Source organism: Medicago sativa, chromosome 2 (assembly GCF_051527215.1).
Source record: "Medicago sativa cultivar Bolivia chromosome 2, Bolivia_mono, whole genome shotgun sequence".
Lineage (NCBI taxonomy): Eukaryota > Viridiplantae > Streptophyta > Magnoliopsida > Fabales > Fabaceae > Medicago > Medicago sativa.
Window position 1 is genome coordinate 28,142,752 of NC_140750.1, and position 68,365 is coordinate 28,211,116.

At 31.6% G+C, this 68,365-nt stretch overlaps 3 protein-coding genes and 1 pseudogene across 4 annotated transcripts; 3 read left to right on the top strand and 1 right to left on the bottom strand.

Moving 5' to 3' along the window:
- The first annotated feature begins 2,771 nt into the window (after window positions 1-2,771).
- On the top strand, window positions 2,772-5,938 carry LOC146945984 (zinc finger BED domain-containing protein RICESLEEPER 2-like; annotated as a pseudogene).
- Window positions 5,939-8,226: 2,288 nt separating this feature from the next.
- Window positions 8,227-9,176, bottom strand: LOC146945985 (RING-H2 finger protein ATL52-like). The gene has a single exon (XM_085744240.1). It carries the CDS (start codon window positions 8,946-8,948, stop codon window positions 8,397-8,399), a length of 552 nt encoding a protein of 183 aa, XP_085600366.1. The 5' UTR covers window positions 8,949-9,176; the 3' UTR covers window positions 8,227-8,396.
- A 9,098-nt stretch (window positions 9,177-18,274) lies between these two features.
- Window positions 18,275-43,844, top strand: LOC146945986 (mechanosensitive ion channel protein 10-like). 2 transcript variants are annotated; one of them, XM_085744242.1, is made up of 5 exons: window positions 18,275-19,839; window positions 19,942-20,065; window positions 20,439-20,732; window positions 20,937-21,139; window positions 21,467-22,046. In XM_085744242.1, the coding sequence occupies exons 1-5, from the start codon at window positions 18,446-18,448 to the stop codon at window positions 21,720-21,722; spliced, it is 2,271 nt and encodes a 756-aa protein (XP_085600368.1). In that variant the 5' UTR covers window positions 18,275-18,445; the 3' UTR covers window positions 21,723-22,046. The 2 variants fall into 2 exon arrangements, with proteins under 2 accessions (XP_085600368.1, XP_085600369.1); XM_085744243.1 differs by lacking the exon at window positions 21,467-22,046 and adding an exon at window positions 43,213-43,844 and having other exon boundaries at window positions 18,308-19,839.
- LOC146945987 (uncharacterized) lies at window positions 31,112-35,173 on the top strand. The gene is made up of 3 exons (XM_085744241.1): window positions 31,112-31,301; window positions 31,619-33,487; window positions 34,479-35,173. The coding sequence occupies exon 2, from the start codon at window positions 31,917-31,919 to the stop codon at window positions 33,318-33,320; it is 1,404 nt and encodes a 467-aa protein (XP_085600367.1). The 5' UTR covers window positions 31,112-31,301; window positions 31,619-31,916; the 3' UTR covers window positions 33,321-33,487; window positions 34,479-35,173.
- Window positions 43,845-68,365: the final 24,521 nt, after the last annotated feature.

Genomic DNA, 68,365 nt, shown 5'->3' on the forward strand with positions numbered 1-68,365 from the left:
CGAATTCGAACCACAGTGAGCAAAAATCCGCGAAAAGGATTCGTCACAAGCCTCAACAACACCATAATAGCAATTTTCGAATCAGAGCAAGTGGTGGAGCGAAGGATAAGAGCTCGAATTCAAAGCAACAGAAAGGAATAGATCAGGAAGAAACAAGAACAAGAGGTAACGGTCCTAATCCTTCGTATCTCTTCCTTCCTTTTTGCGTTCGTTTAATAGGATTTTCGAGCTTCAAAAGCCTAGATCTGCATCGATCCACAACTCACTTTCGAAAACGAGTTTTAAAATTAAAGAGAATACAGAAAGACGAGTATAATGGTATAAAAAAGTTGTGGATCGGAGCAGATTTCATTCTCCGACGACGGCGCCGGAAGCTAACCGGCCGCCGCGTCGGAAAGTTGGAGAAGATGAAGATCTTGCTGCGTTTTTGAAGAGAGAGGAGAGAGTTTCTCTCTCTAAGTTAACCTTAGAGAGAGAAACGGTTGTGTAGTATGTACTTTTCCCTTTGCATTTCATATATATATGCCTGGCCAATCACACGCGCGCGCGTGTATCCTCATACTGTGCTCCCCTGCGTGCTGTGACGTTAGATCTAGGGTTTAGGCTCCCTGGATCAATCCAACGCGCCTGATGCGTTTGGATGATCCAGGATCCATTTCCCTTGGGCCTGGACATCTTTTCTTCACAGATTCTTCGTTTTTTGCCTATTTCTTGCTATGTGCACCACTGGATCTTGTGTTTTACGCCCCTTGCTCATTCAAAATTGCTTTAAAAATTCCAAATGAATTTCCATGAGTTCTTGATAACTTTCTTGATGCTTTTATAACATTTTTGCATAATAAAATTTGATAAAAAAACATGTGTAGCTTTTTTTTACTATTCTTGTTGAAATTAGTGATTTTCTTGCACGTTTTTAGCCTAAAAACCCTTAAAAAATTCCTAAAAAATTCACATAGGCTTCTTGATATTTTTGTAGCATTTTGTGATAATTTTCACATGTTAAAATTGGTTTAAAAGTAAGGTGTTATTTTTCTTGCTATTTTTTGTCATATTTTGTGCTAAAAAATAAGTGAAACTTTGCTTGATTTCAATCCAAATTGCTTGATGAATTTTGGTGACCTATGCCACTTGATTCCATAGAAGTTTAGCCACTGTTTGTGCTTGATTTTACTGCATGTATGGGAATATTGATGGATTACTTAGTTTACAAGTTACTTGTGTAAATAAATAATGCAAATATGCTTGAAGTTTGTTTTAAAATGCCAAGTAAATCATGTTACTTTAATTCCCATTCCAAGACCTAATTCTAGACCCTAAAAAAATGTATTGGAATGTGAGAATTATAGGTCATATGGTTCTTGCATTCTATGAATAAATTTTAGACATATTTGCACTCATTTTGCCTTTATTTTCTATCCTTTACATTCTAGTGTTTCTCTTGCTTTATTTTCTTTGATATTGACATGTGCTACTAACTCCTTTCACTTCATGTTTCATCATTTCATAAGCATCTCCACTTCATCCCATATTCATCTCTAATTCTTTCTTACAATTTAATTTGTACCAAAGTTAGAATGTAAACACTTAGGAGCTTTTGTAATATTTTACTTCATGCAACTTTTAATTTCTTGGCAAAGAGGCCATAGAATGTATCTAGGGTATGATGTAAAGGACAATGGACTCTAATAATGTACACCGACACAAACACCGACACATGCACACATATCACTATATAGTTAGAATATGCATGTTTAGATGTATGTTTAGGATTGTATGTTTAGATGAATGCCTAGGACTTATACTTAGAAAAAACCCATTTTCCGAAAAAAAATATGAACAACTTCACCCAAATCTTTTTCACAATAAACCTTGGGGTCAAAACCCCATTGATTTTCCTTTTCATTTTCTTAATCAAAATTTCAATAAATTTTAATCATACTTAGACCATTTTGCAAATCACTAATTCCACCTCACTCTTTCTACAATCTTATGCCCTTGAGGCCTCTCTCTTATTCTTCAAAACTCCATTTTCAAACTTAAAATCAACCAACAAAAACAAAAACATTTTTGGAAGAGAACTACGGTGGATTTGATCCCTTAAACGGGTACGTAGGCAAGGAACAAAATTCCTTCAATTCAACTAAAATAAAAATCCAAAAACATTCTTCTCCCTCCAATTCTTCACTTAGAAACTCTTAGGTTTAAATAACATCTTTCAAAATAGCATTTAAAAATAAAGCGCGCGCGTAGAAATTAAAGACGGTTCCTATAGGTTACTATAGTCGTTATGGGTGCCTAACACCTTCCCGTAGCGAAAACAACTCCCGGACCTCGATTCTCAAGGGTTTTGCTTACTTTTTTCCCTTCCCAAGAAAAAATAAGATATCACCGGTTTAAAAGGTTCAAACGTAATCAATGTTTGACACCCGAAAACCAAGATAAAATACAAGTTAACATGACCCTTAGTTTATATATGTGAAGCACGAACCCTTCTTAGATTAGGCGTGTTCCGATGTCGGACTTACGCCGACACAACACCGACACACATACTTACATCGGATTATATGATTTATTCAAATTATTATTGGTGTTGGAATTTTGGTATTCATGTCCGTGTCTATACATGTGCTTCGTAAGTTTATGTTTATTGTTATTATTTATTCTAGTTACTATACTTTGTTTGAATTGAAATTTGTCATGTAGCCACTAAATAATTTGTTTATTGTGTTATTAATTTATTGTGTCCTATCTATGTGAACCATGTCTATCTAATGGCTTCTCCACTTGAAAATAGTGGAATGACTAGTTCTACCATAGCTCCTCAAAATGAGGTAAATGAACCTGTGCGTGTAGATTCAGGCCAAAATGGAGAAATTCCAGAGAATGAAAAAGGTAAAGATCAAGTAGAAGAGCGTGTCCCCAAGAAGAAAAGGAAAAAAACCTCAGCTGTTTGGGAGGATTTTGACGAAATTGAACTCAATGATGGTGTAAAGAAAGCTGTATGCAAATATTGTAAAGAGAAGTTGTCTACCGGTGGAAAAGGGTCTAGCACTAGCCATCTAAAGAGGCATTCTGAACTTTGTATGCATAAAAAGTTGCATGAGCGTGCACAAAAGAAACAACCAACCATTCCATTTAAACCTTCAAGTACAAGTAATCAATTTCTTGTTCCTGGTGTTAAATACTCTAATGGGAAGATGAGGGAAATTATTGCAACTTGTATTATGGTGCATGAGTATCCTTTTAGCATGGTTGAAGATGATGTTTTAATGTGGGGTTTTCAGTTTGCAAATCCAGAATTTCAAAAAGTTTGTCGTAAAACCATAAGAAGTGATTGTTTGGCAATATATGAGGCTGAGAAGAAGGCATTAAAAGCTGAGCTGAAAACTGTAAGCAAGATTAGTTTAACTACTGATATGTGGAAATCAAGTCATCAAGTTGTTGAGTATATGGTGATCACAGGACATTTCATAGATGTTGAGTGGAAACTTCAAAAGAGAGTTTTGAGTTTTGTGAAAGTGCCTGCTCCAAGACGTGGAGTTGATGTGCTGATGCAATTTTCAAGTGCTTAAAATCTTGGGAGATTGAAAATAAAGTATTTTCAGTGTCTGTTGATAATGCTTCTTACAATGACTCATGCTTAAGGATTCTCAAGGATAACTTATCATTGAGCAATAAGTTGGTTTTGGATGGTGCTTTGTTTCATGTGAGATGTTGTGCACACATCCTAAACTTGTTAGTGCAAGATGGTCTTGGCGTGATTAAGAATATTATTTACAATATTGGCGAAAGTGTCAAGTATGTTAATCATAACGATTCAAGGTTGAAATTTTTTTGTGACATTGTTGAACAGAAGCACTTGAAAGAGAGAAGGCTTGTTCTTGATTGTCCAACAAGGTGGAATTCTACTTTTCACATGCTATTTACTGCTTTAAAATTCAAGCTTGCATTTGCAGATTATCAAGAAAGGGAGCCACACTATGGTTTCGAACCTTCACAAGAAGATTGGGAGAAAGTTGAGAAGATTTGTAAGCTTTTAGAGATCTTCAATTCAGCTACTCATATAATCTCAGGTAGTGAGTATACCACTGCAAATTTGTACCTTCCGGAAATTTGGAGGGTTAAACAAGTGATTGATAATGCTTATGAGGATGAAAATGTTTTCATCAGAGATATGGCAGCCCAAATGAAACTAAAGTTTGACAAATATTGGGGTCAATGCAATTTACTAAGAGTATTACTTTTCCCACCCTATGGCCTCCTCGCGCGCCCTGTAAAAATTCCAAAAATACCCCTGGTCCGGATTACATTTTCCGGACAAGATTGTTAGAGTTTCCGGATTATACAATCCGGACCAATTTGATAGGCATATTTTGTGTCTTTCTTTGATGTCAAGTGTCTCTGTTGACCGTTATACGACCCCCGCATAAGCTGAAAAGCAATTGCAGGGGTCGTATGAGCGGTCAACAATGACCATGACACCACAAATCTCGTAAAAAACTAAATACATACGACGAAAATTGAAGAAAAGTGGTGAAGTGTCTTCCGGAAAACAGAATCCGGAACAGATGTTATACGCTTTTTTGTGTCTTTCTTTGATGTCAAAGGTCTCTGTTGAACGTTATATGAACCCCACACAAGCTGCAATGCAATTGCAGGGTTCATAGGAACGGTCAACAATGACCATGACACCACAAACACTCCTACAAAACTTAAAAAATTTGAAGAGAATGGAAGAAAATAGGTGAAGTGAAGAATGATGGTGTTTGTTGAAGATGGAAGCCTATTTATAGCCTTAAACAAGTCCTAGGTCATTAATACAGTCAATGAAAACGTGTTAGTGGTTGTAACCGTCCAACCACTAATTGATGGCACTCTTTCAAAAGAAGCCAAGCAATCTTTCAAAAGAAGCCAATGCTGAAGCATTCCGGATTATACAATCCGGAATGTCCTTCGCCCTACAAAGAAGTGCAAATGTTCCCCTCGTTCACCATAAGAGCACTAATCCGGAAAATATATTCCGGAATTTGATGGATCATTCCGGATTGTATATTCCGGAACGCCTCAGTGCCATGGCCGGTGGTCTGCCACACGCGGTTTTTTACTGTGGTCAAGTCAAAAACGTGTTTTACCACGTTTTTTGACTGCATTTATTCCTTCCCAACCGTTTTTAACCCACCCCTCCCGATAAATACCCTTCCAAACCCCACCATTTCTCACACCATCCCTCTCCTCCTCTTCTTCCTTCTACAACCATGGTTTTCCATTGTTGGCCTTTCATAGATAAGGACCTCGTTGAAAACTTTCAGGGTTTGTATGAACGGTCAATGAGGATGGAACCGCGCTGCAACAAAGCGCGGTTCATCTGAGGGTCATGTGGGTCAGTGTGGTTATTAGCTTCGCCTGCCTGGGCGTAAGTGTGAGCACCCTCTTCCCTCCTCCTCCGGTTTTCCTCCAATAGCCAAGTTACTGCTATGTCCGATCACATAGCAGTGGTTAGGCTCTTAGGAGATTAGAATTAGGCTCTTAGGAGATTAGAAATAGGCTTTTAGGAGATTAGAAATAGATTTAGGATGTTATGTAATAAGCTTAAAAAGCTTGAAAATTATTGTAATGTATTGTTCATATATTAATAAAATGAGTTGTTTTTATGTTTGTGTCTTTTTATTAATGTTTTTTATTTTATTCGCATTTTATTTTATGAATTGTAGAGCTTAAAATTGCAAAAGTTCTGCTAAAATACATATCCGGATTTTAAAATCCGGAGACATCTGAAAATTACTAACAATAAATTCCGGATTACGGAATCCAGACAAGGGGTAAAATTGGAAAAAAATAGGGTGCGCGAGGAAAGCCATAGGGTGGGAAAAGTAATACTCATTTACTAATGGCCATTGCTAGTGTTTTGGATCCAAGGTGCAAATTCCATTGTCAGTGACAACCATATACAAAATATTGCCACATCTTAAATGAATATGTCACATTTTGTCAAAAAAACAAATGAATATGTCACATCATAAAAAAAAATACCCAAAAATAAGAGGAGAGATCAAAACTTTTAAAAAAGTTAATTTGAGATACCAAAAAACCGATTTTTAAAATAAGGATACTAGAACATCAATTTTTAAAAAAATAAAAGATAAAAAATATATTTAACTTGTCCCGTAAGTGTAGCTCGTCCCGTAAGTGTAGCTCAGTTGGTAGCTACCAGGGACAATGTTTGCAGGGGCCGGGGTTCTAACCCTGAATTCCCCACCTCTCCACACTTAAAAATGTGTGTGATTTGCCACTAGGCTATTGAACAAAACAAATAAAAAACAATAACCGTTTTAAATATTTCTTTAGAAGTGTCTCTCAAATATAACGATTGTACAATTTCACCCACTTCCCCACTAAACAAAACTATACAAAACTATTTTTAGGGATAGATGTAGTATCACAATCCGTCGCAAAAGCTCAATCAATAAACAACACGATGAAGAAATTTCAATGATGTTGACTCATGTGGACACCAACTGCCAACCAATAAAATAGAGCTGTAAGACAGTACATCCCTCCTTCGATGCTAAAAGACAAAACAAAAGGCTGTATAAATGTGTCTTCAACTTGATTCACGTTTTTTTGGCAGTGCAACTTGATTCAAGTTACAAGCACATATATATTTTTAGGGAAATGGCAACAAGTTATGGAATCTATTCATAGAAACTTCACCTTAAAAAGTATTTATTTTTGTTTAAGTAATAGTCCCATCACCTTCTAATGTAAATTTGTATTTTTTTTTAACTTTAATTAATGTGTCGTTAACATTCTCCATATTTTTATTTAGTAGGTAGTACAATTTAATATGGTTATGGGTATGCTTGTTGTTGGATTGCTCTTTGTTTGTCTTGCGCCAGTTCCTGCTCATGTTGCTGCGGCGGTGGCTTTTCTATTTTTTGTTTGTTTTTGTTTTTATGTTTCTGATCGGAGATTGTGGGTGGCATCGGATGTGGACTGTTTTGCGGTGGTTTGTTTCGTAAACCCGAAAGGGTTTGGTTCTATAAATTCGAAAGGTATGTTGGTAACAAACGTGTTGAACTCATCCCTCGATCTGGGTTCAAACACGTCTGAAACTGGTTGAGTTGGTGGTTTTGTGATTGATTCTCTGATGTTCCAGGTATGTTGATATCTGCAGGTCTCAAGTCGTCAGGCCTACCTCTGAACCGGTTTGTCTTATTTTCCGTCTCAGTTCCTGTGATTGATCTCGGAGTGTTTGTTCAGGGGGTTGATGGTATGTGGATTTGATACCGTGTTGGAGGTCGATCCATTCACCTACTTTAAAACCCTTTTCGATTCTTACGAATGTTCACTTCACATCTTTTTTTTTGTAATCTGGTTTCGTGCCCGTACGCGGGTTCGCTGGGTTGCGTCCGTGCGTAAGTGTTTGTTTTGTTAGGATTGACTAGGGTTGATCGCATGGTCTATTATCACGTTGTATCCCCGTTTGGGTTGTACCTGGGTCAGGTCTAATGTCACCCCAATCTCTGTATCATTATATTTTTATTTATAAAAATATTTGCTTAAAAAAAATTAATATAGACACTTCATTTATTTAACATTAACCGCCTCACATATGAAGTATTCTTTTATTTTTTTATCAAAGCAAGAAAAATTAACTTGCAAAAAGGAGGAGGCCGGAACTTTTATTAGAACATCAGAAAGACCCAATAAAGGATGCCAAGGCTATACCCTCTCAACAAAATATTTAATATTCTTGTCAAAAAACACAAAATATATAATATTAAATTAAGTGAAATAATAGTTCAATATATATAATAGACCAATGTATATGAAAAATATGCCTATATTAAATTTATCAACAAAATACATTATCTTTATTAATTATCCTTTAATTATTAAGCGATAAACAATTAATTTTTCTTTCATAAAAAAAAGAGAAATGATTCATTTTTATAATTCTCTCCTATTAATTAAAGATATTTTTGGTGAAAATATCATTAGGATATCTTATAATTTAAAAATCGATCGTATAAAAAGGGACATATTTTTATGTTACAAAAATAATCTTTTAGTTCTTTCCATTTAAATAAAGATATATTTCAGTGAAAGTATCATTAATATATTTAAAATATGGTCTTATTAAAAGAGACCCATTTATCTTTTACAAAAATGTCTCACATATATAGTAGTAAGAGAGATGACAAAAAAAAAAAAAAAACAGAGAGATAATAAGCAAATAAGTAACAATATTTTCTCATCTAACTCAACCTTAAAGTTGCTCCAATTAAAGAGAACATAAAAAGAACCTAACTAGTGTGGTGGGGTGTTTCACTCAATATATGTCGTGTCCTAGAGGCAAAACAACATGCCACACACACATATCTAAACTAATCAAATCAAACAGAGATGCTACCACCAGATTCAATCACTCCATCACGATAATTCTCTTCTTGAAAATTATGACAAAGAGGGCCAACAGGTGTTCTACAAATTGGGCAATCAAAGTGAGAATAAAGCCACATATCTATACAAAGAGCATGAAAACAATGTTTACACTTTGGTAGCTTCCTAACATCTTCCCCTTCTTCATAAACCGATAAGCAAACATAGCATTCATAATCATAACCCTTATCCACTTCTTCTTTTGCTACCACTTCCTTCTTGTACTTGAAGCTTGAAAGCAAGTTCCTTTGTTGGTTTTCAAAGCTCCTATGACTACTTCTTTCAAATCCTTCAATAACCATAAGATTTGGCCTTGTGGTCTGTTGTTGATTGTTGCTCCTATTGCAACGTTTGATAATGATGATGTTATATATTGCTAGGACTATGGCTGCAATTCCCATCACCACTAGACCATAATATAACATGGGTATGCTATTGTTTTTGTTTGATAAAGAAGGTGGTGGAGGAGGAGATGGGATTGTGAAAGGGCTTAGAACATCAACCATTTTGTTGGGAGAGTTTTGAGAAATTGGGAGAGGAAATTTAATTTGGAGAAACAAGTTGAAGAATATTTAGTATATAGAACTAGACATGAGTGTAAAATCCTATCCAAAGTTGATTGAATGAAAGAATTATTAGACATTATAGATTTTTTTATTTTTTTTGTGAAAATAATACATTATAATATTGATAAGTATTTATTATAAAAGATATGGTGGTTATGTTATGATTGGGGAAGATAATAAAATATTAATATTTTTATTTGTTATGTAATGAAATAAGAATAAAGGACAAAATGGTGTACAATAAGGACACCATATTGAGTGAAAGTGATAATATTTGTAGATAAGCCTCTTGTTCAATGGTTAGAATTTTCGAAATGATTGCAATAAGCAGGATAAATCTATAGCTCAAGTGGTCGTGGCAACAAAAAATTTAGAAAGCAAGACAAACAAACTAAAATAGTTTCTAGTCATATCAGTGCTTCAAAATAGGGTGAGAAAACCCCTAAAAGTATTGTTGCCTAGTTGTCTTCATTATTGGCAAATTATTAGCAAATGCAGAATTAGATGGCACAAACAAAGGAAGTCTTGACACTAATGTTCAAGTTGTTGATCACATTCTCAATATGAAGTTAGGAGACAACACTGATAAAAATTAAATTGATAAAAATCGTGATGAAGCATTTAATACAAACTCAGTTAACACATTTTTTCATGAAAGGTTGTGCGAGGAAGTAGTAGCATATTAATCTCCTTTGGAGCATCATGTCAAACAACCTTTAGTTGAGTATGCTTTTGGCAGCTCCATAGTGATGAGAAACTCTATAACAGGTTAAACTTTACTGCAAATGTTGTTATTTATGTTATGCAAGTTTTATGTTTTAAAAGTGCAGCTATTGTGGTCCAACAAGATATGAATTTCTGAGTGAATTCTCAGTTGTGTCTCAAAATGAAGAGATTGTTGATTTGGATGGAAACATAAAGACTTAATAACATTTTTGGTCCTCGCATTTTAACTAACTCACGAAATTGGTCATCTCTTTTTCAAATCGAACAAAGTTGCCCCTATACTACCATTGTTTTTGCAATTTTGGTCTTAACTCCCATTTTGCTCTCCAAAAACGCTGATGTGAATTTTTTTAACTGATGTGGCCAAAAGAACACTTAGGTGGCATTTCCACGTGACATTTAATCAGATTTAAATAAATAGAAGATAAATTAATAAATAAAAAAAGCTTTTATTTATTTTTTGTTTGCTTTAAAATCATTAAAATAAATAAAAAAAGGGAAGAAGAAAGCTTTGAAACCCAACGTGCATGTTCTCTTCTCTACCTCCATTCTCCAATAATTCCAGAAATCATTCCATTCAATTTTTTTAACCAAAATCCATATTCTTCATTCAATTCTGAGAATCATTTAAATCTTCCCCTATATAAACCGTTTCTTATTCAACTCCCGTTTCTTTTTCAACTTTATTAAATCAAATTCAGATCCACATCCAGATCTCTTTCCAACTCTATCACTTCCCCAAATTGATTCTTCTAGAATCTTCATTTGAGTTGATTCCTTGCAGCTTCTCAACAACAAAACATAAAAAATCAGATCTTTATTGAATTAAAGAAAAACCCCAGCTGAAAAAAAATTGAATTTAAGGATTAAAGAAAAGGGTTTTGATTGAATGAGATGTGCAAAGGATGACAGCTATACCATCATCTCTGGAAGATTAAAGAAAAAGGTTTTATTGAATCGAACACCATGACGTGAAGAAGAAGAGAAGAAGGGAGAATCGTCACAAACCCATAATATGATGAAGCTTATATTTCTTTGAGAAACCCAGAAATTTGAAAGTTGATGCCGGTGAAGGTTATGGAGAAGAAGATGAAGAAACGAATTGAATCTGGATTCAGATTTGTATTTTTGGTTTATTTTCTTTTTGTTAATTTATATAAATGTATTTTTTTCATTAATAAAATAGGATTGCTGACATGTACAAGTTTTTTCCAAATGTGATTTGCCACCTCAACGTCTTTTTGGCCACATCATTAAAATATTTGACGCGTAAACGTTTTTGGAGGGTAAAATTGAGGTTAAGACCAAAATGCGCAAAGATAATGGTAGTATAGGGGCAACTTTGTTCGGTTTGAAAAGGAGAGGAACAATTTCGCGAGTTGGTTAAAATGCGAGGACCAAAAGTGTAATTAAGCCAAACACAAACCAATAATTTTAATTGGTTGTCCAAAGAACAAGTTAAAGAAGCAGCGTCGTCCGAGGCTATCAAAAGGTTCAAGGTATGTGCTTCCAACTTTTTGTTTCACTAGTTCTTTGGTGGGATATTGTCTCTCTTGCTTTTAGGCAGCTCTATCTATTTTGGTCTTTGTTTTTCGGCTTTTGATTTCCTTGAGGGTTTTGGTTAATTTCCAATATGAAATTTGTTTTATCTTACAAAATCACTATAGTGAGAGGTAATATAATTGTTTTTAGGAGAATGCTAACCAATGCCCCAAGGGCAATGGTTATGCATCTAAAAGAAGTAAATTTTTATGAAAAATGTGTGTAATTATTGTTTGACCAAAAGTAACATATTACATTTCCAAGACAAAATTTCTATTTAAGGATTCCTTAACCATTGCCCTGAAGGCACTGGTTAGCAAGACCCTTGTTTTTAAGGGAATGCTAACAACTATCTTTATGGCATTTGATAAAATGTTTAAAATATAAATTGTATCCTGAGATTTGTGTGCTCAACAATCTGAAACATCAAAAAGCAACTTTTCCTATATAAAAGTTATCAATTGCTTTTATTTTTTAATTCTTAACAAAGCAGCGAGATCACCGACCTATAAAAAAATACAGTACAATCCAAAATATTATCTAAACTAATAAAAAATGTGACCTATTATCATTTCAATCTTACACGTGGTATTCATTTAGCATTTATAATATTCATTGCTCAAATTTCGGGAGAATATTCCCTCCAGTGAAATCATCTGCAGTTTTCTCCGGTCAAGGATCTAAACCATTAAATACATTATCTCTCCTAATTTTAACATTTGACTGCTCATGTGCATTTATTATTCAATGGTTGTGATTACACTGGACCCTCCAGTCATTGGAGAGGATCCTTTCCCTCAAATTTCATATTCATTTAACGCCCAACCCCATGTTTTGTGCTAAACTATATTTTTTTCTTTCTAATATTGCTAAATCAAGCGGAAAAAACACACAACGAAGGCATAGCCGAAAAAATAATCAATCGATTATGAATTAGGGTGGAGTGGAATTTAAGGGTATTCATGGGAAAAGCTGCTGCAAGTCAACAAAAACTACTACGACGAAATACACTTCGGATGTATTCGTGAAGCTCAATTTCATTTGATATAACATTTTTTTCCTTCTAAATCAAGAGTTTAATAACATCAAAGAGGATACAAGACATCCCGACTAGGTTGACATTCATTATAACCTCTAATCCTAAAACAATTTTTCATACATATATATATATATATACACACACACACTTGGGGGACTATACCCTGTGGAAAACTATTACGGAAAAAAAATACCTTTAATGTCATAAAAATGAGGTATCCCCTTTCAAAATCACCAATTTCAGCCCCTTTACCTCTGGTTTTATTTCCTTCAATACTCAATGTAAGAGTTCTAGCAAAATTTTGTCCCATGTCATTCATATTGGAATGAGTAATGATATTTTGACATCCATTTGATGACAACTTTGTTGACAACCTTGTTTTTCTCACTTCTTATTGGTCAAAAACAATGGAGAGAGAAAAAGGAAGAGAGAGGATAACAACATCATGTGAGTATGAGAGAGAAAGTTGTCCAAAAGTTGTCAAAAAATGGTTGTCAAAATATCATTTCTCTATTGGAATTCATGACAAATTAATTTAAGCTCCCCCGACAACGATTGTATGATCAAATCAGTTGCAAGCTCTTTCCCAAGGGAAAACCCAAACTCTCAAGGCTCTTCACATTCGCAATCATCTTAAAATTACAAATAAAAAATAATTTTGAATACTAGATAAATCATAAAATATTACATCTCCTTCATCATCCTATATAAAATATGAATTTTTTTTTTGAGCAAATAAAATATGAATCTTGAAATCATGCATGTTAATCACCAAGAACACAACCAAATATATGTATCACACCATCAACATGTCTCAGTTCTTCATGTATTAAATATGAATCTAATAGTCATGTTTGTAATGTTTAAATCAACATTATATACATTAAAAGTATAAAGTGAGTGTAAATTATAACCCCTATTTTATTTATGTACTATGTATCTATTTTCATTAATTAACTGTTTTTTTAAATAATCACATAAATTTTTATAACGTCTCATTTATTATATCGACAAATTATAAGTTTTATCAATCATCACTTGTTTAGTCTCTCGTTTGTCTTTATCTATTCGTTTATATTTTTTTTTATTTTCTTCACACATTCATAAAAATAAAAAACACTTGTGTGAACATACATGTACTTTGCTGTTAGGGGTGTTTATATCTAAAGCGATCCAAATTAAAACTACAAACCAGTCTAAAACAACTCAAAATCGTACAAAACTAAATATTATTTAATGTGCTTGGATGTTATTTTGTGTAAAGTACTCGGATTAGATTTTACACTTCCTCCACATACATAAACTTTGTTACTTATATTTCTGTTAATATAATATATTGCATAAGTCTATCATTAGTTTGTTTTAAACTTTTTAATAATTATTATTAGTTTATTTTACCTATTTTGTACTATCACCTATTTTTTTAAAAATAAAACAATCATTGTCTTAATTTTAGAGATGAGATTCATTAACTCCAAAAATAAGTATAAAAAGTTACTCCAAATTTTGGCCAGTAATTATGATATCAATTCATGGTTGTGATTAATAACTACAAATCTCTACCATAAGATTTCATATTCCTTCTTCTTACACAAAATAATGATAATGCACAGGTGACAACAATCCAATTATGAACTTTTTCAATTAAATTAAAATGCAAACCAAAGTCATTTTATTCGAAAATATGAGTCATTTGTGAACCTTAAGTGCAGACTTATTAAATTAAAAAAAAATTGATTCAATTGTGAACTTTGGCAGAACAATACTACAACTTTTTATTGAATCTGATAGAAAAATATGAATTTGATTGAATCTTTTTTTTTATTCGATAGAAGATCAATATTATATTGCTTGTTTCAGATATTTTATTACTGATGTAGATAACCTAGAATTCTAATATCCAAGAAATTTATTGAATAAATCATAAGTTATTACAAAATTGCATAATTTTCTAAGATTCATAGATGTGAATCTAAGCCATTTATTTGAGGCAGATTCATAGGTGTTGGGTTGTTTAAGAAGAAGGAGTAGGAAATCTTATGGAAGGAATTTGTAGTTATTAATCACAACCATAGATTGATATCAAAATTAATTGCCAAGATTTAGAGTAACTCTTTATACTTCTTCTTAGAGTCAATGGATCCCTCCTCTTAATTTTAATATATTATATCTTATATTTTACGTCAAACCAAATATTTCACCTCTAGTGTTCTTTATTCCTTGTACATTCGTTCTCTTTTCTTTTATAATATATATTTGCCATTCGAAAAACAAAAATAAACAATTATTTTACCTTGTCTATACATTATTAATATTTATAGAACTTTATAGAATTGTAATTTGGATGTCCAAAAATAAATCTAAATTAAATTATATTTAATTGGATTAAATCATATTTCTTAAATGAGTATACTAAATCGAGTGTAATTTTATCTTGGGTAAATACATCTTTTAGTCCCTGTAATATTAGCGAATTCTGTAAAAAAATATATTTAGATTTTGTCCCTGTAATTTCAGATTCCTCCACTTTTGGTCCCTCGCTTGATCTTGTCAGCAGAATCTGCTGAGTTGGCAAGCTGATTGTATAATTATTTTATTTTTTTATTTTTTAATAGGAATTAGATGCCACTTAGATTAAAATAAATTTAAATTTTAAAATTAAATATTAACTAAAATCTTTAAAATTAAATCATCCAATTTTTTCCCCAAAATAAAAATCCAATTAAAATCAAATTCAAGGTTTTTCCACCTTCCCATCGTGCTTCTTCTTCTCTCCAGATTCTTCTTCTATTAAAATCCAAACACAACATTAACATCAACTCCTACCCATATTCATTCAAAGATGATAGAACAACAACAACAAATTACAAAACTGGTGGAAAATGAAAACAGAAACTCACAAATCAATTCAAAACAAATCAAAACAAACTCCCTTCAACCCACACAAGGTTCCAATCGGAACCGACCATATCATCGTCGTGCCATCCATCAACCACTGCCAATGTTCTTCCATGACACGCTGAAGCTCGGATAAATCCATTATCCATTCATGGTTGCATTTCTGGGAACACGGAAAGGGATTTTGTTGTTAACTGAAGTTTCAGCCATTGTTGTTCAAAACAAAGATTCAGGAAGAGCAAATCTAGAAAGATAAATCATTATGGGCTTCAATTGCTAATATTCATTTATCCATTAGCAAATTGTTGATGTTGTGTTTTTCAGTGTTGTTGATGTTGTGTAGTGGCGAAATAATTCTGAAATTTGATTTTGTGTTTGAGTTGAAGCTTGTTGTGTTCTGGATAATTTCTAGAAGGACGCAGTGAAGAAGATTTTTTTTTTTTGGAAGAACGCAGTGAAGAAGATGATAAGTTCTTGATCAATTTTTATTAATGTTTAATCCCTTTCTGCTTTGATGCATGAAGAGGAGATGAATTTGAGAATTAGAATGAGATTGAAGATTATGGTGAACACATTTTTTTAAGTTGATTTTTAATTATTTTTTAAATTAAAGTTTTTGAATTTTAAATATTGGAAATAATTCTGCTTCAAAAAAAATAATGGAAATAATTTTAAATTCAAATGGATTAAAAAAATATTAAAATTACACAGTCAGTGTGCCAACTCAGCAGATTTTGCTGACAAGATCAAGTGAGGCACCAAAGTGGAGGAATCTGAAATTACAGGGACATAATCTAATTTTTTTTATAGGGACTAAAATCGAAATTCGCTAATATTGCAGGGACCAAAATAGGTATTTACCCTTTTATCTTTTGATTGGATATTTTTTGCTTTAAAACCGACGAAAATCACACCAGAACACCCCTACTTTCTAGTAGTAATAAATTATTCAATATCTCTGTAACTATTAATATATACTATTAAAAAATTTGGGCATTATTAATTGTATTGTTAGAACCAACACACATGTTAAAAAAGATCAAACAATTTCATTAATAGATCAAATAGAAGATAGTTCAATTGAAATGAGTATAAGACTACAGAGAAAATTGTTCAATGTAGGTAGAGGATCCATCAATAAAACATGAGTCTTGACAACAGAAAATCGCTCAATGAGGCCAGTCAAAAACTGAATGATTTGGTCCTTAGTTCTATAGGTCTTAGGTACCCCTAACAACATCACATCTGCATTGATGTGGACAAGCACAGTTTGGGAGAGGACGATGGGAATGTAATTGTTCCAAAAAAAAAGCAGAATCAGTATCAGGTTGTTGTTGATTCGAATTGCGAACCATGATGCTAGAAAACAGAGGAAGAGGATGAAAATCTTCAAATCAAGACACGCAAAAATCTTGCGAAAAGAACAAACAGATGAATCTCAATGTGAAATTAAGAGCGAAATAAGAAAAATCAAAGAAGAATCACAAGGAATCTTCCAGAAAACAAGCATCAATGGCGAAAGCAGTTATGGATTGTAACTAACATTCTCATGAGAGAGAAAGCAAAAATAAAATAAAAAAGATACCATATTATGAATAATAGAAATAGAATCATATTATTGATGAATGAAGGAGTACAATCAGTTATTTATAGGTAACTGGTGCTATACAATACAATAGGTAGACTAATAGTAGCATATCATAACTAAGATGTAACTAAACTCAGTTACTTGGTGTCTAAGCTATCTAAATCATCATCATCATCATCATCATCATCATTATTATTATTATTATTATTATTATTATTATTATTATTATTATTATTATTATTATTATTATTATTATTATGTAATAAAAATTATATAAGAAAGCATCTAATGAATTAAAATATTTGGTTTTTGATATAGTGCTAAATGTCATGTGATCCATTTCGCAAGTTAAACTCACCAAAAAATGAATGACACCAAAAAAAGTAAAATGCACAAGCACAAAAAAAAAAAAAACTAAATGATACCATGAAAATAAGCCTTAAATACCACCAATCTATTGTCATATTAGATTAATTTTCATGACATTGAACAACAACGTAATCAGAGCTCTTTGCATTCAACATACAAAATTGGTTATTATTACTAATTCTCATCTCAAAAGTTAGGATCAAAGCTTTTGAAGAAAGGAATAAACATCAACTGTACTTAAGGTTGCAGATCAGGTAGATCAAAATTGCAAGTCAAGGTATACATGAGATTAAAACTCTAAATATCAGAAGCAGATCGGAAAGGACTTCAGAATGGGAAATTCAGAAGATGCCAAAAAGAAAAATGACAGAAACGTAACCAAAGGTGCACAAGAAGAAGGAGAAGGAGGAGGAGGAGGAGAAGAAGAAGAAGAAAATAGATGTGGATTGAATAGTCGCCATCCAACGAGGGGCGGATCTGAACTAGGTCCGGTGTGGCAAGTGTCACGCAACTCAAGTCCAACTCAATTAAGTGAGACCTCACATAAGCTTTTAAATTGAAAGTTGCAAAAGGGAGAAAAGTCATAGAAATTAGATGGCCGAACTATTTTTTTTTTTTTAATAGGAGAACAAAAGTGTGTTTATACAATTGATTAATGTTATATACTTACTATAAATAAATTTCAATTTGTTATATATCAAATGTGAGTTTGAAAATCTCATATTGTTTAAAAAAATGAAGTTTATATTAAAATGATGTCTTCCCTCTCATAACTCATTTTTTTATGGATCATGTTAACCAGTGTTCCTAGGATACTAGTTAAACAACTAAAAATGAAAAGAAAAAAAAATAAAATCAACGTTAAAAGTAACACTTTTTCAAGTTTTAAAAAAGTAAATATATTTCAATTTATAATTTCTTAACCAATGCCCTAAGACATTCCTTTTTTTATTCAATACAACTTTAAATTAATTTTCAATGTAGTAAGAATTTTCAAAAAAATCAAAAAGTCCCTTGAGTTTTCTTAGTCAATCATAGTCAGCATAACTTTCTTTATCTGTCATGTCACATTCACACATCCTTTACATAAACAAAATGTCACATTCACACATCCTTTACATAAACAAAAATAGACAAAATAAAATAAATCTCTGTTTTCTTCTGTGCTTGAAAATTTTCCACTTTGAAGAAGCTGCAAGCTATCTCTATATTCTCTTTCAGTTAAAGTACAGTTGAAATTTTTTAGTTAAGAATCTAGAAAGTTATAAACTTGTGATGGAAGAAGAAGAACAAAAAAACATGAAAGACAACAAAACGACAAAAAACGAGGTTGTTCTTCGAATTTCAAACAACGAAGAAAACAGTGATTTTGGTGGTACTCATGTTGCTGAAACCAGTTCCTACTCTCCTCAGTTCATTTCCAAGATGGGTTCATCTCCATCTCCAAAAGGGTCACATGCAGAAGCAGAACTCATGGAGCTTGAGAATCTCAGAAGAAGCAATGTTCAAGTTCCTTCAACAAGCACTTTCTTGGCTAGGTCTGAATTTTCAAAGCCAAAGTCAAGAATGGTTGAGCCACCATTTCCAAAAGATGCAACCTTTGTTGAAGAAAAGACTCAAATGAAGAAGGTTGCAGGTGGTTCTCCAAGGGATGTTCATGATGGAAGTGGAACTGTTGTTACTCCAAGGACATCTTTGATTGGTACTCCAAGAGGGAAGGAAGAAGAAGATGAAGATGATGATGATGATGAAGAAGTGTACAAGACTGCAGAAGTTGAAGTGAGTAAGATATCTGGTAAACAAAAGAGGAAACTTTGGAGTTTGATTGAGTTATTTGCTTTTGTTTGCATTTTAGGGTTTTTGATTGCAACCTTAATTGTTCATAGGTTGCAACATAAGAAAATTTGGAGTTTGGAACTTTGGAAATGGTGTGTGGTTACATTGGTAATTATCTCTGGTAGATTAGTCACTAGTTGGTTTATCAGTGTTCTGGTTTTCTTGATTGAAAGAAACTTTCTGTTTAAGAAGAAAGTTTTGTACTTTGTTTATGGTGTTAGGAAGAGTGTTCAAGCTTTTATATGGCTTTGTTTGGTACTTTTGGCATGGAGATTAATTTTCCACAATGGAGTTAAGAGAACAAGAAAAGTTATTAGGGTTCTTGATTACATCACAAGGGCACTTGGTTCTTGTGTTATTGCATCAGCTATATGGTTGGCGAAAACGTTGTTGATTAAGCTGTTGTCTTCACATTTTCAATCGTCTAGATTTTTCGATCGGGTTCAAGAATCAATTTTTCATCAGTACATTCTTAGGACTCTTTCTGGTCCTCCTTTGATGGAGATGGCGGAGACGGTAGGTAAGAGTTCGAGTAGAGGCCGACTTAGTTTCAAGACGTTGATTAGAGATAATGAGAAGAAAGGGAAGAAAGAACAAGAACAAGTCATTGATGTGGACAAGCTCAAGAAAATGAAACAAGAGAAAGTTTCGGCTTGGACTATGAAAGGATTGATTAATGTTATCCGGAGTTCTGGATTGTCTACCATCAGCTATACACCAGAGAGCATCTATGAAGATGTGAGTGATAACAAAGATAATGAAATTACTAGTGAGTGGGAAGCGAAGGCAGCTGCGTATCGAATTTTCAGGAATGTTGCTAAGCCAGGAAGCAAGTAAGATTTTGTTACCCTTTAAAATCTCCCTGCAATGTGATTTAGATTCATTTTCTCTGGAATTGGCTTATCATATTTCCGTTTAACCGTTGAAATCATCAGGTGCATTGAGAAGGATGATCTGTGGCGCTTCATGAGAATTGAAGAAGTAGAAAATTTGCTTCCACTTTTTGAAGGAGCAGTTGAGACTGGAAGAATTAAGAGGAAGTCTCTTAAGAACTGGCTGGTAAAGTCACTTGATATAGTCTTTAGTATTTGTCTATTTGATTATATAGCACCGACACTTCAGATTAAAGGCATGTATCGGTGTCCAACACATGTATGTGTCTGACACTCGTAGGACACCAACACATTCAATCACGTCTATTTTCTTTCTATTTTCGGTTTCTACATATCAGTTTCGGTGTCATGTTCAGTGTGATTGCTTAGCGTATGTTTATTGATCATTTTATACTTTCTTGTAGCCATAAGTAAGTAGGAGAAAATGTGTTGGAATTTTCCTTTCAGCATGTATATTTTTTGTTCCAAATTCCAACAATCAAGTTATTGCTCAGTTTAATGTTATAATCAATGCCCACATATATTACTAATGTTTGCAGGTGAAAGTCTACCTAGAGCGTCGATCACTTGTACATTCACTAAATGATGCAAAAACAGCTGTTGATGAATTGAATAACCTTGCTTCTGCAATTGTCCTTGTTTTGTCCATTATTGTGTGGCTGCTTGTTATGGGACTCTTAACAACTCAAGTTCTTGTCTTCATTTCATCACAGCTCTTACTTGTGGTGTTTGTGTTTGGTAACACAGCTAAGACCGTATTTGAAGCTATTATATTTGTTTTTGTGATGCATCCGTTCGATGTCGGTGATCGTTGTGTCATTGATGGTGTTCAGGTAGTTTTCAATTGTGGTTGCAATTACACTACAATCATTTATATTGCAGGAAAATATAGTCGAAATTGCAATTGCGATTGCAGACCTCAAAATCCTTTATATTGCAGACTGCCATTTAAAACCACGGTTAATCGATATAACCCTTATATCATTAATATAGCAGATCAAGAAGTACCTAATACATTTATTATATGTATTTCACAGATGATTGTAGAAGAGATGAACATATTGACTACAATCTTTTTGAGATACGACAATGAAAAGATATTCTATCCAAATTCAGTTCTTGCAACTAAGCCAATCAGTAACTTCTACAGGAGTCCTGAAATGAGTGATTCTGTTGAATTTGCTGTTGATGTTTCTACTTCAATAGAAAGTATTGGAGCCTTGAAAACTAGATTAAAAGCGTAAGTATTTACTATGCTCTAACTCTAAATTTTAATATTAGAAGTTTTTAGTTGCATCTGTTATACTTTCTCTTGCTTGCAAATTGATATATATCGACTTAGGCAAACAACGCGATTAAATTAATGGCTTAATTGCACCTTTAGTCACCTTATTATACCAATTTGAGATTGATTTAGAAACGGAGGGATCAAATCCCCGGATTGGATAAAACATGAGGACCAAAACTGCATTTAAGCTTCAATTAATTTACCATCGAATGAATAAATGTTTATATTAGCAATGTGTATTTCAACTTAATGTTGATATTTTGTATAACATGTTTTCAGATACTTGGAGAGTAGGCCTCAACACTGGCGTCCAAACCACAATGTAATAGTCAAGGATATCGAGAATGTAAACAAGATGAAAATGGCTCTATATGTTAATCACACCATAAACTTTCAGAATTATACCGATAAGAGCAGCAGAAGATCTGAATTAGTCCTGGAGATGAAGAAAATCTTTGAAGATCTTGATATTAAATACCATCTTCTGCCGCAAGAAGTTCAACTCGGTCATGTTAGGTCGCAAGACCATACATGAAACCACGGAGGAAAACCACCGAGGAAATTTCAGCGATGAGAAAGAGAAATAAAGGAAGGAGTTGTTAGATATAGTTGGATATTAATTAGAATTAGTTTAATGTAGTTTAAGGTGGTTAGAAGTTAGTTATGATTAGTTGTTGGTTATATTAGTTATAGTTTAGGATAACACTGCAAATTGTGATCATCATACATTTATTTGCAAGTAGATTCTCAAAAACCTTACAATCCATATCTAAACTAGTATTACCAAAATTAGCTAACTTATCAGCAATTTGATTAGCTTTGCACCTTTCATAATAAAGTAATCTTTCATTTGGTGCAAGTATGTAGCACAAAGTTTTTGTGCTATTAATTTTGTCCTAGACTAATGGTTCTCCCCTATCTTTCTAGTATTGCATTGCTAAAAACTGATATAAAAGAAGACTGTAACTAGAAAATTTGAGGTCTATTGAAAAGTTTAAAAAGAATCTTAATTAATATTCTATAAAATGTTAAATTTCATTTTTAATCTTTTGTATCAAACTTCTAAGTTACAGTTTGAAATATTTCACTATCAATCAATAATATTAATAATCCATTTAATCAATGTTCTTACATTATTGGCAAAATTCCTTGAAGGAAATATGGATAAGTTGTAGATTTTGTCATCTTTTGTTTACCATAAATTGAGATTTGAATCCTCTACAAATCTAACTGTTTCTACAACAACTGCATAACCAGCCTGCAGCTACGTTGTAGAGGATCCAAAGTCCAAACACTTTTAATTTGTCATATCTAATTAGAATTTTTTTTCAATCATTAAATCTCAATTTTTATCAAAAAATTTCATTTTTGGACCATAAATATTTTATAGAAACTTCACTTGATGTTATTGTGCTCAACATCCACTCTATTGTTGTTAAAATTGACAATACCTTTCCATGCTTAGAATTAGGACTAGTACATAAGTCTTGGCTCAGATGTCAAAAATGTTCTAATTGTTAGGTTGGATGCTGTAAAGAGAGTTCAAACCCTGATTCATCCATTCGTGTGTGAGTTTTTAATGTGTGAGTTTTTAATCTATTCATTTCGTCTATCTACCAGAAAAAGCATTAGGACTATTAGTGTTTTAAACTGGCATAAAAATGCTCAATGAAGTCCTTAAACAAGAATAAACATGTGCATTCTTTTGTGTATGTGTCTTGTTTGTGTATTCTTTTGCTGCTTTCAACTGAAAAATTGCATAAATGTGTCGACTAATAAGAGAAGTACAAGGCGGTGAGGATAAACATGAGAATAACGATCACGTACTTCAAGGTTTATTTTGTATGTATGATTTCTTTTTCTCTTTAGCAATTTAATTTTTTTATTCATTTGAAAGAGGTAGAGTCAGGTTTATCAGTTAACGTGTCTAGTGTTATGTGTTTGCACAATGTATATGATTCTTTTTTTAACAGAGTGCGCTTAGTGCTTGTCCAGTGACAAAACTGCTTCCGAAGAGTGTTACCAACACAATATTTTACCTATCATGCGAACAACGCATCTAAGAATCAACTTTCGCCAAATTTTGTGTCAAGTATGAGTTAAAAGTTTTATATTGAATGAAAAAGTGGATTGCGAACAATGTATAAATGAGATGATGATGTATCTAATAATATAATATTTTAAGTGAAGATGCGTTCACTTCACTTGTCTGTTAGTAGTAACATAATTTAATGAATCCATACTCTATCATGACCCAACAAATCCATTCAACACTAATTTCAGTTATATTTTAAGGAATAGAAATCCTTGTTCTTAGAATTTTCAACACTCGTACACTACGATTAACTATTTGCATTTGACCTGATAACCAACTACTTGCACTTGACCTACTTACAAATGATAACTCTTGATCGCATAAAATCTATCGAGATATGCGATCTGATCGACTTTTTTTTTATTGGCTAACACATTCGATATCATACTTGTGCTTATATCATTTAATCGACATACATTTTGAATGCAAACATATTTTGTGGCTAATCAGACACGGATTAGCGTCTCAACATACATTTCCTTAAATCAACTCATTTAATTTTTATCAAAATAGTGTTATCGATATTGAATGGTTAAGGTGGGTTTGCCGAAGGTGTTATGGTAGAGCTTTGGAAAGTGTTTAAAGGTTTGAAGCATGTGAGAAGGTTAGGATTGAACAGTTGAATTGTATGGAAGCTGTTATAGATTATTGTTGTGAAGGTTCGTTGATTGCTTAATTTAGAGTGGGGAGGCGATGATTACGCATGGATCTACCTTCAACTCGTTAAGGGCAGCTGCCCCAACAACTTAGTTCTTTGTTTAAAGATTTTCAGTATTTTTTCGTTGTTCCCACTAAAAAGTAAATAATGCCCCCCACCACAAAGAGGAAAAAAAAAACATATATATTAAAGACTCTTATTTATAGATAGTTAAAATACACAATGATATGAAGGCACTACGCCAATTTTGACATTTAGTACTAGTAGCGCTCATTTGATAGCACTTTAAAATGAAATGCTATTAAAAAGCTGACCCTGACTCCTATAATAGCATTTTGGCTAAGGGCGCTATTAACATGCGACTTATGTAATAGCGCTCTTTATAAAAGCGCTAACATAGTGTATTTAAAAAAAGAAAGGAAAATTATGATATCGTTTTCTACGGGAACGCTAATATAAGAATATATTAGTAGTAATTGTTAGCACTTTATCACTAGGCGCTCTCTTAGCCCTTATCAAATAAAAAAATTATTTAAAAAAAAACCGCAAATGTTTTCATTCTTCGCGTTGAACTATTTCCTTTCCCTCTCTTCTCACAAACCCAGATAGATACCCTCTCAAAGCCAGTGCCCTACATCGATCTAGACAAGCCTTCTTCATCTCATCATCGACTAAAACCCATCTTCATCTTATCACGAAAACTAAACCCTTCAAACCCTAATCCTCTAATCTCTGCCCAAAGATTCATCTTAATAGAATCATAACCTATAATCTCAAATAACCTTAATTTTAGTTTCTAATTTTCATGTCGTTCTCCTTTGAAACCATTTGAAATAGGAACTCTTTCCGTTTTTTTTTATCAGTTTCAAGATATCAATCTTGATTTGGTGATTTGAGTAAAGAAACTTATTCTGATTTGATGATTTGATGATTGCTTATGCTTGAAAAACATGATTCTAGTAGACCCGATACTGGGTTTACTGAGAACTGCGTTTCGTCTTGGAATTGGCTAGTGTTGTGTTGTCTAGTCACTTCGGTTCAGACATTGTTCAGTCCGGTTTTTGTCTGATTGGTGTCGATGTCTGTTCTCACCTGATTTCTGTTGAAGGTTTTTGTGCGTCTTTGTGTGCTTAGGCGGGCCTGTTCAGCCCCTGGGGAGGTTTTCTTTACGTCATAATTGTCGGAGTGTTTTAGTGTCTTTGGGTGTGATGTGGTAGTAGTTCTGTTGAGGCGCCTTGGGATTTTTTCGCAGGTTGTTTCAGCTAGGGGTGTAACGGTTCGGTTTGGATTGGTTTTCATTCAAAAAAATGTCCGAATCGATGAAATCTTCATCGGTTCGGATTGGTTCGGTTTTCACTGTTTTTCAAAAAAGAAACCGAACCAAACTAATCGGTTTGGTTCGGTTTGGATTGATTCGGTTGATCGGTTTGTTTAATAATACAATTAAAAAAAATTCATATTCTCACAAAAATATTTCATAGAACTTTGTATAATTGTATTTCATATTTTGTTTTTTCATGTTCTCTATTTTCTCACAAAAATATTTCATAGAACTTTGTATAATTGTATTTCATATTTTGTTTTTTCATGTTCTCTATTTTTCAAACATCTTTTCATAACTAACCTTACTCAATATTTCATACATATGATCCAAAATTCATTCATCCATCATTCTTCAAAAACAACTTCATCAAACTTAAATATTTCAATCATCCACGATACATACATGCATCATTCATCAACAAACACAAAAATTCCAAAAAGCACATCCTAAAATTAAAACATAGTCAAAATAACAAATCAATGGCATAAACATGATAAAACTAACCAAGATATATACGATCGCAGCGGTGGCCGGTGGTGATGAACAATTGGTTTGGTGTGGTTGATGGCTAGGGTTATTTTTTAGTAGAAATGAAAGAGTCTGACTGATGAGATGAGATGAAGATAATGATGAGAGAAAGTGAATGGATTAAAAAGTATTTTATTTTGGACTTTAATTTTGGGATTAACCATAAGTTTGTGTTAGGTAGGATAATATTAGTAAAATAAGGAGTGAGGTTATCATCGGATTGGTTCATCGGTTTCACAGATCTCGAAATGAAAAACCATGAACCAAACCAAACTAGATCGGTTTTGATTGGTTCGGATCAGTTTCAAACTGAACCAAACAAGGTCGGATATTTTTTCGGTTTGGTTCGGTTTGAACTTTCGATTTCGTTGGTTTAGTCCGAACCGCTTACACACCTAGTTTCAGCCTTGTGTTGGCCGTATGTGTTATAGTTAAGGTTAAGGATATTGTTTTTTGTTTGCTTTGGGGATTTTCACTACATACTAGTGTTGTTGTTTCATGTGGTCTTGTTTGGCTTTGTTTTGGGCCACTAGAGATTTCTTGCTCATTGGGGTTTTTTGTTTGGAGTTTGTATTTTGTGTTTATTTCTATTCGATTAAAAGGATTCAATTTGAACTTGTAATAAACAAAAATTGAAATTGAACTAACGGGAAAAAAATTTAGCGTTAAGGCTATTTGTTATAAAGAGAAAAAGCACACAAAAAAAAAAGTAGTGTTTTTTGTGTGCTTATATGTTTAGTGATTAGACATGCTTATTGACGAATATATCTATACTATATATAAAGAAAACTACCCCTTTCAGCACACTTTTGGGTTGGAATTTTCTTTCCAAAAATACCCTTAATTTCTAATTTTAATTTTAAATTCAAATAACACATGTAACAAATAGATAATAAAAAATTTAATTTAAGAAAAAAACTTACACACAATTCCTTATGAATTGTTCTTACTGTTACCCAATTATAAAATAACACGTGGATTAATAATTTATGTCTCTAATCGTCCCCGTTAACCCTCTTTTACCTCCGTTAACCGCAGATCAAACTCACAAAAAACTAGCACAAAACAAAAACTCATGTTACTTTTTTTCAGCCGATTTTATGTTGTACATCTGTGTTGATCCCCTCAATACAACCGACAAAGATTGTCAAGTATTTTCATATCCCTTCTACAAAAAACAACATTTCCATATTATTTTATTACTTCCACAAAAAACAGTATTTTCATATTATTTTATTAATATAAGTTACTCTTCCTTAGCCTTTGATCAATTGTAACAAACGTGAACAAAAAATAATGGTAAAGATTGAACTTTAAATCCTCTAAAAAAAGATTAGTAACAAACGTGGGCAAAAAAGAATGTTAGGACTTTAAATCCTATAAAAAAAAGATTAGTAACAAACATGAGCATCAAATAATAATGTTAAAGATTGGACTTTAAATCCTCTAAAAAAATATTAGTAACAAACGTGAGAAAAAAAAATATTGTTAAAGATTGGACTTTAAATACTCTAAAAAAAAGATTATTAACAAACGTGAACAAAAAATAATGTTAAAGATTGGACTTTAAATCCTCTAAAAAAATATTAGTAACAAACGTGAGCAAAAAATAATGTTAAAGATTGGACTTTAAATCCTCTAGAAAATGATTAGTAACAAACGTGAGCAAAAAATATTATTAAAGATTGAAATTTAAATCCTCTAGAAAAAATATTAGTAACAAATGTGAGCAAAAAAATAATGTTAATGATTGGACTTTAAATCCTCTAAAAAAAGATTAGGACTCAAAATATTTTTGAAAAAGATTTGTTAGCACTATAGTAAATATTAATAAGTAGGATTCTCACAGTTAATAGTTTGTTCCTGCATTGTTTAGTTTTTCTCAACCTCTCTCAGCCCTCTGCATTAGAATTCAAAATTAACCTATATGTTTTTTTTTCTTTTTCTTTCATGTTACAACTAATCAAAGTCGATTTATTTTATGGATTATATTTGGCTTTGCTGGTTTATAAGTGATTATGATTCAAATTATTTACGATTAATTTTAAGTATAATAACTTTGCTGGTTTATAATTGCTTATACAAAATATGATAACGTAGCTTTTATATATATATATATATATAGAGAGAGAGAGAGAGAGAGAGAGAGAGAGAGAGAGAGAGAGAGAGAGAGAGAGAGAGAGAGAGAGAGAGAGAGAGAGAGAAAAAACCGTGGTTTTTTTTTAATTATTAAATAAAGGGTAAATAAGCAATAACATCCTTTCCCGTTAAACTCCTTCCACTGCAGTTTAAAGGAATAAAAACATCGCTTTGTGCTTAGTAGAAAATAGTTTCCCGTTAGACTAAGTTTTGCTTTTACCATAAATAAGTCACAAGGGCAGACAATTCACAATGTCGGAATCTATCTTCCACGGCATGTTTTCAGCCATGGTCAATTATATGTAGTTTTATCTAGAGAAGTTTCTCAAAATTCAACAAAAATTCTCATTAAAGAAGGAAAAATAGAAGGAGAAGATGGAGACTTTACGAAAAATGTAGTTTATAGAGATATTCTTTTATCTCAATCATAGCAATGTTTCTTTTACATAACATGTCATTTATACATTTATGTTATGATGTTACTAATTACTATTAGAATAAACAATAAATGATCATTATTTTATCTTAATTCAGGCAAACTAAAAATATGTTGATTTGAAAATAATTTTGTTGTATGTCTTGACAATATTTTGTTTATAATTCAATAAATCAATAATTTCCATTAATATTTTAAAATTTTAATCAAAATTATACAAACAAACGTAATAAAATAATCACATGCGTTAGCGCAGTAGAAAGAGCGGACAGACGGGCACGATAGTGCCCGTATTTCCGCTAGTATCATCATAAGATAAGCATCATTTTTTTTTTTTTGACGAATAAGCATCATATGTTTTTGTATCATATATGATTCCCTCAAATCACATACATACCATCATGCATAAACTACAAAGTATTTAATAACGATTCTTAAAAATTGATGCCCCATATGTCTTACAAAAACGTTCATAATCATTATTGATGTTGCACTTTCAATTCGGGTTCAATCTAATGAAAATTGTGAAGTAACTTAAGACAGTCAGCAAATTTTGTTATTCCAGCTAGTGCCTGCATGTTATATATTATCCTATAAGAAGTCTATATATAGGATCTGCAACTGACAAGAGCAGACCACTATAATATGAAGATAATAATGCATTTTATCATACCCATCCAACCAGCCTGCTTTAATATGACATGAACAGATCCTAATGCATTTTATCTTGTATTTCATTACTGAAATTCTCTATTTGTCAATCCTATGCTTGCTGATTAGTCTTGGGATTTCCTTTCATTTCTATAGCTTTTGTAAAATTGTGTTGGTTGCCATAATTAGGGAGTTGTTGGCTATGAAGCACGGACACCTGTAAGATTAGGCATGTCGCGGTGTCCGACACGCGTCGGTGTCCGACACTCCTATGACATCCGTAGACACGTGTCGGACAAGTGTCCTAAATAAGTTGTTTAATTCTTTACTTCGACACTCCTTTGCACCGGTGTCCGACACCTATATAACAGTTATACAAGGCGTGACGGACAACTCAAACATGTTTGAATTTTTTTCTCTACATCCACACACAATAGATTAAAGAGTTAAAGATGTGTGAAAAATATTGATCAATGAGAGGTTGTAGACATTAAAGTTGGTTACAACGTTTTTAAATTTTTTCGATAGCAAACCGATAAATAAAGATCAAATACTATTGTGTCTTGTTATATAACTTTTTTTTAATGAAATAAATTTCTCAGGTTAGATGCATATGTATGTATCTTGATTCTTAATTTAGATCTTTTATAAATAAACTAATATATAGATAGCGGTGTCAGTGTCCTATGTTTTTTACATTAGCAGTGACCGTGTCGGTGTCGTGTCAGGTGTCCGTGTCGGTGTTCGTGCTTCATAGATTTTTGGTTTGGAATTTGACTACAGAGTTCTTTGTATAAAGTAAGCATTTTTATACATGTCTGCTATATTCTTTCTCATAATTTTACTCCCAGTTCCCCACTTCTTCCTTTTCAGTTATAATTTCTTTCATTTTTTTTTTATTTAAGAATTTTATTTTTTAAATTTTCTACTTTTCTCTTGATTTGAGTGTTTTTTGTTAATTTCTTGATTTTTTTTATCTGGTGTGATTCCTTGATTTGAGATTTGATTGCTTTATTTCAGGTAGTGCATTTGGGTTTCGCGGTCTTGTGTCGTCGTTGTCCACACTTCAGCTCTCTTCTTACTGCACCTTCTTAAGGTACACCCTTCTCTTGACTCTTGTGATTTTGATGAATTTTGCTAAATATTTGAATTGAATACTTGTAATGTAAGGTTTTAGAATTGAAATGTTAGTGTGTTTGTTAATTGAGATTCAGAGAACTTGTTCTTGTTTGATACTTTGATGAGATAAATCCAAAAAAAAAAAAAAGTTCTAGCTGTAATGAAGCGATTCATATATATTTCACAAAAACGTGAAATTTAAGTAGGTGATAAATTGGCTGGGAGAAATATTCAACTTTATAAAAGTTTGTCTAATCATTGTATTTCTTAATAGAGTTAAATATGTTTTTGATCCATATAAGTTAAGTGAAATTTGTTTAATTATGTTTAAAATTATAAAAATTATATATATATATATATATATACTCCCTCCGTCCCAAATTGTATGTCGCTATAGTGAAAAAAATTTGTCCCAAATTGTATGTCGTTTTACAATACCAATACAACTTTAATGTTACTTTTCCTATTATAACCTTAACTATTTATTACTTTCTCTTTTTTTAATGTTACTTTTCCTATTATAACCTTAACTATTTATTACTTTCTCTTCTTTCAATTCTAACTTTAAAGTTACTTTTACTATTTCTTAATACGTGTGAAATGCCCAAAACGTCTTACATTGTGGGACGGAGGGAGTATTTTGTTAACATGTAATTTATTAAATATAAATTTTTTAAACACGCAAATTTTAAAATTAAAGTAACGAAAATTTGAACCTAAAAATCAAATTTTGAACTAATTTTTGTGTGGAGGAAGTTTGTATAATGTTTTAAGGTCTTGCTAACAAGTGCCCTAAGGACATTGTTTAAGGAACCCACAAATAGAAATTGTGTTTTGAAAATACAAGTCAAACACAGGTTAAAGTCATAACTGTACAATTTCCAAAGCAAAAGTTGATATTTTTTTATGCTTAAACAATGCCCTTAGGGCATTTGTTAGCATTTTCCATGTTTTAAACAAGTAGGTAAAAAATCATTCAAAAATTCAATCGAGACATAAAACACAATCAATTGCCATTTGCCTCCGGCGTTGCAGCACAATCAATAGCTAACCCTTTCTCAATTCGTACGAGTTGATTTTCACAAAATTTGGGTCAGGTTTCATCCATCTGGTTCGTATTCTGGGTAATGCTTTGTTCAGTTCTATCTATGATCCATTCTTCAGGTATGTGTCTATTTTAAAAAAATTGCATGGTTACGTGCATGCCATATGCTGAATCCCCATTAGTCATATGATAATGAAAAGATGAATCTTCTAGACATTTTACTACTAATTTATATCTGGGGCCTATTTTTATCTGAGAGCCGAGCTTCCAATTTTATAGGGACGGCCCTGCTTCCCTGCATAAATATTTGGTCTTTGATTCTTTGAATTCAGTGACAGAATCACTGAGTTTGGTTTTTAAGTGCAGTACCAAATGCATACTATGTCTTTGAGTTTCATTGTGTTTTTTTTAACCGAAAGTAATATTGAATTTGCAGATCTTGGAAGTATCGATCTTGAAGTATCTATTTACCATAAGAAGTTTACGTATAACGGTTCCAACAGATCTCACCACAACACTATTGTTAAGAGGAGGAAATTCTTTATCCGGGTTTCAGGGGTAACTTCTGATAGAGGATTCCTTTCTAGCAGTCCTTCGCATTCACACTCTTTCTTCCTCCTCCCACATTGCTTCACAAATCCCGGGTCCAACCCAACCGGATTCAACAACACGAAACCACTCCAATTTATACTGCATTTCACTTCAAAACTCATTTCATTCATGATTAAACCCAAATGATAAAAAAAAAAAAAAAAAAGCAAACCATGATCACTCGATTATCAACGAAATTCATGAACATAACCATATCCACAATGTGCAAGTCAAACCAAATCGCCAAAGCCGAAACCGTTTTAATAGATGGAATCAAATTAGGACTAAACCCTGACATTATCACTTACAACACATTAATTGATGGCTATTGTCGTTTTGTCAGCTTCGATGCAGCTTACAACATTCTCAACAGAATGAAAGAAGCTGGAATTAATCCTGATGTTGTTTCCTACAATTCATTAATGTCTGGTGCGGTTCGAAAATGTTTGTTACAAAAGTCACGCCATCTGTTTGATGAAATGCTTCAATCAGGAATAAGGCCTGATGTGTGGAGTTATAATATTTTAATGCATTGTTATTTTAGGTTAGGGAAACCGGAGGAAGCGAACGGTGTTTTTCGGAATATTGTTGAGAGAGGGGAGATTTATCCGAGTACGGCGAGTTATAATGTTATGATTAATGGTTTGTGTAAGAATGGTTATGTGAATAACGCGTTGATGTTGTTTAGGAATTTGCAGCGTCGTGGATTTGTTCCGGAGGTTTTGACTTATAATGCGATGATTAATGGGTTGTGTAAGGCAAGGAGGTTAGCGGATGCAAGGAGGGTGCTGGATGAGTTTTGTGATTTTGGTTTTGAGCCGAATGCGATTACCTGTACCACGGTTATGAAGTGTCATTTTAGGTGTGGGAGGTTGAAGCAAGGGTTGGAGATTTTGTCGGGGATGAGGAGGAAAGGTTTTACGTTTGATGGGTTTGCGTATTGTACGGTGGTTGCTGCGTTGGTGAAGACGGGGAAGATTGAAAAAGCGGATGAGATTGCTGAGAAGATGATGAGTAATGGTTTGGTGCCGGATCTTGCTTCTTATAATACAATGATAAATTTGTTCTGCGGGCAAGCGAGGTTTGATGAGGTGTTGAGGTTGGTGGATGAGATAGAGAAACAAGGAATGAAATGTGATCAGTATACCCACACGATTATAATCCATGGATTATGTAAGGATGGCAATTTTGCAGGTGCCATGAAGCATTTGGATTACATGAACACGTTGGGTTTTGGTTTTAATTTGGTGGCATTTAACTCTATTCTTGATTGTTTGGGTAAAGCTGGTGATATTGATAAAGCAGTGAAGGTTTTTGATGATATGGAGGTTAAAGATTCGTTCACTTATACTATCATGCTGCACAACCTTTGCAGGGCTAAGAAGTTCCGAATTGCTTCCAAGCTTTTGGTTGCTTCTATTAAAGATGGCTTTAAGATCTTAAGGGCTACTCAAAGAGCTGTTATTGATGGTCTCACTACCTCTGGTCTTGTCTATGAAGCCAGAAAAGTTAAGTTGAAAATCCGGGAGGCTCGATTGGGGCATTGATTACATAGAAGTTGCTTTGTTGAACTTCAGGGTGTGCATTGAAAAATTCGAAATATGTTGAGCTAACAAATGAATGAGACTCTGATTCTGATACATTAGTCCGGTGGTTTGATTGCGGTAACTGTCATTCAAAGGGAGACTGTTATCATTATGCCACAAGGCATTTGGTAATTTACTGTTAAACTACGCCAGCTGTTATATCTTTTGATGTTTGGATTGTTACAATTTATTGTTTATAATGAGTTTGGATTGTTACAATTTATTGTTTATAATGAGTTTTGAACGAAATAACTTTGCTTAAAGTGACTCTTAGAGTAACTTGATCCCTTCAGTTGAGCCTTTGGTTCAAGTTTCTAATATTAATCTTTGAATTTATGATTTTAATTGTTAATAGCTCTGGCTTATATATATCATCATGTGGACATAAAGCTTGACGAATGAAGTAGACGGTCACAGTTGAAATTTGAGAATTAAGTAGTAGCAGTACATCATGGCATGGCCATTTCCTGCATAATTTTTAATTGTGCATTTCATATGCTACTAGATTTTCTTTCATAATAACATGCACTTACTATAGTATAATTTGTGACATTTTGATTATGTGTAGTGTGGTAGTGTTAGTGTATCATATCTTTTCCCTTTGTTTGTGCAACAATTTTCTCCTGCCGTTAAGCTTTTCCCCTTCATGTACATGCTAGCTTTACTTTTAAGTTTCTCAACATTATTGTATGTTCATGTCTATGTTCTGTTGTCTAGAACATATAGTTTACTTTGGAGATATTGGTTATGAGAATCTTGCTACTCGTAGCTGTTTGGTAAGTATATTCAATTAGCGTCATTAGTAAATACTATTTCTGACGATGACAACCCCATATCAACCTGATTTCTGAATCTTATTTTGAAAATGTTTATTTTTACTTTTATGTTCTCTTTTGAGGTAAATCAAAGTCATTATTGCAATTTTAAGATATGACATGTACCCAAACACCAAACTCGCCGCTAACACCAATGCTACACCCATATAATGATCTTCATCGAAGATATATTTGCCTCACCCTGTCTTTTTTTATAACCTTTTTTTTTTTGTGGGTAAAATATGCTGTTTTTTCGTCATTCAGATAATATGAGAAATTGAAATCTCTTGTCTGCCTTTTACAGCTGTTGTTCTCTGAAGAAGTTGAGTTGGAAGGGTATTCCATTCATTACGATCAGTTTGGAAAATCCAAAGGAACAACAGAAGTTTTCTTTACTAGGGAGTCTGATGCTCTAGCAACCCTCGGGAGGTGCAACCAAATGAAGCTTTATGGAAAGACATTGCAAATTGAGCTTGTTGGAACAAGATTGGTTACCCCTGCTCCCACAAAAATACCAATGTTTTCTATTGTTTGAGTAAATAGGTCGGAAAAGTATTGAGTGCAGGATAATGGTCATATGTCTGAGTTCTGATTTGCATGACTTTACTTATCTTAATACTGGTGTGCACTTTGTACTTGTCATTTCAAAACTTTGATCAGACTTGGTTACCAAATTTGGTTCAAGCCCCTGTCAAGTTTGGCCAACCAAAGCCAATATCTTCCATGCTTTTTACTTGTTTCAGATGGTTCAGTGAAGATTATTTTCATTTACTAGAAAATCAAAATTGCCAGGACATATTTGCTTGGTGCCGAATAATAGTTTGTAGGTCAATGTAGTAATTGAAATAACCTTCCTCGCCTATGTTCCCTAATTTTTAGCTCTATTGTGTTTGTAAATGAGTTATATGTTGAATTTGAATACATTGTGAAATACTAAAAAGGTTAACCTTTCAATTTTAACTTCTAATCATAATTGAATGATATTTTTTTAATAACAAATGTTAGTAGTTAGTTATTATATTAATATTTACTTTGTTGCTTGAGTTTGAACCCGTGATCTCAATTGGTCATCATTCCAGGTCGGACCGAACTTCTTAACCCTTAGCTTAAAGCAGTTGTTATCATCTATATTAACTTCCCCGCTTAAATAGACTTGGAGAGTATTGGATTTGTTTGGTTCTAAGAATGGGTTGGAATTAAGAGAATGACTTATATTTAGAGTTAGGAACAACAGAAAAATATAACTCTTTCCAACCCATCACTTCCTCATGCTTACATCAATTACAGTCATTTTCTTTAGTTCTCTGTTATATGAATATCGGTGGGGCCCTCATTCGAACCCAGTTCACTGTCAAATAAGTGATTTGAGGGAAACCGGTTAAGTCATGTGAATGTGTAAACACTTTTGAGATGCCAGTTTATATTTTTGTCAAAAAGATGTTCCTACCTTTCTACGCTTGGCTTAAAGGTACACTTAGAGTAACTTCATGTCTCCTCTATTGTTATTATTTTCATCTATTTATGTTATTCAGTCCAAGTTTCTCTGAAGTCATATCAGTCTTTGGTTTTATGGTGTTACTAGCTCATCATGTTAAACAGAGAAATAAATCTTGATGAATGAAGTACACGGACAATTGAAATTTGACAATTAAGTAGCAGTACATCAGGGCATTATGAAGTACAACAGTGGCTAGCTTAAGCTGAAAAATCCGTTGGACACGTCCGGGTAAACCTATCCTCCCAACCAAGTTTAATGAAGAGCGTTATGACTACTCTCTATCACTCACTCTTTTATTGGATCAAATTTAGGTCTCACACTTTAAAAATAGATCTCACATAAAATTGTGGGATCCACATCGATTTCATTCAATTGTTGAAAATTGATCTTTAACACTCTTGATCTAAAAACACCAAAACTAATAATTGCGTTTAAAACCACCTAACATTTGGGAAAAATAAATAAATCAAATCTCGTTAAATTATTAAGTAATTTTGAAACGAGGCTCTCTATAACGTGACATAAACACTCCTTTTTAATTTAAAATGGAAAATCTCATAAAGCTAAATTAAAACTAAACTAAATAAGAAATATGATAAATGAAACGAAATCTACTTACAATATTATACTGCAAAAAAGAAATGGAAAGATTCGATCAGTATCCGAATTTTATTCTATTGTATATCTATCCATCTATCTAACGCCTCAAATGGCGAAAGAATCCTCATATGCTCCGGAAGATAGATTATTGTGAGCTATACTTGGAATTCAGGTATCGACCTCAAAGAAAATTTGTCTAAAACTACCTATAGGTGGTAGGGGCCGAGTTATTGATATGAGATAAATCCAAAAAAAAAAGGTTCTAGCTGTAATGAAGCAATTCATATATATTTCACAAAAACGTGAAATTTAAGTAGGTGATAAATTGGCTGGGAGAAATATTCAACTTTATAAAGTTCATCTAATCATTGTATTTCTTAATAGAGTTAAATATGTTTTGGATCCATATATGTTAAGTGAAATTTGTTTAATTATGTTTAAACTTATAAAAATTATATATATATATATATATATATATATATATATATATATATATATATATATTGTTAACATGTAATTTATTAAATATAAATTTGGCTTATTAGATCCATTGGTCCCTCAATTAATTTCCATTTTTTATTTTGGTCCCACAATTAATAAAAAGTACCTTTTGGTCCCTTAGTTTTTCCTCCGTTTGCAAAATAAATCCTTCGCTTTTAAATTTAACCACAAATGCCTATGGTGGACCAACTTTAAGAGTGGTCCACCATAGACTTCATTAATTTTTAAAATTTTAACTATTTGATCTTTAAAACAAAAAGCTACCATTAGATTGAATGGACCATGATTATCTTACAATGAGCCAACAACAACTACCATTGGAATCAAGATTAGTCCACAAGTCTTAACTCAAATGACAAAAGAGAAATGTTAAAAACACACACTTTTCAACACACTTTCTTTGATTGGTTAAAATTCACATGGGATCCACCAAATTTACATAGGACTCGCATGATTTGGTCGGACCCATGTGAATATTAACCAATAAAAGAGAATGTGTTGAAAAATATGTGTTAAAATGTGTATTGCTTGCATTCCTAATGACAATAATGTTGAAATTGTTAGGTCGGATGTTGTCACAAAAGTTCAAACCCTGGCTCATTCATTTGTGTGTGTAAATTTTTGATGATTATTGTCATTTTATTTATCTATAAAAAAATAGGACTATTAGTGTTTAAAACTAGAATCAAAGTGCTTAATGCAGTCCTTAAACAAATTAGGGTTAATTATGTTTCTAGTCCCTATAAAATAGCGACCTTGTAAATTTAGTCCTTACTTAATTTTAATAGCATTTTTAGTCCCTATAAAAAAAATTTACTTATAATTTTAGTCCCTGCTAAAACAAAGTTTGATTAATTATCATTAAACTCTTAAATTTTTGAACGATTTTTTTAAGACAAGATTAGAACACTATGAAAGGTTCGTTTACTAAAATTTAGAATTTTCTGACATGAAATGAATTAAATATGAATTTTTTAAAACGACAAAAGTTAAAGATAAAAAGTAATAAAATCTGGATGTAGAAATCAAATTTTGCGATAATTTTTTGCGGAAGAACTTTTAGTAATGTTCTAAACATGTCTGCAAAAAATTGTTCAAAAATTTAAGAGTTTAAGCATAAATTAAACAAATTTGAATTGAAAAGGGACTAATACTCAGTGCAGAAAAACAAAATTAGGGACTAAAAATGCTATTAAAATTAAGTAAGGACTAAACTCACAAGGTCGCTATTTTATAGGGACTAGAAACATAATTAACCCAACAAATTAATGTTCAGCAGTCCAAAACTATTAATATTTTCTTTTTCATTCACGTGACTCATTCATAGGGATATTCCTTTGTGTCTTATTTGTGTACTCTTTTGCAATTTTGCTGTTTTCAACTGAAAACATGCATAAAGAAAGCAAAGGTGTCGACTAGTAAGAGAAGTATGAGGCGGTGAGGATAAAGATGATGAGAATAACTCACGTAGTTCAAGGGTTTATTTTTGTAAATGAATAATAAAATAAATTGTAAAGAGAAAAACAAATCATACAAGAGGTAGAGTCAGGTTTATCAGTTTATGTGTCTTCACAGTAATATTATGTTGCGTCACAAATAGTGTTATGTGTTTGCACAATGTATATGATTCTTTTTTTGATCAGAGTGCTTTGTCGTGTGACAAACTGAATTCAAATGTAAACTGTTCTGAAGAATATTGTGTTACCAACACAATATTTTATTTTTTTTCCCTATATATCATGCGAATAAAGTATCTAAGAACCAACTTTGGTTTGAAATTTGTGTTAAAGTATGAGTTAAAAGTTTTATATCGAATGAAAAAGTGGATTGTGAACAATGTATAAATGTGATGATAATATATCTAGCTAATAATTAAATATTTTAAGTGAAGATGTTGTGTTGATGTGTGATTAGTATTAACACAATTTAATGAATCCATACTCCTATCATGATCCAACAAGTCCATATACATTTATGAAAATTAAATATTCATCACAACAAATGTTTAGTTAATCCAACTTGGTATGCTTAGCATTTTCAATACTCACATACTAAGACCAACTACTTGCACTGGACCTGGTAGTTATAAGATTACAAGTTACAAACATGCATTTTTTTCATTGGCTAACCCATTCGATATCACACTCTATGCTACTTTCATTATTTCGACATACATTTTTAATGCAACAACATATTTTGTGGCTTATCATACACAGTTTAGCGTCGTACCATACATTTCCTGAAAGCATCTGATTTAATTTTGATCAAAATAGTGTTATCCGTGGAAGTGACGGTGAACGGTTAGGTGGCTTTGTTAAAATGGTAGAGCTTGGAGAGTGTTTGATGGTTTGAAGCATGCGAGAAGGTTAGGATTGAGCAGATGAGTTGAATGTGCATTCTCTTGTGGTTTCTAATGTCCTTACTAATAATGAGAATGAAGTCCGATTTGTAGATCCTTAACCGTGAAGGTTCGTTGATTGATTGAGTTAGAGTGGGAGGTAATGGTCCTTAACCGTGAAGGTTCGTTGATTGACTGAGTTAGAGTGGGAGGTAATGGTCAGGCACGGATCGACTCAATCCTGATTTGATTTGCTTGAAGATTTTCGGTAGTTACGCACACAAAAAAAGAGAGCATGAAAGACTCTTATTTATAAATGATTAAAAGACACAATGATATGAAAGTTGAATTGTTAAATGATTGGTTGATCACAAACTATATTTGATAGTGGTAAAAATGAAGAAAAAAAAAGTTGATAGAACAATTTTAAAATATTGATTCACATGGAGAAATTTAATAAAGGGTTAATCGTTAAAATAGACCCTATAATATACATGATATATGACAAATAATGACTCTGTAAAATAAAAAACATATATTTTAATCATGTAATTTGAAATTCTTTTTATTTTAACCCTATAATATACACGGAATCCATAAGAACGACATAAAGGTTGAATTTTTTCATGATTTTTTGCAGGCATGTTTAAAATGTTAAAATATGTCTTTTGAAAAAATGGATTTTTTTTTCTAATAGTTACAGATAATTATGAATTTTTATTCAGTGTGTTTATGAATCTCTTAAACAGTTCAAATTTAATTCATATCTCGTTTAAAAACACACCAAAAATTCTTGGTGAAGGGTCTTATTATGTTTTAACCATTCCTACAAAATTAGAGAATGAAATTTGACCGGTTAGTATACGCTTACTCGGAACAATTTTGCAATTTTGCACGTTTTGATTGAACGCTAAAAATAAATTTAAGCGTCATGCTATGAAACTTCTTTTTAAATCCATTTTATTTATTTTTATATATGTCTCTATAAACAATCAACTCAAAATTTGATTTCTAGGTTGATATATCCTTTGTTTGATTTTTGAGTTGTTTGCGATTTAAAAATTCATAAATAATTCATCCTTAATCGACAAATTCTAATTTTTTGTGTAAATCAATGTTTTTACGTCCAAAAATGGGCATCAATGCTGGAAGAACCCTCTGCCATAGTCATCAAAGAAGAGACTGTTTTCTTCGTATGACAATTTGTTCTTGCTTTCATTGCAATGATGACATTCTTTCTTTTCTTGGACCTCTTCAACAATCGCCGTGTGATTTCAATGTAAGTTTTTGACGAGTCTCATTCCTCTTTTTAATTTAAGATTGGTCTCTCTCATAACAATTTAATTCAAGATTTGTCATATCTCTTTCCAATGTATATAATACACTTCATGAGTGTGATTTCGTAATTTTGCACAGACTTTTTCTTAATAAGCATAAACTTATTTAATAGGGCATTTTTTAATGTTATAGATTACTCAAAAATTATTCCATATCTTCGGTTATATTGGTCAAACAATTTGTTTCAATTACTATGTTGTACGATTGCTTTACCATGGCTATTTTAGTTTGTTCTACAGATTATTCTGGTTTAGTGAGTAATGGTACGATAAAGAAAGAAGTGAGTGACTGGGAATTTGAAACTGTGGCCATGTTACATTTCTATTTTGTGCCACTAGATTAAAATCGAGTTTTAGCGTCAGGTGCAAGTATAAAACTGCACGGGTATGTTTTATTGACTTATTATTGATAATTATTATTGATAATTATTGTAGTTTAAAAAAACTGTATTGAATATATTGATATGAATGTTATATACTATAGGCTTTTTTAAACAAAAATATAAGTTGATTGTTTTAATATATTTTTTAACATTATTTGAATACTGAAAATAAAAATGGTATAAAATTAACAAATAAATGAAATAAACCACTTACATTTAATGTCTCTCTAACTCTTAAATGAAAAATAAATGAAGTAGAAGAGAGGTAGAACAATGAAATGAAAATAGGACAAAAAAAAACTTTTTAAATGGTAGAAGGCCAATCATGAAATTTGTAGAGCACGTTTGAATCCTTACTGTCGTGGATTAGAAAATTTTGTAATTAAAAGTATGCAATTAATATTTTATATCTTATGAGAAAATAAGAATATACTATACATATCATACAATAAATTACAAATGAGAGAAAGAGAGAGAAAAATTGTTGTAGAACTTGTAGGGTGCCAATATAGTAGGGATGATCTGACACCTCTAGCTTTTTTTGTTTAAAAAAAATGACATATTTATAAAATCTCATCATAATTAATGTATAGATAAAAAAACAAATAAGAATAACAGAAAATAGAGTTTCATAGTTATGCAAAAGAGTAGGATTAAGATTGTATCAAACGGATTAAAATCAAATCAAAAGGAATATGAAAAAATGAAAATGAAATCCTCAAGAGGAAAAAGATGGACTAAGATTGTACCAAATATTATAAAATGAAAATCAAATACTACTTCTCTTTATTTTGTTGAGCAAATTATTATAGAAAATAATAACATGAGATGAGAATGAGTAAAGAAGTTGTTGAACTTTTTCAATAGATATTGTGTACATGCATCAAAAGCGTTGCCTCTGAAAAATAAATAAAAAATAAAAATCAACAAACAACAACTCTAATATAAGGAAGAGAGAATGATGAGATGATACATGAAGAGAGAAGGAAATAACAAAAAAAAAAAAAAAGATAAATGTATCGAGAAAGGAGGAAAGTAAATATGCAATTGTTACAACAATTGCATGTAGTAGGTGTGGTTTGTGGTTCGAATAGTTTTGATTATGAATTTACTCATGTATACCACCATGTATTTATTTGTGAAGTTGTTTGTGGATAATTTGATCATGAGAATGGTGGGATAGTGGGATAATGTGAGTTTTTTTTTTTTTTTTGTGGTGTATGTGTAAGTGATATGAGTTGGTGGGGATATATAAGTTATATTTTTTCTATTTTTTAATTTAAATTTCTATTTTTTTAATTTAATGATTAAAAAAATGAACAAAACACCAAAAACAGGGGGTCACGTGACTTCTAAATTTTAAGTTCTAATTTTCAAAAAATAAATATCTTGCTATCAAACAAATATCATAGTGAGCAAATGGGGGAATCTTCAATCATTCTCGAGCCGCAACCTTCTCTACTTTTATGGATAATTGTCATTTACTGGATATAACCACCATTGGAGGTCGTTTCACTTGGCACCACAGCAACAACAGCCTTCGCATCCTCCCTAAGAAGCTAGATAGAGGCTTAACAAATGTTTGTTGGCGCCTTGCTTTCCCGGAGGCATTTGTCGAAATTCTTTGCAGGCTTCACTCTAATCACAATCCGCTCTTTCTTTGTTTTGGTGGTCTTCCCCTTGCTAGAGGGTCAAGGCCTTTCCGTTTTGAAGCTGCTTAGATTGATCATGATGATTACGCCGATTTGGTGGATAAATCTTGGAATTCTTCTAATCATAACACCATCACCGCCCTCTCCAAGGTTAGAGAAAACTCCATCATCTTTAATCATGAAGTATTCGGTAATATCTTCCGAATAAAGCAGCGTGTGGTTAAAAGGTTCAAGGGGGTTCAAAATTATCTTGAGAGAGTTGACTCCCTTAGACATATCCTTCTTGAAAAAGAGCTCCAGCAAGAATACAACCATATTCTTTTTCAGGAGGAAATGCATTGGTACCAAAAATCTCGGGAGCAATGGGTGAAATTTGGTGACAAAAATAGCTCCTTTTTCCACACCCAAACCATCATTAGAAGAAATATTTTTATTCATCACAACCTCACAAATATTTTTATTCACGTTGTCATTTAATGATACCAAATATTTTTATTTCATTTCTTCAACATCGCGAATACACACACACACATTAACGTTTAGAGTAATATTTTATGTCCGTCTGTCTGTTTTTTTGTAACGCTAATGCATGTAAATTTTTTTAGTGTTGCTTGGTTGAGTGCTACCTCACCGTTTTTTTTTAATTATTTTTCAATTTTTATATTTTTAATAACTTTTTACTATTTTCCATTTTAATGTGCATTTCAACTTTGTATAACATGTTTTCAGATACTTGGAGAATAGGCCTCAACATTGGCGTTCAAACCACAATGTAATAGTTAAGGATATCGAATGTAATAGTTAAGGATATCGAGAATGTAAACAAGATGAAAATGGCTCTATATGTTAATCACACCATAAACTTTCAGAATTATACCGATAAGAGCAGCAGAAGATCAGAATTAGTCCTGGAGTTGAAGAAAATCTTTGAAGATCTTGATATTAAATACCATCTTCTGCCACAAGAAGTTCATCTCGGTCATGTAAGGTCGCAAGACCATGCATGAAACCACCGAGGAAATGTTAGCGACGGAAACAGAGAAATAAAGGAAGGAGTTGTTAGATATAGTTGGATATTAATTAGAATTAGTTTAATGTAGTTTAAGGTGGTTAGAAGTTAGTTATGATTAGTTATTAGTTGGTTATATTAGTTATAGTTTAGAATAACTATGCAAATTGTGATCATACATTCATTTGCAAGTAACTTCTCAGAGACCTTACAATCCATATCTAAACTAGAATTACCAAAATTAGCTAACTTATGAGCAATTTGATTAGCTTCATGCCTTTCATAATCATGTAATCTTTCATTTGGTGCAAGTATGTGCCACAAATTTTTTTGTGCTATTAATTTTGTCCTAGACTAATGATTTTCCCTATCTTTAGAATTAAACAATTTGAAATATTTTAATATCTTTTTTTATTTTTGGTCAAGTAGCCTAGTTAATAAAAATTCATCTTTTAAAGTGAATAATTGGGTGTTCGGGTTCAAATCTAGATTATAATTCCAATTAGTCCATAAGTCTTAACTCAAATATCAAAATTGTTAGGTCGAATGGATAACATAACAAAAGTTCAAACCTTAACTCATTCATTTATATGTGAGAGTTTTTAATGACTATCGTAATTTCGTATATAAAAAAAATTAGGACTATTAGTGTTTAAAACTAGCATGCAAGAATTTATGTTCGGCATCCTAAACCATTGATATTTTCTTTTTCATTCACGTGACTCATTCGTAGAGATATTCCTTTGTGTCTAGTTTGTGTACTCTTTTTCAATTTTGCTGCTTTCAGCTGAAAAATTGCATAAAGAAAGCAAAGGTGTCCACTAATAAGAAAAGTATGAGGCAGTGAGGATAAACATGAGAATAACAATCACGTAGTTCAAGGTTTATTTTGTATGTATGATTTGTTTTTCTCTTTACAATTTTTTTTTTTATTCATTTGAAAGAGGTAGAGTCAGGCTTATCAGTTTATGTGTCTTCACAATAGTATTATGTTTATGTTGCGACACAAATAGTGTTTTTTTTTTTTTTTTGAGAGAAAACAAATAGTGTTATGTGTTTGCAAAGAAAGCAAAGGTGTCCACTAATAAGAAAAGTATGAGGCAGTGAGGATAAACATGAGAATAACAATCACGTAGTTCAAGGTTTATTTTGTATGTATGATTTGTTTTTCTCTTTACAATTTTTTTTTTTATTCATTTGAAAGAGGTAGAGTCAGGCTTATCAGTTTATGTGTCTTCACAATAGTATTATGTTTATGTTGCGACACAAATAGTGTTTTTTTTTTTTTTTTGAGAGAAAACAAATAGTGTTATGTGTTTGCACAATGTATATGATTCTTTTTTTTTGAACAGAGTGCTTGTCGTGTGACAAAACTGAAATCAAATGTAAACTATTCTGAAGAATATTGTGTTACCAACAATATTTTCCCTATCATGCGAATAAAGTATCTAAGAACCAACTTTGGTCTGAGTTTGTGTTAAGTACGAGTTAAAAGTTTTATATTAAACGAAGAAGTCGATGTTGAATGAAAAAGTGGATTGTGAACAATGTACAAATGAGATGATTATATATCTAATAATTTAATATTTTAAGTGAAGATGTTGTGTTCACATCACTTGTGTGGTTATTATTAACACAATTTAACGAAATCCATACTCCTATCAACTCATCATCATGACCCAACAACTGACGGTGAGCTTTGGAGAGTGCCTATGGTATGTGTTGGTATGTGTAGTGCCTATGGTAGAGCTTTGGAGAGTGTTTAAAGGTTTGAAGTATGTGAGAAGGTTAGGATTGAGCAGTTGAATTGGATGGAAGCCCAATTTATAAATCATTGGTTGTGAAGGTTCCTTGATTGCTTGATGTTGGAACATGTGTGGAAATTGAGTAAAAAGACTAAACACAAATTCCCATGTTGGGTAGAACTAGTGTTGTGTGAATTGAAAAAAGTGGAAGTCCCACATCGGATGGAACACACACATTAATAGTGTTTATATAGTGGGGGTGTACCTCTAATTAATGGGGGTACATAAGCACTAGAGAAAAATATATATTGATATATATTTTACTATTTGGAAATGATAAATTAAATAATTAATTTAATCATTATTAGAAAGTGCTTTCTTAGTCCCCAAGTTTTGCTAAAATATTTTTGTACTAAATACATTCCACACACCAAAGAGTTTCATTGAGTTGTCGGGAACTTTTTCTCTCTTCTCCCTTTTTTGACTTGTGTTGACGAGTCTTTCATCTCTTCTCCCTCCTTCGACTTGTTTAACAAGTCCTTCTCCTTTTTCTACTCCTTTATGTCCCTTCGGAATTAAGAGTGTTCTTAAGACCATAGTCCCTTTTCGGTTTAATGTCCCTTCGGAATTAAGAATGGTCTTAAGTTCATAGTCCCTTTCGGTAATATATGTCCCTTCGGAATAAAGAGTACTTTTAAGATCATAGTCCCTATTTGGAATAATAATGTCCCGGCGGAATCAAGAATGATCTTAACGGTATATAAATATTATAACAATATTTTTCTATTTGAGGAGAAATGGTGGTAACACCATATTTGAGTGGTCATAGTACCATATTGATAGTTTGGAGAACTTAAGGGTTAGAATGGTGGAAACACCATATTTGAGTGGTCTTAGCACCATAATAGAATGATAATAATACCATATTAAAGTGGTTTCAGTATTAAAGAGTGGTCTTAGTGCCATATTTGAGGGTGTAATTCTCGAACGGTTTTCTACGGTGCAGTAGTTAACCGCACAGTTGTAGCTGGACTTGTTTTATCCTGGAGGCGGCGTGGTTGATAGTATACCTTGCACAATTTTGGGTAGTGCCACGAAACGTCTTAAAGAGAGCGACCTGGTCGTGACTCAACCTAGTAACAACTTCGGTAGATAATAGAATTTGGAAATTCAAATATTTGGAAATCCAAAAACAACAATTTTAAGACGTTTCTATATGCTATGTCTACCGAAGAAGTTACTTATTGAGGTTCAATTGTCCCTAAATACAAGAAGGATAAATCAAGATATAAGAAATACATCTTTTGACTGAAACAATGAAGTGATTGTTGTTATAACAACAACACTAAGAAATTTGCATATCCCTTTTAATGGTAAAGCATTAAATTAATTGTGGATAATTAAAGTTGTCCCTCGGTACATCTATATAGCCTGGCGTTTTTGCATAAGAGAATGGTAGTTATGCAATGAACACTGTAAACCAATAAGCTTGGTTACGGACAGTAGTCTAAAGTGCTTTGCTACCCTTCAACTCTTGGAGTAGCTTGTGATCGGTTTATTCTAATCAGAGCCACTTTTTGAATAGTTTGAATGTATCAAGGAACAGGAGGATAATTTTCCATCTAAATAGTTCATATTATATGAACAAAATAAAGAACATTGAAAAATCAAAGAAAGGACCAAATTAAAAAAGGTTTTTTGATGAACTAGAAATTAAATGAGAAATTTGTTCAAAATGTTTGAAACAAATATTAGAAAGAATCTGAATTTCAGAATTCTATTGAATAAGACTGAGTTAACTCAGACTTAAAGAGAGAGTTGTGTATCATGCATTCTTGTGGGAAAAGACTACAGCTTTGATGGTATGTTCAAAATTAAAATTCTCCTTTGCGTGATTTTAATATTTGACATATCAAAATTGATCACGAACAAGTGTTTAATTTTAAACTTGAGTAACTTGGACTTAATTCCACCGTTATATGATTAGACAATTTTATTTATTGCAGTCAAGATATATGAACCAAAAGTTTATATAAATCAGAATTTAGAGAATATGAATCTCTAAACATAATAAATTATGATATGTGTGAATTTGATGACACATAAATTAGAAATGATAAAATGATGTTTTTATCATATTTATTGATGACTGTGAATTTTGGAAAATAAAATTGATATGCTTGAATGTTCAATTTTTATAACGAAAATTGAAATTTATGGAGTACCCAAGTCTAAGAACAAAAATTCTAATTAAGAAATTTTTGAAGAAAAGACAATCCAACTTGTCTTATTTTTGAACTTGGGATTGTCCGAACTATATTTGGCTTCAGGACCCCAAGAGAGTTAAACTCACTAGTAGAGCCTATGAATGTGTATTCATTAGGTATGTTATAAATAACGAAGCATATAGGTTTTAGGACCTAAATGTTAAAGTGATCATAGAATTAAAAGATGCTGATTTCTATGAAGTAAGTACCCCTGTAAATTAAAGAATAGTGGGGGCACTAGTGGGGGTAAACTAAATTCCCTTCTAAAAATTAAGAACTAGTGGGGGCACTATATCTAATCACATTCATGTAATTAGAAATAGTTATGAAAACATCATACGAGATGTTATAGAACCTCAAGGAGGTAAGAAAGCTAAAATTGCTAAAGAGTATGAACTTGGTTTATACATTGGACGAAGATTCATTAAGCCTTAAAGAAGTTATATCCTCATTGGATGCTGAATTATGGCAAAAAGTAATAAACGATGAAATTAATTTTCTAAAGTCTAACAAAACATGACACTTGGTTGACTTGTCTCATAGTTGCAAAATCAATCGGTTGTATTTGGATTTTGGAAAAAGGAACTAAAACCTGATGGAACGGTTGATGAATACAAGGCTCTCCTTGTAGTCAAAGGTTTTAGACAGAGAGAAAAATATAGACTTCTTCGACATTCATTCACCAGTCACGAAAATCATATCCATAAGAGTACTAGTCCCTTTAGCCGCCGTTCATAACTCGATAGTACTCCAAATGGATGTGAAAGTTGCCTCTTTTTATGGTGAACTAGAAGAAGAATTCTATATTAGACAACCTGAAGGTTTTGTGATTCATGGACAAGAAAACAAGGTCTGTAAGTTAGATAATTTTTTGTGAGGTCTAAAAAGGAATGACATGAAAAATTTGACATTCTAATGCTATCGAATGAGTATAAAGTGAATGAAAGTGACAAATAATATTTGCACGATCATATGTCTCTATAAAGACGCCTTGCTCATATTTGATTTAAAGATTCATGTTATGAATTATGTGAAATCATTGTTTATCAACAAAATTGATAAGAAAGACTTAGACAAAGTTGAAGTAATTCTTGGTTTCAAGATTACTAGATCAGAAAAGAGAACTTTTTTGATAAATCTCACAAGTTGAGAAGATCTTAAGGAAATGTAATTATTTCACCGTAAACTTGCAATCATATATTATGATCCAAGTGTAAGAACACTTGAGATGGAGTTAAACAAACAGAATATGCGAGCATAATTGGCAGTCCTTAGGTAAGCCACTGAATGTATTAGACCTGACATTGCCGATGTCGTAAAACTCTTGTGCAAGTTTACTAGTAGACGGATGAGAAGCATTGCCATGCTATAGAAAGAGTCATGAGGTGCCTTAAGAAGACTATGACTCTAAGATTACTTCACTAGGAATAACCTATTGTACTTAAATGGTACAAGATATAAAATAGAACATCTTTCAGATGAATATTTAGCGACTAGTGTTTGCACATTGAGCATCACTAGAGGAGTTGTTTGTTAAAACAAATAATATTGACTCAGTCCACTATGAAATGAATCTGAGATGAGAACACTAGAGAAAACTAGTGAAGAAGCAAGTTGATAAGATGCTTGCTAGTTGAGATCCCTTAGTGGATAAAACCGTTGCCAAAAGTGTTAATTCATTGTGATAGTCTGCAGCTATTACAAAAATTGAGAATCGTTACTACAATGGCAAGAGACGATTATTACGGCACGAACACATAAAGAATTAGAGAGCTAGCTACTCTCAAAAGGAACGGTTAAAGTAGATCATGTACGTACTGATAAAGAATTAGTTAATCCTTTGACGAAAGGAATTACTAAAAAGAAAGTCCTAAACACATCCAATAGGATGAGACTTATTCCCAAAGGTCACAAGTGATGGTAACCCGACCTACATGACTGGAGATCCCAAGAAATAGGTTCAATGGGTAATAACAAGTCACAAGTGATAGAACATGCTATGATAAAAGTAAGAAAGCATGATTCCTGTAGTGATAGAAGGATGAGATAATAGAAACTCTTAATGAGATCTATACTCTATTTGGAGTGGAGTACATAGCTACAGGAGTACTCTTGATAGACTCACCTATACGAATGTGGAACTAAGGGCCGGTTCCTATGGGATTCGGGGCAGAATACCTAGAGCGTTCGTTAAAACCGGGATACACGTGCAAGGCCATAAACGCACTGGCTTTTAGAATACACCTTATGAAAAGGTTTGTGTGTGGGTTCTATGTCTGAGATAGAGTTCAATGCTGTAAGCAACTCTTGTTAATCAGAGTTTTACTCGCTATGCAAAGTTTCAAGTTGTAAGCGACACCTTTGTTTACTAGCAAATCTTATGGAGACGTTTTTGACGTTACTTCTGAAACCATTTTTTAAATTCAAGTGGGGGATTGTTGGAACATGTGTGGAAATTGAGTAAAAAGACTAAACACAAATTCCCATGTTGGGTAGAACTAGTGTTGTGTGAATTGAAAAAAGTGGAAGTCCCACATCGGATGGAACACACACATTAGTAGTGTTTATATAGTGGGGGTGTACCTCTAATTAATGGGGGTACATAAGCACTAGAGAAAAATATATATTGATATATATTTTATTATTTGGAAATGATAAATTAAATAATTAATTTAATCATTATTAGAAAGTGCTTTCTTAGTCCCCAAGTTTTGCTAAAATATTTTTGTACTAAATATAATATATTTTGGTACTCAATTGAGATATTTTTGTACTAGATCTAATATGTGAATTACTTAATGACAAAGTAATGTATTACTTGTTCCCAAAGTTTCTCACTTATTAGTTGTGAATGTTTTCTATAAATAGAGAGCTCACACAGTACATTCCACACACCAAAGAGTTTCATTGAGTTGTCGGGAACTCTTTCTCTCTTCTCCCTTTTTTGACTTGTGTTGACGAGTCTTTCATCTCTTCTCCCTCCTTCGACTTGTTTAACAAGTCCTTCTCCTTTTTCTACTCCTTTCTGTCCCTTCGGAATTAAGAGTGTTCTTAAGACCATAGTCCCTTTTCGGTTTAATGTCCCTTCGGAATTAAGAATGGTCTTAAGTTCATAGTCCCTTTCGGTAATATATGTCCCTTCGGAATAAAGAGTACTTTTAAGATCATAGTCCCTATTTGGAATAATAATGTCCCGGCGGAATCAAGAATGATCTTAACGGTATATAAATATTATAACAATATTTTTCTATTTGAGGAGAAATGGTGGTAACACCATATTTGAGTGGTCATAGTACCATATTGATAGTTTGGAGAACTTAAGGGTTAGAATGGTGGAAACACCATATTTGAGTGGTCTTAGCACCATAATAGAATGATAATAATACCATATTAAAGTGGTTTCAGTATTAAAGAGTGGTCTTAGTGCCATATTTGAGGGTGTAATTCTCGAACGGTTTTCTACGGTGCAGTAGTTAACCGCACAGTTGTAGCTGGACTTGTTTTATCCTGGAGGCGGCGTGGTTGATAGTCTACCTTGCACAATTTTGGGTAGTGCCACGAAACGTCTTAAAGAGAGCGACCTGGTCGTGACTCAACCTAGTAACAACTTCGGTAGATAATAGAATTTGGAAATTCAAATATTTGGAAATCCAAAAACAACACTTGATTTGGAGTGAGAGGTAGTGATCAGGCATGGATCTACCTTTTAACTCATTAAGGGCAGCTTCCCCCACTACTTATTTGTTTTGTTTGAAGATTTTTAGTAGTTTTATTTTTTTTTTCCCACTAAAAAGTAAATAATGCCCACCCCCACACACACAAAATAAAACATGAAGGACTCTTTGTTGGATATTTGTATGTTGGCTTCACTTTTACCTAAAACAAATATTCACTTCAGATGTGAAACACAATGTTCCAATATCCAGACCTGGTCTGTATGTTCTGTGCTTTGCCTATGTTTACGCACGCGCTTGCTTGATTGAAGGAATCCACACCAGCTTGAGTTGGTCTGAACCGTGTGCAATTATGAGGAGATCAGAACATATGTGATTTCTTAAGGAATTGTTAAAATGACTTAGGAAAGTATTTTTAATGTGACTTTTAATGAGCCTACTTTCTAGGAGTTTCTTTATCCGGCTATGTTGATTGAGCATTAAGTCACTGATCCGATCTGAAGCATGATTGAAGGAATGACACGCCTTGCTTCAGTATATAAAGGAGGCTGCAAGACCTGGAGAATCATTCAAGACATTGTTTTACAAAAATAGAGTTTTTGTTTAGGTTTTGAGTCTTATATCTTGTGAGCCTTTCATGTATCATCTTGATGCATGTTTAAGACTGTACTTTGAGTTGTAATACTGTGCACTACTCCGAAGCTTTTAAGCAAGGAGTTAGGTAGATTGTGAACTGCTTCTAAGCTTTTAAGCAAGGTTGCATGTTGTTATTTTTTAGGGTAACCTCATTTGATTTAAGTCTGTAATTTGGGAATCACAGGGGTTTGTGATCAGTTGTAAGGGAGTGAGATGGGATCTCAGATCTAGGAGTTCCTAGGTTGAAGTCTTGTTGGGGTAGGTCCTAGGTCATAAGTGCAAACGTGGTTTGCTGAGAGCTTTTGAATACGGACTGCACTAGTGGATTTCCTTCATGGCTTGGTAGCCCCCAGAGTAGGTGACGTTGCACCGAACTGGGTTAACAATTTCTCTGTGCCTTCCTTCCTGTCTGTTATTTTGTTTTATTTATGTTTGTTAGCTTAATGTTCTAAACATCGTATACAACATCTGTTTACTGTGTTTTGTGTTGGAACATCGCTTAGAACATCTTAAGTCTAACGTGCCAGAATAACACTCTTATTTATAAATAATTAAAAGACGCAGTGATATACTTGACAAAAAATAAATAAAAAATAAAAATAAAAGACGCAATGATATGAAAGATGAATTGTTAAATGTTTGGTTGATCACAAAAACTATATTTGTTAGTTGTGAAAATGAAAAAAAAAAATTATACAACAATTTTAATATATCAATTCACGCGAAGAAATTTAATGTATAAAGTGTCTTTACAAATTAGGGACATTTAGTCCCCTACTACAATCTTTATGGGTCTCAAACAAATTTTAATTCCAAAAATCGGTAAATTATGGATATTGCTCGCTCTTTCTTTCCAATTTTTTCTTCCTTCATACAAGAATCAAAATTATTGATTTTTTTCTTTAATGGAGTCTGTTGACTTCTAAAGAACCAAATTGGTATTTTCAAATTTTGTCAGGGACAAAATTGTTGCTTTTATTTTTTATGGAAGCTTAAATATTGAATTTTTGAAATTTTAAATACACTAACAATAGTAAATTTTTGCAAATAACATTGCAAAAGTATTATGGCACCATCAAATCAATAAGACAAGTGTATCAACAATGACAATATGGACAGATCTCTTTGGAGACCCACGACATCCCTCAAGTTTGCTATATATATATATATATATATATATATATATATATATATATATATATATATATATATATATATATATATATATATATAAAATATATATCAAATTAGGTGTAGATTTAGAATAAGTTTCCTTCAGCCGCAATGGAAGGGTGACCACTCTTTCAGCGATGTGGAGGGATTTGAACCGGCTCCCCATATTATAATAAAATAAAATCTACCCAACTACTTGAGCTTTTAATTAGTTGTTATTTCTTGAAACGGTTTCATATATATTAGACACATTATTGACACCCCCAACAAAATAACTCAAGATATCAAAATTCAAAACAATACGGTACCATCAGATATTGGAGACAATTGTACCAACAAATACACCTTTAAAATCTAGGGTTAATTATGTTTCTAGTCCCTATAAAATAGCGATCTTGTAAGTTTAGTCCCTACTTAATTTTAATAGCATTTTTAGTCCCTATTAAAAAAAATTTACTTATAATTGTAGTCCCTGCTAAAACAAAGTTTGATTAATTATCCTTAAACTTTTAAATTTTTGAACGATTTTTTTGAGACAAGATTATAACACTATGAAAGGTTCGTTTACTAAAATTTAGAATTTTCTGACATGAAATGAATTAAATATGAATTTTTTAAAACGACAAAAGTTAAAGATAAAAAGTAATAAAATCTGGATGTAGAAATCAAATTTTGCGATAATTTTTTGCGGACGAACTTTTAGTAATGTTCTAAACATGTCTGCAAAAAATTGTTCAAAAATTTAAGAGTTTAAGCATAAATTAAACAAATTTGAATTGAGTAGGGACTAATACTCAATGCAGAAAAACAAAATTAGAGACTAAAAATGCTATTAAAATTAAGTAGGGACTAAACTTACAAGGTCACTATTTTATAGGGACTAGAAACATAATTAACCCTAAAATCTAAGGCATTATGGTACCATCAAAATAGAGCCAAGAAAATATCAAAACAAAATGGTACCATCAAATTCCAAAGACAATTGAACCAACAGTTTCAACTTCAAAAAAAAAAAAAAATTGTGGTACTACCATTAAATTCAAAAGATAACTGTACTACTAATTACAACTTCAAAATCCAAAACACAATGCAACCAATAAAAGAAAAATAGAAGCAAATATCTAAGTGGACCTTCATTGTGTAAATTAAGGAGTAAGCATGAATCCACTTTGCGAAGGTTGAACATTTGGTGGAAAACGAATTTGAGGTGTTAATGTCGGATTGATGGAATTCCAATTGTTGAAGAAGGGTATGAGATGAAATGTTGAAGAAAGAATTGGTGTGAAGGGAAGAATATTAGCTCATACACTATATTGGTCTCAATATATTTTCGCAAGAAACTATAAAGAGATGTTTATTTTTGCTCGGGTACTAAAATTGTCCTTTATTTTATTTTTGAAGCAATAAAGATTATACGATTTCATTAATCAAAATGTGATACATCTTGGTGGATTAACCAAGATAAGGATACTAGCTTCTAATGTGGCCGCTTTTGCTAACTCATGGGCAACCGCGTTTGCCTGTCTCCGCACAAGTTCAACACTAAATTTTCATAAAATTGACTAAATAAAGTTTTACAATCTTGTATAATACTCTCAAATTCTATCGCATCATACTTGTTGGAGGCAAAACTATCAACAACCTTCTTTGAGTCAAGTTCAAAATCTATAGGTCCTAGGCTTAACTCATGAACCCATTGAAGAGCCGACAACAAACCTAAAGCTTATCCAACATGCACATCACACTTTAGAGTGTACAACTCCGTCTTAGCTAACACAAAAGCACCATCATCATCCCTTATACAAATTCCTAATCCAATCTTATTCTCGTGATTAGGAAAAGATGCGTCAATGTTGCATTTTCATTCGTCATCTCCTCGGTTTAGTCCATTTGACAAGTCATGGTAGCAGTGTTTTTGAACTATTATTAAGGCTCAATTTGTTCTTTTGTGCTAACTCTCATTCAAATAACAAGGATGTTGCTCTCTCTAGAACATAGCATTGCACACCCACAATTTCTTTCCAAACCTTATTGTTACGTTGCTTCCAGATACTCCATAAAACACAATCAAAAAGCGATGCCTCGCCACTGGACAACACCTGCAAGGCACAAAAAATAGTACCACTGCAATCCAGACCTTGATTCAACACTATGCTAATAGAAGTACCTAACTCAGACCTGTTCTAAACATTGCTGCTATTGGGACATGTAAAGAAGAGATGAAAGTTGTTTTCTTCAACTGAATTGCAAAGAGCACAATGTGTTGGGTCCACATCAGTAACTTACATTGTTAATGCCATATCAGGAACTTAACGGTCAACATCATAGTGAAGGATATTGATAGAAGGACTATATTGACCTGATTTAATTTTTTTAAGAGAATAAAAATAATAATTTTTAGGACTAATTTGGATTTTAAATATTTTGTGAAGGGCCAAAAAAATCTTCACTAGAAAAAAAATATTTCGCTTATTGCTCATTCTTTTGAGGAAAGTGTTCAATGGGCCCCTTAGTTGTGCTTATAAGCCCCTTGATTTATCAGATGGTAACTCTTGATCGCATAAAATCTATCTAGAGATACGATCTGATCGAATGTTTTACCATCAAAAGCTATCTTATGATCAACTTATTTTAAGGGTTGTACAATCCAAACGACGCATAGAACAACCGTCTTATTTTGATTGCATTTCCTGCCTTGGCCCCAGTGTGTTGGAAGCCACTATTTCGTATGGTGACCGAGGGGCTTTGCCTTCTTTGCTTTTTAATCCAGAGAACTTATGGGTAATACTCTCTGGTGTAAAGCCATAATTCTTTGAATTCATATATGAAGATAAGAATGAATACTATCCAATATCTTTCTAGATTAGACCTCCGCCAAAGGGTACTAAAAATGAATGTTGATGGTTCACATATTCATGCTAGTGGTTCGTCGGCATGAGGAGGTTTCCTTTGAAATTAGAATGGAGATTTTATGAAAGGATTTTACTGTAAAATGAGCTCAAGTAGTTTAATCTTTTTCGAGTCTTAGGCCCTTTTCAGTGATATTTATCTTGCTCGTGATTTAGGTGTCAAGTACACCTTCAATTATGTTCATTAATCAAATTGTCACTCTACTTCATAGTAGATTGGACGAGCTCTATTTGCTTTACTCCAAGAGAAACCAATTAGTGTGCACATATGCTCACTCATTGTGGGCATTCTGCTCCTTTTCATATTATTGTAGTTGATCATGTTACTACTTTTTTTTGCAAAGTAATATGTGACGTTGGTGGTATTTTGCCTCAACAGTTCACTTAAAAAGGAAGGACTTTTTCATTAAAAATCTATAAAGATAGGGATTATGACTTTTTTTTATATAGGTTTTGATGGTCTTCAACAAGATTAAGATTTGAAATTGTATTTCCCATATGAACTTCAAAATATAGGTCGAGTGTTTGAACCTTGTTGATTTAAAGATGGTTGATCGAGTTTAAAAACTGTCCACTCAAAAGACAAGGAATACATTATTTTATACGAATACAATCATATTTCCTAGGTGTGTGTGGACAAAGCATGTTTTTGCCAAATTTCAATACACATTTTATTCATTGAACATTGTAGAAATTTACAATTACACATAGTATAATACTCCTTCCGTCCCTGTATGTGAGCCCCCTTTGTTTTTTTCACATTTCTTAAGAAAAGTTGTTAGTATAATTAATGTGTCTATTTTGTGTGTTAATATTAGACCATGTGCAATGGTGATAAATTGTGGTGTTGAAAGTATGATTCAATACTTGCTTCCTTTCCAATGGTGTGTTGAAGTTGGGAGAAAAATGATGTGGAAGAGAGAGGAGTTGAATAAGTTCAACACAGTTGAAGCATGCAACAGAGAGACACGTGGGGCGTTCTGGTTTGTGAAAACAGGCGCGTGTGCTACACGCGCCGACAGGGGAGAGTGAGCTTGCAGGCGGATGAGAGAGAAAATGCTTTGTGGAAAAGTGGGTGACACGTGGCTGATTCTGATTGGCTGTCTGCATTTTTTTTATCTTAATAATTTGAACTCAATTATTTCATTGCAAATTAATTTTTTTAAATATTTTTTATTACCAAAATTCATGATTTTTTTTTTTGTCTATAAATAGATAGAGACTTGGTTCATTTGATTTGGACACAGAAAAAAAAATCAAGTTGTTCACTATCTTAATCTTATTATTATCTTATTTAAATAAATTTTGTTTTTCCAAAAAAACTAAAAAATAAATTGCTAAGTGTTTATTATTTTAATTTAATTATAATCGATAATTGTAATTTTATATAATAAAAAAACAAAAATATAAAATTAAATAAGGATATGAAATAAAAAGTGGTGGGGTAGAGTGTTGAATGAAAAAACCATTGGAGAGGGTAAATGTTGAATGAGTGTTGAATAAGAGAGAGAATGATGTGGAGTGTTGGGAAGAGAAAAAGTGGGCGTTGAAAGTGTGAATCATTGTAGATGGTCTTAGTAAATTGTCCTTTGTTTGTATGTGTATTAAATTTGACTTTTCATATTTCAAGACAATTTAGTGGTATTAATTAGGGGTATGTTTAGGAAAAAAGTAATAACTGCATCTAGTAATTTGAAAAGGGAGTTTAAATTTAGGGACAAAAATAAAGTCAAATGAGTGCTTAGATATAGGGACGGAGGGAGTATATGTGATTACATTTTCTATTTTTTAAAAAGGTTAACCCAAATAGCGAAGTTGTGAGACTGGTATTTCACAAATATTCGAAACTGTTTGTGCGAAGGTTTTTTGAGGTTTAGGTTCAAGATCTAGGCATTTCCAAGGGATGTATAGCAAAGAAAATGAAGGCGATTTGTCTAGTTAGTTGATGATGAACATTGTTGGTTCATGGTGAACAAGTATGTTAAATTTTTCTCCAGACTTTCTCTCTCTATTTCTAACCTAGTGGTACACAAAAACAAAAAAATATATAAAACCTATTTTCTCTATTTATTTTGAGTTTTAGTGAAAATCTGTTTTGAAATTATGTAAAAAATCAATTCAACCCATTTTATCCGGTTTTGGTTGTGAAATTGATTTTCAAAATAAAAAACGAATAACTCACAACTACCCAAAATGAAAGAAAATTATATAAATGAAAAAGAGATTCAGATGATTAGATTTTTACTAAATATACTAGTAACATACCCGTGCATCCGCACGGGTACTGGTTGGTCGGGGACGAATTTGTGTAGTATAAACTTGACATTAAGTATTTGTAAACAATTTTTTTTTTAGAGAAAGTATTTGTAAATAGTTGAAATGTATACAAATTAAACAAATTATTATTAATATTTTTGTAATGTAGTATATAAAACGTTGGATAACAAAAAGGATTATTAGAAAAAGGATTTTTCTATCATGTACAAATTTGCACATGTTAAGAAGTTTAAAATAGAAATTTTGTATTGAAACTTGTACATTTAATATTAAATATAAATTTTTTGAATAAATAATTGTTGTTTTTGAAGAAAAAATTACTCTATTGATTGTTTTAACATGTGTAATGTTGCACATGTTAGACAAACCCTTAAAAAAAATGGTTAGGACTACATTTGTTATGGTATATAATAGTGTTTAGGACTCTGAATAAGATAAGTAAAAGTGGCTGAAATAGTACTTATAATCAAAGCTTATATAAAAATAAATGGCGTATAATGTTACATTGTGCACAATATATTAATTAAAGCATACTAAATAGAGAAATAAGAGTAGTCCTCAACACAGGTATCCGTCGATGTGAATGATTTATATAATTTCCAAAAAAATTATATGCAAATTTAAACAATAATATTATAAACTTATATGATTTTTCTACTAAAAAAACATCGACTAATATAATTTTAAAATATGTTTATCAAATTGTCACGTGTATAATAATCATTTATCAGTGATAACATGTCCCATGTACAATAATTATTTTAAATTTTATATCAATGACAACATGACACGTGTATTATAATTACTTTAAATTTTTAATCAATGAGAATATGTCTCGTATGTAGTGACGACTCGTCCCATGTTTAATAATTATTTTAAAATATTTGTTCAAAAAATAATTATTTTAAAATATATATCAATGACAATATGGTTCGTGTATTATAATTACTTTATGCTTTTTTTATCAATGATAACATGTCTAGTGTATAGTGACGACTCGTCCCGTGTACAATAATTATTTTAAAATTTATATCAATGACAACATGGTCTGTGTATTATAATTACTTTAAGTTTTTTATCACTGAGAACATGTCTCTTGTATTGCGACGACTCGTCCCATGGATAATAATTATTTTAAAATTTATATCAATGACAACATGGCCCATGTATTATAATTACTTTAAGTTTTTTATCAATGAAAACATCTCTCGTGTATAGTAACGACTCGTCTGTGTATAATAATTATTTTATAATTTGTATTATAAAATAGCTTATTTAAAAAAATAACTTATAAAATTTATATATAATAATTTTATAATATGTATTAGCGATGAATTTTCAGTAACAACTTAGCCCGTGCATTTACGTTACTTCTGGAATTTTAGTCAATGCTCACTTCTTCCATGCATTTCAGTTATCTACAAAATTTAAGTCAATGTCCACATATCTTGTGCATCTTAGTTGATAACTATTCAATATCATTGTAGAATTGAAGTGAGGTGGTGATATTTTAAATAGTTTAAAGGTTTTAGCAAGAATAATTTTTTTATAAATAACAACTTGTCGTGTAAATCAAGTATAGTTTAGTCAATAACAACTTATCCCATGTATTTGCTTTATTTCTGAAATTTTAGTCAATGTCCACTTATCCCGTGCATTTTAGTTTATGAGGGTTCAATATCATTATAGAATTGAAGTGAGGTGATATTATAAATAGCAGGACGTTTTAGAAGGAACAACTTTTTTTTATGAAAAACAACTGGTTAAGTTTGTTTAGTCAGTGGCAACTTCTCCCGTGCATTTACATTACTTCTGAAATTTTAGTCAATGCTCATCTCTCCAATGCATTTTAATTATCTATAAAATTTTAATCAATGTCGACTTATCGCATGCATTTTAGTTGCTAAGTGTTCAATATCATTGTAGAATTGAATTGAAGTGATGATATTCTAAATAGTTTAAACGTTTTAGCAGGAAAAACTTATCCAATGAATTTGATTTATTTTTAAAACTTTAGTCAATACTCATTTATCCCGTGCATTTTAGTTTATGAGGGTTCAATATCATTATAGAATTGAAGTAGAGTGATATTATAAATAGTAGGAATGTTTTGGCAGGAACAAAGTTTTACAAATAATAACTGATTCCGTGTATAAAAGTTAGTTTGGTCAATGACAACTTATCTCGTACATTTACGTTACTTCAGAAATTTTAGTCAATGCCCACTTCTTCCATGCATTTAAGTTATCTATGAAATTTTAGTCAATGTCCACTTATCTCGTGCATTTTAGTTGATAAATGTTCAATATCATTGCAAAATTAAAGTGAGGCGATGATATTCTAAATAATTCAAACGTTTTAGCAGGAACAATTTTTTAAAAATGACAACTTGTCTTGTAAATTAAGGTTAGTTTAATAAATGAAAACTTATCCCATGTATTTGATTTATTTCTGAAATTTTAGTCAATGTCCATTTATCCCGAGCATTTTAGTTTATGAGGGTTCAACATCATTATAGAATTGAAGTGAGGTGGTATTATAAATAACATGGACGTTTTAGCAGGAACAATTTTTTATTAATAACAACGGGTTCCGTGTGTCAAAGTTAGTTTTATCAAGGACAATTTATCCCGTGCATTAACGTTACTTTTGAAAATTTATTCAATGCCCACTTCTCCCATGCATTTAAGTTATCTATGTAAATTTTAGTAAATATTTACTTATCTCGTGCATTTTAGTTAATAAGTGTTTTATATCGTTTTAGAATTGAATTGAGGTGATAATTTTCTAAATAGTTTAAACGCTTTAGCAGGAACAATTTTTTATAACTGACAACTTGTCCTGTAAATCAAGGTTAGTTTAGGTAGTGACTACTTATCTCGCGTATTTGATTTATTTATGAGATTATAGCCAATGCTCACTTCTACAATGATATTTTAGTTTATGAGGATTAGCATGGACGTTTTAGCAGGAACAATTTTTTATTAATAACAACGGGTTCCGTGTGTCAAAGTTAGTTTTGTCAAGGATAATTTATTCTGTGCATTAACGTTACTTTTGAAAATTTATTCAATGCCCACTTCTCCCATGCATTTAAGTTATCTATGTAAATTTTAGTAAATATTTACTTATCTCGTGCATTTTAGTTAATAAGTGTTTTATATCGTTTTAGAATTGAATTGAGGTGATAATTTTCTAAATAGTTTAAACGCTTTAGCAGGAACAATTTTTTATAACTGACAACTTGTCCTGTAAATCAAGGTTAGTTTAGGTAGTGACTACTTATCTCGCGTATTTGATTTATTTATGAGATTATAGCCAATGCTCACTTCTACAATGATATTTTAGTTTATGAGGATTAGCATGGACGTTTTAGCAGGAACAATTTTTTATTAATAACAACGGGTTCCGTGTGTCAAAGTTAGTTTTGTCAAGGACAATTTATTCTGTGCATTAACGTTACTTTTGAAAATTTATTCAATGCCCACTTCTCCCATGCATTTAAGTTATCTACGGAAATTTTAGTAAATATCAACTTATCTCGTGCATATTAGTTGATAAGTGTTTTATATCATTTTAGAATTGAATTGAGGTGATAATATTCTAAATAGTTTAAACGCTTTAGCAGGAACAATTTTTTATAACTGACAACTTGTCTCAACTTATCTCGTGCATATTAGTTGATAAGTGTTTTATATCATTTTAGAATTGAATTGAGGTGATAATATTCTAAATAGTTTAAACGCTTTAGCAGGAACAATTTTTTATAACTGACAACTTGTCCTGTAAATCAAGGTTAGTTTTTTTTTTTTTTTTTGTGGTGGCCGGGGTTCGAACCCCGGACCTTGCATATTTTTATGCATTGTCCATACCAACTGAGCTAAACTCACAAGGACAAATCAAGGTTAGTTTAGGTAGTGACTACTTATCTCACGTATTTGATTTATTTATGAGATTATAGCCAATGCTCACTTCTACAATGATATTTTAGTTTATTAGGATTCAATATCATTATATAATTGAAGTGAAGTGACATTATAATAAGCAGGAATGTTTTAGCAGGAACAATTTTTTATAAATATCGTGTATCAAAGTTAGTTTAGTTAGCCACAACTTATCCTGTGCATTTACATTAATTTTGAAATTTTAGTCAATGTCCACTTCTTCCATGCATTTCAGTTATATACGAAATTTTATTCAATATCCATTTATCTCGTGCATTTTAGCTGATAAGTGTTCAATATCATAGTAGAATTGAATTGAGGTGATGATATTCTGAAATTTTAGTCAATGCATTATTATCCCGCGCGTTTTAATTCATGAGGGTTCCATGTCATTATAGAATTTAAGTGAGGGGATAGATAAATAGCATGAACGTTTTAGCAAGACCAATTTTTCATAAATAACATAAGGTTTCATGTATCAAAGTTTGTTTAGTCAACAACAATTTATCCCGTACATTTACATTACTTTAAAATTGTAGTCAATGTCTACTTCTGCCATTCTTTTCAGTTATCTACGAAATTTTAGTCAATGTCCACTTGTCTTGTGCATAAATCTTTCTATGTTAGATAATTATTTTCAGTTCATAACTCAATCTGGGGTAATGAATGTGTTTAGTAGTGTATTTCTTTCGATCATTATTATAAGAAAAAAATCATATTTTGGATTTATTGAAAAATTAATATATACTTAGTTTATATTTATCACCAAATGCTATAGTTCTCATTGAATTTACAAAGTGATTTTGAGTTATTCTTAATATTTGATTTTTTTTTTCAATTACGATGATGATGAATTATGCTTTCAGACCCCTCTTTGATTTTTCTTAACTCTATTTAATACTCCATCCATCTTAAAATAATTGTCTTTTTTAAGTATTATTTTCTCTGTCTCAAAATAATGATCACTTTAGAATATCAACGCAACATTTATTTATGCTCTCAGACCCCTGTTTAATTTTTCTTAACTCTATTTAATACTCCATCCATCTTAAAATAATCGTCTTTTTTAAGTATTCTTTTCTTTGTCTCAAAATAATTATTACTTTAGAATATCAACGCAACATTTATTATTTTTTTCACTGTTATAGTTTTATTTATTAAATTTCATCTAAATTACAATTTCCCACTAATTACAAATAATATGGGTAATTTAGGAAGTGATATTAATTTTGGCATTGAAATCAACGTAATTAAATATGTTCTTAAAAATCATGTACAAACTTTAAACGACTATTACATTGAGGCAGATGGAGTATTAATGAGTAAACCACCAAATTGATCTTTGTATTTGTAAGACACTCTCAAATTAGTCCATCATTCTATTTATATTTCAAAATAATTTGTCTTTGTAAAAAATTTCTCAATTCAGTCCTTCATCATGTGACAATAACATAGAGATAGAGATTTAATTGAAAAACTTTTGATAATATTTCAAAATAGCCTTTGTTTTTGTCAAAATTTTCTCAATTAAGTAACTCGTCGTGTGACAAAAACACAAAGATAAAAATTTAATTGAGAAAATTTTGACAAAGACTATATATTTAAAATATTAATAGAGTAAGCGATTAATTTGAGAATGATTTTCAAAACATGGACCAAATTGGTGGTTTATTCATTAATTAATTGTCCCATTTAAAATATTAATTAATTGTAATTTGTTTTAATGCTAGTTTTTAATTTTTTTTGTCATACCACACTTCAAATCTGAAAACTCTACACATCAGCACACTCTCTCTATATCCTCACACGTCTCACTCCCTCACATATATTAATTTTTTTACTTAATATTATTTAATAATTTGTTTATTTAAAAAAAAAACCTATCAGTTTCCACATCTCTCACATATTTCCTTTTTCTCTCTCGCCTGAAAGTAAAACCATCCCTTTCATTCATATATTTTTTCTTCTCCACCATGAACCACCGTCACCGGCAACTTCCGACCAGATCTACATCTTTCCGGCAACCTTTACTAAAAAAAATTACATATTATTCATCACCTCATTCTCCTCTACCTTTCTGTCTAGTTAGATATTCAAAAGGAAATAGCTTGACAATTTCTCATTTTTTTAAAAAGGAGATTTCTGGCCACCGTTTGCATGCACCACCACCACCACCAAACTAATCTCTCCATTCTTTATAAACCACCCTTTTTTATTTCTCTGATTTTGCGGCCACCGTGAGCCTCCACTACAAAAATCAAACTGATACTTTACTTACTCTAAACATCTACAACAAAACCCACAAAAGTGAAGGCTGGAGCAACTTTTTTGGAGACAACCGCAACAACAATAGCTTCAGTTTTGTCATCAAACATGCAACAACAACAACATTTAGAAGATGAATTTTGATGTGATTTTCTTGTATTTTCAAGAGATGTAAGAATATTATTTTGTAGATTTATGAATCTGCTTTAGGTTTTTTTAGATCTAATACTACTGGCATCCTTTTGTTAATACTTTTACTGGATTTTTGATAGAGAAGCTTTTTTATTGCAAATTCCTTGAAGAATTTTTTTTGTAGGTTTTTTTTTTGTTCATGCAAAAATCATATAAGGTTTTCTTAACCACAAAAAGTTATCATTTTTACTGCAATTTTGATCTTTTTTCCGAATAAAAAATGAAGACTTATCTATTTAAGATCTAAGTAGGTTTCTTTACAGATGAATAATAATTTTTCTTTGCAAATAAAAAAAAAATGTCTTTTTCTTTCAATATTCAATTCCAGATATGATTTTTATGATTTAACAAAAATATCATCCCATATTTTTTTCAAAAAAATTCTCTCCTTTAATATAACTCAATTTTATTTTATTTTTATAAATAATAAAACAGAGACACCAGATTTCTAACATATCCCAGATTTTATTAAAAAAAATTCTCTTTCAATAAACCTCAATTTTTTTTTGTATAAATAAATAAATATAAATAATATTTAGGTCAACTAAAAACAAAGATTCTTTCTTGAGAGTATCAATACTCTCTAGAAAGTCAGAACACCAGCAACTCATCCCTTTTTCTCTTTTCCATGTTTTTTTTCGCAGCTTTGATCTGGAATCTACAATGAGTGTATCATAAAACAACTAACAAAATTCTATAATTTCCAGGTTATTACTCATCTCAATTTGGAGACTTCGTCTCTCAGTTGATATCTCATCTGCTAACACCTCCCTTTACTGCCAATCAAAGGAAAAATATTAGATCCATGGCCAAGTTTGCAATACATATAAAGAAGATATAAATGAGATGATTTGTATGAAATATGTTTGTTACTTATCTTTTTCTGCTGTGCTTTTACAAAGATCCATTACTTATGTAGATTTTCTTTTTTTATTGTTGGGTTAATTGTATAATTATGTTAGGAATGTTTTTGGATATTTATTTTTTCATTAACTTCTAACTTCCTCATCTTTCCTATTCCTATTGCTACTTTTCTTATTTTGCCTCATATGTTATGTTGATAAATTTGAACATGAAAGTGTAGTTTGTTAAATAAAAAAAACGAAGACAGGAGTAAAAGAAATGATGATTCTAAGGAACATTTTCATAGCTTTGTAAAGAGGAAAGAAATTCTTTTACCTGTCCATGTTTTTTTTTCTGTCGTGTTCTTCTTTTATCTGCAGTGAGAGAAATTAAAAAGGAGTTAAAAAAAATAGAGAATAAGAGAGTATTGAATTATGAAAGAGTATTGGATGCTATATAGAGTATTTGAAATTTGAAATTTGAAATTGAGATTTTGCCTCCATTGAAAGGTTTGAGTAAATAATATTGAGAATAGTGAAATACTTTTGATTGTGTGCTTGAGTCTGACATAGGATTAGATCTTTTGGTATAAGAGAGAACCTTTTTTTATTTACTGTGCAAACCAAAATCTGTCCTATTTAGTTGGCATGTAATGTCACTAAGTTTTTTATATGCAAAGAAACTTAACTAAAAGTTATTAGTACTTAGATGACATCATATCGGTTAAGTGTGGTCATTTGGTTAGAAAAAGTAATTTTAAGACATAATTTACCCTCAAATGTAAGATGTGGCAGCTAACCATTGATGGGCATAAAATAGTTTTCCACAACATACTCCTTTCTTATATTAAGAGGGATTTGTCAAATACTGTCAGTGTACCCCTTTTTTTTTTATAGGTATTATTATTAGTGTACTTAAACATGCCATAAATGTAAAGTAAAATATGTCAAAGGAAAAGTGATGCATATAATATTAGTTAGAGACGTTATAATTGGAAAAAGAAAATTATTGTTATTGTATTAAAAATTGAAATGAATAATTTGTTTTGGAACATTTATTATTATTATAAAATAAATTTGGGATGAAGAAATGTGTAGCACACGGTCTAATACAACAATTAGCAAGTTTATTAATAGCATCATTTTTTTTATTTCTGTGTTTAACAAATACTTACTTTCATATATTTTGTATCATAATAGTATTATATATACCAATAGTTCTGATCACAAAAAATCAAGCCTCGACAAGTATAGAATCATGACACTTTCAGCTGGTAGCAATTCAAGCAAGTTGATTGAGGTGAATTGCAAGGTCCAAAAAGAGAAGACATGACATCAAATGCTAGAGGAAACCACTGCCATAGTTACCCATGAAAAGACTATATTTTCTTCGTATGACGATTTCTTCTTGCTTTTATTGCAATGATGATATTCTTTCTTTTCTTGGACCTCTTCAACAATCATTATGTGATTTCAAAGCAAGTTCTAGACAAGTCTCATTTATCTTTTTAATTCAAGATTGGTCTCTCTCATAACAATTTAATTTAATTCAAAATTTGTCATATCTCTTTCCGGCAAAAGTTATTATGCATAAGGAGATCCTTATGCACCGTGCATAATTGCTTTTTACACCCAACATAATTGCTTTCTACACCTCAAGTGAAAAGAATTATTTGGGTCCACTATAAAATCTATTTATTTGTGGGCCTAATAAAGCCTCATATCATAATTTTTTTCTTAACAATTTATTTATGCAAAATAGCTTATTCGAAATAGTTTATTTATGCAAAACAACTTATTAGAATGATTTTTTAAAAACCGCTTATTCAAAATAACTTATTTATGCAAAACAACTTATTTATGCAAAAAAGCTTATTCGAAACAACTTATTAGGATCACTTTTTTTAAAACCGCTTATTCAAAACAGCTTATTTATGCAAAACAGCTTATTTGTTCAAAACAGCTTATTTATACAAAACAGCTTATTCCGATTTCATTTTAAAAAACATCTTATTCAAAACAACTTATTTATGCAAAACAACATATTTATGCAAAACAACTTATTCAAAACAGCTTATTTATGCAAAACAGCTTATTCGAAACAACTTATTTATACAAAATAGCTTATTTGTGCAAAACAACTTATTCAAAACAACTTATTTATACAAAATAGCTTATTTGTGCAAAACAGCTTATTCAAAAGAGCTTATTTATACAAAACAGCTTATTCAAAACAACTTATTTATACAAAACAGCTTATTCCGATTAATTTTAAAAACCAACTTATTCAAAATAGCTTATTTATGCAAAACAGCTTATTCGAAACAACTTATTAGGATCACTTTTTTTAAAACCGCTTATTCAAAACAGCTTATTTATGCAAAACAGCTTATTTGTTCAAAACAGCTTATTCAAAACAGCTTATATATACAAAACAGCTTATTCCGATTTCATTTTAAAAAACAACTAATTCAAAACAACTTATTTATGCAAAACAACATATTTATGCAAAACAACTTATTCAAAACAACTTATTTATGCAAAACAGCTTATTCGAAACAACTTATTTATACAAAATAGCTTATTTGTGCAAAACAACTTATTCAAAACAACTTATTTATACAAAATAGCTTATTTGTGCAAAACAGCTTATTCAAAACAGCTTATTTATACAAAACAACTTATTCCGATTTCATTTTAAAAAACAACTTATTCAAAACAACTTATTTATGCAAAACAACATATTTATGCAAAACAACTTATTCAAAATAGCTTATTTATGCAAAACAGCTTATTCGAAACAACTTATTTATACAAAATAGCTTATTTGTGCAAAACAACTTATTTATACAAAATAGCTTATTTGTGCAAAACAGCTTATTCAAAACAGCTTATTTATACAAAACAACTTATTCCGATATCATTTTTAAAAACAACTTATTCAAAACA

What these genes read in the sequence shown, in the direction of transcription:
- LOC146945985 (XM_085744240.1), bottom strand. Translation starts at nt 8,948, where the DNA reads ATGGTTGATGTTCTAAGCCCTTTCACAATCCCATCTCCTCCTCCACCA.
- LOC146945986 (XM_085744242.1), top strand. Translation starts at nt 18,446, where the DNA reads ATGGAAGAAGAAGAACAAAAAAACATGAAAGACAACAAAACGACAAAA. An exon ending in GTGTCATTGATGGTGTTCAG is followed by an intron (nt 20,733 to 20,936) that starts GTAGTTTTCAAT and finishes TGTATTTCACAG; the next exon opens with ATGATTGTAGAAGAGATGAA. An exon ending in TTGAAAACTAGATTAAAAGC is followed by an intron (nt 21,140 to 21,466) that starts GTAAGTATTTAC and finishes ACATGTTTTCAG; the next exon opens with ATACTTGGAGAGTAGGCCTC.
- LOC146945987 (XM_085744241.1), top strand. Translation starts at nt 31,917, where the DNA reads ATGATAAAAAAAAAAAAAAAAAAGCAAACCATGATCACTCGATTATCA.